The 72,089-nt window shown below is 40.3% G+C and overlaps 1 protein-coding gene across 2 annotated transcripts; it reads right to left on the minus strand.

Annotated features, from left to right (window-relative positions):
• Positions 1-25,577: 25,577 nt before the first annotated feature.
• LOC143885356 (caffeic acid 3-O-methyltransferase-like) lies at positions 25,578-40,494 on the minus strand. 2 transcript variants are annotated; one of them, XM_077389482.1, is made up of 4 exons: positions 39,963-40,489; positions 37,362-37,672; positions 36,864-36,928; positions 25,578-26,115 (listed from the first exon to the last, which is right to left on the minus strand). In XM_077389482.1, exons 1-4 carry the CDS (start codon positions 40,373-40,375, stop codon positions 25,813-25,815), a joined length of 1,092 nt encoding a protein of 363 aa, XP_077245597.1. In that variant the 5' UTR covers positions 40,376-40,489; the 3' UTR covers positions 25,578-25,812. The 2 variants fall into 2 exon arrangements, with proteins under 2 accessions (XP_077245597.1, XP_077245598.1); XM_077389483.1 differs by lacking the exon at positions 25,578-26,115 and adding an exon at positions 28,620-28,763 and having other exon boundaries at positions 39,963-40,494.
• Between the last annotated feature and the right edge of the window lie 31,595 nt (positions 40,495-72,089).

The raw sequence follows: 72,089 nt of genomic DNA on the forward strand, positions 1-72,089 counted from the left end.
CAGGACTTCATCAACTATATATGGACCTGACCAATTCGGCCTAAACTTCCCTCTGGGATCAAACACCGGTGCCCTGTAAGATTTCAAAACGAGATCTCCTGGCTTCAGGTCTCGGACCTTGACTTTTTTGTTGAATGCCCTTGAGATTCTTCTCTGATACCCTTGGATATGATACAAGGCTCTCAACCTCTTTTCATCAATCATCTATAACTCATCATGTCTGGCTTTGGCCCACTCAGACTCTGGCAGATTCGCCTCCATCATGACTCTTAACGAAGGGATTCTCAACTCAACATGGAGGACTGCTTCCATTCCATCAGCAGAGAGTACGGAGTCACACCTGTCAAGGACCTGATCGATGTCTTATAAGTCCACAAGGCATAAGGGAGTTTATTCGACCAGTCCCTATAAGTCTCTATCATCGTACTAATAATAACCTTGATGTTCTTATTTGTTGCCTCTATACCTCCATTGGTTTGAGGTCTGTAAGGAGATGACTTGCGATGCTTTATTTTAAATTCTTCACACAGGTGTACTACCTCTTTCTTGAAATGGGACCATTGTCAGAAATCAGCTCATGAGGCACTCTGTATCTACATATAATGTTTGTACAGATAAACTTCACAACTATGTTTGAAGTTAAGGAAGCATATGATGCAGCCTCTATCCACTTCGTAAAATAGTCAATAGCTACCAAAATGTACTCATGTCCACTTTAGGATCTTGGATAAATCTTTCCAATGATGTCTATTCCCCATACTGAGAACGGCCATGGCGAAGTCAAAGAATGCAACTCTGAAGGAGGAATATGAATAAGATTCGCATAAACTTGGCACTTATGGCATTTCTTCACAAAGGCAATCATTGGAGATGATGAAACCATATAAGTTCATCTAAGATAAGTATAAAGCTTAAGAAGATATGGCACTGAGGCACAGCCTAAGAAATTTTGTCAAAAAAGAGAGATGATCTCAAAATGTAAGCGTAAGACAAATCCCAACTACCACACATATGACACAATAAAGCTCCATATGAGTGAACTCATCACATGTAGGTGACACCCATATCAACCTACATATGACAAGATGGAAATGACAAAGATTTTCATGTATTGCTCCCCATTTGTTAGAGACTTATACATGGTATGAATCTAAAGGGCTATCCTAACACAAAAGCACCAAGGTATTTTAGGGTGAATGCTTGACAAACAACCCTTAGGCTACTAATGCATAGTTGCTATAGGTAGCCATATGATACTAAAAGAGATGACAACCCGGCAATCCATGCTTTTCCTAAATATGTGCATATATATATATGTGATATGTATAAGTGACACTTTAATGCACATAAGGCTTATCATAGTGAAGATGTTGGCTGGAAGCCAAAGAGATTAGATATTTTAATTAGAGGTGAGTGCACACTCTCCAACTTACTAGGTAAGAGGACTAAGAGTACCATTTGAGTAGCTTTTAATTTTAAGTTTACCATCTTTACCATGTAGCTAATATCACACAAGGGGAATTAACTATAGATTATATACATATGCTAATATAGCTCAAATCTATAAAACTCGGACACAGGAAGGATAGACTATAGAGGATTATGTCTGAGAGAGATATCCATGGCTCATGCAAGTGATAATATATCACTTATGGGTAAACATGAGCAATATATGATATTTTAAGCCTCCATGGATAATCTACAAAGTTTGGACCTCAGTGACATGACTCATATGGTTCATGGTCCAAACCTCTACATCTACATCCACAAACCACTAATGAAAGGGTAAGGCATTAAGCATAAAGTGCATAAGCCCATAGAAAACCAAAATGTGATGGAGACAAGTGTTTCCATCACAATGTATTGCATGTCAACCACCATAATGTGTGAGTGCTCAACAATGATACTAGCTTCCTATGACATTTTCAATTTTACTCAATATGAGTTTCATACATTGAATCTAGATTCATTTTTAACTTCCCTATATAATATACTCTTATATGAATTTAGGGAGAGATTTACGGACTCTTTTAGAGTATATCAAGAGATGAACACCTTGGGCAAATGCATTCCAAAATGTACTTGTATGACTAGACAATTTCATCTTAGTCATGAGAGGATATTCATTTTAAACTTTTGGAACACATCTATTTTAACCCATCAAGATTTCTTATGCATTTAATGATAATCATTAAGCACACAAGAGTGTGTTTGAATGACAACTAGGTGCAAAGTAATAGACATGACTACTCACCTAGGGTACAAGAGATGTCTAGGAAATGATTTGAGTGGATTTCCTTAAACATGGCTTTAAACTTCTTAATCTAGCTAGAAATGATATTCAAACCAAGTTGAATATTTTAAGATCTAGCAAATGCCAAAATGGTCCTAGATAGAGTTCAAATATGGAGGAAATGGACTTGATAGATCAAGTTGAACTCAAGGCCAATGGAGTGGTTGATTTTCATAGAAGCACACACATGATTTTCACATTGAATTTTCTATTGTGGATATTCTTGTGGATGAATACTAAGTGCAAGAAGATATGAGACAAAGTGTGTGCACTTAGACTAAAAATTCTAGAATGATATTCAATAAAGTACAAAGATATAGTTTACAACATGTATATCATTGTTTTGCTTATAGACTATGTAGACGCCCCAATTTCGCTCCACTTTAATCAACAAAGAAGTTAGTGTTTTTCTATTGCTTTTCCAGTGTTTTCCATCTCCGAATCCATTTTCTCAATCTTTTCGATCATTTCCGTTATGTTTTGTATTTTTCCGCAAAGTGTTGAGAATGGTTATTCACGAAAATCCAAACAAGAGAGAATTTGGACCCATTTGGTGGGCCTGCATTGAGCATATTGATTAGATCAAGCAAGTGGGCCCCACATTGTTGTTTTTTATGAAAGGCAAGAGTTTTTTTTTAACTAATTTGGATCCGATAAACGAAACTGATTTCCATGTTGGGCATAGTGTATTTCGGCCAATCTAACATGGACCCACTATTGTGATGAATTAAAACTTAAGGTAGAGGCCCATCAATGGAGCGGTTTGGATAATCCAATGCAAATGATTTTAGGGGGGCGTGGGTAATTCAAATTGCAGCCCATCACTTGTACGGTTCGGATCATCTAATGGAGAGGATCTAGGGGGCATGATTAACCAATTGGATAGTTAGGTTGCCCTATGGACATAATTTAAAGGGCGCAACCCGTTTACGCCGCGGCCCCATCAAATGGATAGCTCGAATCAGCCCATGCAAGTGATTTTGAAGGCACTAACCCATTCAAATTATATCGAACGGTTTAGATCAGCCTATGGAAATGATTAGAGGGCGTGGTCCATTGCCGTTATGTCTCATCAATTGTGTGGCTTAGATCATCTTGTGGAAATGATCTTTGGGGCTCAACTCATATATGCCGTGTGCCATTCAATGGACTGTGTGGATCATCTTATGGCAGTGGGTTACGGGGCGTAATCTATTTACGTTATGGCCCACCATATGGACGGTTTGGATCATCCTGTAGTGTGGTACGTATAATACTTTTTGAAAATAAGGGAATATAAGGGTTTTCATCATATAAAATCTCAGAAAGAAGAATTCTCTCTTGTTTAAAAAGTCAAGTATTCAGTTACCTTTTGGGTTTACACCACTTCATGCTTTGGGTTTGATAACCCCACTCCCCCCATATCTCACCTTCATAGAATACATTATGTGGGTCCCATTTTAAGCCCAAAAGAGAACAAGACTCTTTGAGTTTTGGTTTTATTCAAAGAGGAATCGGATGAAGAGTTTATGATAGGAATTGGTTTTGGCATCTTGTGTGGGTCCCATAAAGAAGAAGACAAATTGATATCTCTCTTATTCTAAGGCAACGCATGTTTATCTAAATATAGAAACCCAATACCCCTCTCTATCACATTCGGCAATTCTCTTCCTCTCTCTTAGTCGGTGGAAAGTTGGTGCAATTTTTTTAAATAAAGAAAGAAAGCCTGGCAATTGGACTCTGTATATACGGCAATTCTCTTTTTCTCTCTATAGCTTTATAGAAGAATCCTATTTTGGTGAGACTCATATTGTCTATACGAGCAAGCACTCTCTCTCTACCTCTCACAGGAAAAAATGCCCAATTTGCTCTCCCTCTTTACATATTTGACAGACATGCTGTTTTAGGAAGCAGGCAAGCTACACATTCTTTCTAAAATAAAAAAGAATTACTCGGACTCGTTAAAAGCAGCCATAGAGGGGGACGACTATTTTTTTTTTTAAAAACGAAAGCATCGAAACCTTGGTGCCTTCCCATTGCAAAAACGGAAGCCCAATTCCTCTCTTCCACAGAGTAAAATCTATTCAATCATATTTACCAATCTTTTAAGCAGCTCTCTGTCTCTCTCATCACTTTATTGAATAGCTGTTTGATTGGGATTAAATGGTGAATCACTTAGATTCCAATCAAACCTCTCATCCTCTCTCATCATAAGCTTACACCCTCTCTCATCCCTATATACAAAATCGTGTGATTCTTGGAATCGAATCTACTTGGTTGCCAAATCTTTGTGGTGCAATCCTTGGATCTGAAACTTCGTGGTGTAATTCTTGAGAACCGAACATGGGTGGATTAATTCTTTGCGGATCAAGATCTTAGGGGACGGTTATTCTCATTTAAGGACACTTGTACTCTCAGTTTCGGATCGGACCGTCACTAAAGGTAGGTGCTTTACTCTCAATTTTTTCTGAAATTTTTCTGTATTTTTTCCATAATTTTAGTATTTAATAGGAATATGCATATTAAATTCAATATTGCATTGGTTGGCTTAATACGTTTTACATGGTTGTTTTACGTTCGTTTCTTCTCAAAATTTAATACAAGGTTCTATTTAGCTAATCTAAAAGATTTATCGGATCAGATCGGACATTAGATCTAAGGGTTTGACGAATTTCGATTAAGTTTAAGATTTAATTGAAATTAATGGGCTAGATATTTGGAAATTGCAAAAAAATAGCTATCTTAGGATGCTATTTTTCTCATGTTCATCACATCAGAACAATGTTGGAAAACATGTTTCAAAGTCATAATTTTGCCAAAAATCAAGTTTAAAAAATAGAAAACCCTTAAAAGACACATTTTTCAAGAGAAAAATTGAAAAATATATCAAATAAATTCGAAAATTAATGAAACTACGTTTCCAGTAGTTATTCGATGTTTCAAGACTAGTTAAATTTTCTCTAATGATTTCGTAGTGTTTTGGTATTTTTTGTTGATTTATTGGAAAAATGTATTCTATTTATAAAATCAATAAAAAATAATAAAACACCACGAAATCCATTTGCTCAGGACCAAATCTCTTATTATCATTATTTTCAGAAGAAATATGGAAATAAGATTCAAATTTTGGAAAAAACCTATTTTCTAAGAATTTTTAATGCAAAAATCAATATAGGCAATTTCCATGTGTGCATATGTTCTGTGATCAAACGATTATTTTTGGAATCCATCTTCTGGAATGTCATAGTCTCATCCATGATATGTATGCTTTGAATTTTCGGAATTATTGGACATTGTAGACACCCCATTTTGACCGGACCCAAGTTCGCTATGCTTGGCATGTAGACACCCCATTTTGCTCTGCCTTAAGAAATTAGGGTTTTTTTTTCCCATCGGTTTTCCAATGTCTTTCCTTCTCGCGTCCGTTTGTTACATTTCTAAATATTTTTGGTCGTTTCCGCCATGTTTCGTATTTTTCTGTTGAGTATTGAGAAGGGTTATTCATGAGAATCCGAGCAAAAGAGAATGTGGGACCCGCTGGTGTGGGACCCGTTTGTGTGGGACCCGCTAGTGTGGGACCCGTTTGTGTGGGACCCGCTGATGTGGGACCCGTTTGTGTGGGACCCGTTTGTGTGGGACCCGCTGATGTGGGACCCGCTTGTGCGGAACCCACAAAGTGGGACTCACCATTAGCATGACTTAACTTTCTCTACCATTTCCACCAACTTCATTTTTCCCTTTAAAATAACACCATTATCTCCATTACCATTATATATTCCATTATTCCCACCACCATTCCCACCATTACCATTATATATTCCATTATTCCCACCACCATTCCCACCATTACCATTATATATTCCATTATCCCCACCACCATTCCCACCATTACCATTATACATTCCATTATCCCCACCACCATTCCCACCATTACCATTATATATTCCATTATCCCCACCACCATTCTCACCATTACCATTATATATTCCATTATTCCCACCACCATTCCCACCATTACCATTATATATTCCATTATCCCCACCACCATTCCCACCATTACCATTATATATTCCATTATTCCCACCACCATTCCCACCATTACCATTATATATTCCATTATTCTCCACCACACCCACCATTCTCATTATTTATTTCCACCTCTCCACTAAGTTTTTCACTATATAAAGAGAGGTGATGAGAGAAAAAAAAAAGGAGAGAAGGAAGAGGGGAAAAAAAAAGAAGAAAAAAAAAAAGAGGAGAAGGAAAAAAAAAAGAAGAGAGGGAGAGAAAATAAGAGAGAAAGAGAGAGAGGAAAATATAAAAACAAAGAAGGAAGCGGAGCGGATCGCACGTCGGCCGGATTTTTGGATTTCTTCGGCTCTTGGATTCGGCGAGGAACTCATCACAGGTAGGTACACTGTTTTCGGAATTTTTTAGAATTATTTGGTATATTTTCGGATTTTTGCATGATTTTTAACAAAGAAAACTAAAAGATATACTAAACAGATTCCACAAATAATGAAATTTCGTGGGAAAATAATATGATAATGATACATTCTACCATGAATTTGTGAGAATATTTGGATTTTGTTTGGTATATTATTTTATGCATTCTTTGAAAATTATCAGATTTTGGGAGAATTGTTACTGATGTCAAATCACAGATACAATTCTCCAAATTTTTACAGTAGTCTTAAATTCTATACTTCTTGCTTCTGTAAAATTTTCAAGTGATTTTGATCTTGTTTCATATGAGCTGTAGTGTTAATTCATAATCTGGTTTGAAATTTAAAAAATCCGAAACTGATAGTAAATAGTTTTCTAAATTCATGGAAATCTTACAGCATGCTATTTTCACTTATATCTTACTAATGTAGAAATTTCATGGAATTTAGATTTCTATTTCTAGTAGTTTCTGTGTTATTTTTGCAATCTGGTCTTATTGTTGTTAAATCAAAATTAAATATGAGCTTAATGTACAAATCCACAAAATTCATCCCGTAAGCTGCATGGATACCCATCTTACTGCTGTAGAAATTTTGATTCATTTCGAATTCGTTTGCTACAGTTTCACTTGTAAAAACACTCATATGTTTAAAATTGATAAAATCCATTGAAAATCCGAAATTAATTGAAAATCATCTGAAAATTTCTAAAGAACCTTAAATCTCTGTCACATGTTAACTCATTAATCCATTGAAACAGAAATCTTAGGGTCTTTAGATTTCCCTCGAAAAATGGCCAGTGCATCCATAATCGTATCCCAATTGCAACCAATCTTTGACAATTTAGATATTTAAGCTATAACATGTTATTGGCTCCGAGGTTACTGTCCACGGAAATCCTGAGATCTGCCAGGCAATAAGATGCTATAACCTAAGTATTAAATTGCGCAAGGAAAGAGCGCACGATTCCCTCCCTTGGATGCCATTCTGGGCCGAAATTGGTGTACCCATAGGAGGCATGCTTTGCCTCATATAAGAGTCTTTGACTCATTTGTTTGTGTGATGTTGTTGTCAGTGAGTCTTTGACTTGTGTTTCCATCTCTTTTAGGGAGTCTTTGACTCGTCTATCCTTTAGTTGTTATCAGTGGAGTCTTTGACTCGTTTTTCCACCGCTATTAGAGAGTCATTGACTCATTTGCTCATTTGTACCCTTCTTTAATATTTTTAGTTAGGAGTTTCTCCTTTAGAGTTGTTGATTACTTCGTTTTAATTAGAGGCTAACTCAGTCTTATTAGAGCTTTGCTTGCTTGGGATCTTGGATCGTTTTCTCTCTTCTTGGGACGCTATCTTTCTTGTTATGGTTCGTCTCTTTGAGACGTTAGTTGTTTGTTCGGGGTTTCCCCTTTTGGATTTAGGGCTTTGCCCTAGTTTGTGGTTGTTCTTGCGTGTTCCCTTTAAGATTGAAAACATCTAAAGGTCCTGAGCATTGAAAAAGCTTTAAAATCCAAAAACATTAGAAATTTAAAACTCAAAAACATTTGAAAACTTTAAAAATATCAAAAACATTTGAAAATATAAAAAAACCTTAAAAAATCTGAAGTGTGAGTGTTTCTTTTAGAAGCGTAGTTTGAGAGTTCGTTTTCGAACTACGTTGGCTTGATCCTCTTCCGAGGTACGTAGTGCAGCTTGGGATTTACATCCCAAGTCCAGCCAAACTTTTTTTGTAAATAAACGTTTTAAACCTTCTTCAAAAACCTTTAAAATATTGTTTTCAAAAGACCTTCCTCTAGAGTTAGGAGTTTCTCCTCGATAGAGAATTTTAGAGTTAGGGTTTTTCTTTTGATAGGTTGTTTGATTGATTGTTTGCTGTGTGCTTGTTTTAGAGTTAGAGGTCTGTCCTAGAGTTATAGGAGCGCCTCCGTCCGGTCAGTTGGCGATCCACATCGCCGAGTGATGACTAGAGTAGGATACGCTAGTCCACCCTTGGTTTTCCTTAGGAAATACAGCCTAGTCACACATAGGTTGTAAGAACCACCTGCATCAGCGTAGGGCTAATCTGCATTTAGTTAGGGCATATAGGGTGTCCTAAAATTCACAATTCACTGGAATTTAAATAATCGTACAATAAACTTTAATAATTGGTCCGGTCTTTTAGATCGAGTTTAGGATAGAGGGCTAGGTGTCTTAGGCATCATAACTTAGAATAGGCGCGAAGAACTACGTTGCCTTGATTCTCGTGGAGGCGGGGATACGTAGGCTTCTTTGGATGAATACCAGACCATCTGAGGACTCGGGCTAATCACTTTTAAAACTGTTGAAACAATCAAATCACTTAGGATTTTCCATGAAATTAGAATTTTAGGAGAACTTTCACTTAGATTGAATCCAAACCAATTAAGAAATCAAGATACACATTTAGGATTCACATTGAAATTAGATCATAGGATGCATGTCACATAGATAGCACATTAACAAGAGAGTTGAATGAGCCATTAAAAATGAATTTAAAAGAGTTAACTTTTGGAATTGAAGACCGATTATCGGGCAGGAATGGTGCATGTGGTGGATAAATCCCCATACCTTCCATTCTTGTAACCAGGTAGCGAGTCTAGATTTCTGGTTAATTATGGGTCCTAGATCCCACATCTAGGTGGCGACTCTGTCAGTCTCTTTTGTGTGGAATTCGGATTGCCTTAGTGATCCCAAGTTCACATAAAAGATGAATTAAAATTAATAATAAAAGGCACACGCCAATCGCGTGGGTACGAGAGACCAAGAGATAGTGCGTGGCGGCTCTCGCGCCACCACCCCTCTCGCGGGATCGGGTCCCACAGACTGGCGACTCTGCTGGGGACAACCTAACTTCATTACAATTCCAAAGGATAACTCATTTGAATCTATTTCAACCGGCTCATGAAAACTCTATCTCTTTTATGCTTGTTAGATTACTTTGTATGCTTTATTTTCTCATCACATTTACTCAAACTTAATCTAACAAAACCTGAAGGCATCATAGATTGCGCGAACTTATTGCACACACTTACATCACTTTCATCTAAACCCCTGCATCTCACATGCACACACGTCCTATTTTAGGAACCCGGAGTGTTATCTAGCATGGTTGACTGGGATTTCATCACCTGGTGCCTCTGTGCTAGAGAAGCATTCCACCCTTAGCCTAGTACCTTTATGGTACGTAAACGGATCTCTTGTTCACGTACTGATACACCGGACACTGGTACAGTATATCGAACATAGATTCGCGCTAAGGGAACTCTTGGCCTTACCCCTAGATTAACCCACACATGCATGTAGTATACGAACACATGTGCATCACGTGTGTGAGCCTAGTTTAGGATATCTTACCCAATTGTGTGTGTGAGCCTAGTTTAGGATATCCTACCCATTTGTGTCTAGATTAGGCCGTAGTCCATCTTTCAATGGCTACGATCGGTCCTAGGTACACAAACAAAGTCATGAGTCGAGATCCTCTCTCCACTCCGCTAGATTAGGGTTAGGATTGATGCCTTCAGGTAACACTGATAAAATGTGCGAAGATTAAAAAAAACTTTTCCTTTGGGGTTAGGATGTAAATCCCATTCATTTCCAAAGATCTCATAGGATTAGTCATTCATGATCCATCCGTTGAAAGCAATCTTATGCTATCTCATCTCATCTTGATCTAATCATATTGATCTACAGTTGTTGATATCCATCATTCAGATTTTAGATCTGGCCCTGGACTCTACTTTTGTCATTCTTATGGCCATGGTCTATTATCTGAGCCATTGATTTTTCATTGATCAATGTTTACCTATCATATATCTTTTACCTTTGGATCATATCGAAATCATTGATGGAAAAGTTTGATCTTACCTGTATTCTTTGAGTGCATGATCGTTGCTGAGATCGAAACTTATTCTGATTAGGGATGTTTATCGTTCCTGACTCTTTCATTCCCAAAAGAAGAACAGTTATACCCAAAGAACATCTTAAGGAATAGATTGAGGATTCTTTCCAAATTAACATACCCGTTGATGTATTTCAAGATTACTCTTTTCTCTATTTGTTTAGAATTTTTATCCCATGACTATTGAGATAGTGTGATTGCTTCTAAGTCAAAAGTCTGTGTTCAACAAAAAGCCCTTCTTCCAAAAGACTAACCATTTCTGAATTCATTCGATACATCAGTCTATTGCTTTACCCACATTGTCAGCATAAGCCTTTTGTTGCCCCATTTAACCTAGACCTTGTGGAGTTGCCTTTTCTGGGATTCCTACTTCGGGATCGAACTTTATAATTATCATTATCATGAAGAAAGGTGTATCACCTATAAACTTTCAGTGCCGGTTCACTACCTTTGAAGAAGTGTCCTGTGTCTTTAGATTTGTCTTTCATTAAGTGTACATCAACTTTCTTCTCTCGAACTTGGAAAAGTTCAGTTATGTTGATGTTAAAAAAAAGAAAAGAAAATGTGTCATGTCAATCAGTCTTTCTCGTTCAGAGTCGGTGTTTAGCTTTTTGATTAAATTCAATGTAGAGCCTACTGAGGCGCGTTCAAAGTCATCTATGTACTTCAAAGTATTTCAATTCAATAAAGCATTTGAGTCTGTATCTTCAAATTTTTATGATTCACTCTTGGATTAAATGTTTAAAACAACTACAAGACCCCCTTCTCGGATGAGAATGCAGACGAAATTCCCCTCGAGATCTGAAAGATGGTCAAACGAGAGGAAGAGCGTCAAGCATAGCCACTTGAAGAAGAAATCGAAGCCATTGATAGTGGTATCAAAATTCGAAACTCGAGAAAGATGGAGTGGCAAAACTTTATCTCCCGAGGAACGCAAAGAATTGATAAACCTGTTTAGAGGGGTTTGAGGTAGTCTTGCTTGATCCTATAAGGATAAACCAGGGGAATGCCCTGTCGTTGAGCAAAGCAAGACTTCATCTGCTTTAGACATCCAGTTGAAGAGTAAAATTTTAAAGAGATAAGCATCAGACATCCTGTGGAGCTGATGAAATACTGAGAGAAGATTTTCGGACAAGGAGTGGTGGAATCTTGAGCATAAATCCAAGATCTTTGAGATGAGAGTGGAGCACAGTGGTTGAAGTTTTGCCTGACATGCCGTCAGACTCATAGAAAATTTTTTAAGCCTTTGAACCTTAAGCAAAAGAGCTTATACATCAAATACATCAGGAGGCCATCCTTGGGCGTTTGAACTTTTATAGCCAAAATCCTAACGTTTTAAAATCCTTTTGAGAACCCTTTGGGCCAACAATTTAAAGCCAATGTTTCTTTTCAAACACATTATAAACCCGGGGCATTTATGCACCCGAACTACGTCGGACCTGATCCCCACCTCTTCGGGGGTACGTAGGCAACTTGATTAATTCAAGTTCGGTCAAACCTTGGGATAAAATCCCCTTTGAAAATTTTGAAGCTAAATGCTAAACCATTCTTTGAAAAATCCCAAAGCGAACTACGCGGATCTGATCCTCCATCTTTGGGGTACGTAGGTAGTCTGGCTAGACCAGATTCGGTTCAAATCTTTAGAACCTTAGGTATTCAACCCTTTCGAACCCAAGCCCACCTAGAAAGTCCTTCTGGTGAAACAAGCAAAGGTTCGAGGCGAATGAAAAGAAAAACAGAAAGAAAAGAATGAGAGTCTGAAGACCCACTAGGTTGAAAACCCGAAAGGGCGGCCTAGAGATATACATTTGCTAAGTTAACAGCCAAAAGAGTTAGCTTATGCAAAAAGTCAGGGTAGTGGTCTGCTGGATTGAAAACTTGAAGAGGTAATCCAGTCAAGGGCAAAGACTTCCCATGAACAGTTGAGTTGAATAGAAGCAGAAGGAGTTCCTCAGTTACGTAGAATTCCCTAGTTTGAGTACAAGCAAAAGTTGAGATAAGTGGTCTTTCAGACTGAAAGCTTGGAAAGCAAAAGTTATGACTTCTTTTGAAGAGAGAAATCAGGGAGACGGAGAAGCCACCTCTGCACAGGGCAGAATCCTGGAATCCGAGTAGTGTCAGCGAGACTTATTTTGACACCTTTTTAAACTAGGGGCATTAAGACCGAGCAATCCGAAAGGGGTAACAACCATGACGGAGATCCCGATGGAGGAAATTAGGTCATCTTGACATGGTTTTTGAGACTACTCTAAGAGTGGCTGACCTTACCATTTAAAAATAACACATTTGATTTAAGAGTGAATCAAAATTTAGTCAAGTCCCATGAATATTGTAAGTCTTCTTTGAAAGAGTCCTCAGGAGTCTGTTCCTTGTTTCTCATTGTTTTCTTTTAGAATCAAAAGTGTTTGGCACTGGAGAGAATGGGTGTACACCTTCCGAAATGTAAAGAAAAATCTAGAGTAGATCCTGGTTTAAGAATCAAAGAAGGGCAAGAGATTTGTTATTCAGACCTGTCTGAAACATCAAAGCCTCAAGCACTGAGCAAAATGAAGAACTCTTACGTTCAGCCTTTGTGAAGGTGGTCTTACCATTATACCAAAGAAAGAACCCATGCAAACTCAAATTTTTCCTACTTACCTTGGTTCTGCTTTCTTAAAACCTTGTCATGGAAGCACATCATACTAGGGGCATCTTTTATGACTTGCGTCATAAAAGATATTACACAATGATAACTGGGATATCTATTCTTAGCAAATAGAAACCAGAGAAGCTTGAACATACTCTTTGAGTTGAATTCCTTGATCAAGTTGTTTCTTTTGGAGTCAAAGTTTCATAAACTTCAATTCCCAGCGGGGTATATAATCTACTCCTGCATCCTTCAAACCTCATTAGAATGCTTTTCATCTGTTAAAGAGAGTCAGCACCTAAAAATCTCATCAATCTACTTGAGTTTTGCTTTCAGCAAAGATCATGCACTCCCATTTATTCTCGGCAGGAGATCGCTATGCTATCAATGAACTCGATATAAGATCGATAAATATTTTTGTGTTGATTTGAGACTCTTTGAGTAGTTAAGGCCCTTTGAGTGTTACAGACTCTTCGGGTAGTTGAGACTCTCTGAGTATAAATGTTTTGATTTGTTTTGAGACTCTTTGAGTAGTTGAGACCCTTTGAGTGTTACAGACTCTTCGGGTAGTTGAGACTCTTTGAGTATAAATGTTTTGTGTTGATTTGAGACTCTTTGAGTAGTTGAGACCCTTTGAGTGTTACAGACTCTTCGGGTAGTTGAGACTCTTTGAGTATAAATGTTTTGTGTTGATTTGAGACTCTTTGAGTAGTTGAGACCCTTCGAGTGTTACAGACTCTTCGGGTAGTTGAGACTCTTTGAGTATAAATGTTTTGTGTTGATTTGAGACTCTTTGAGTAGTTGAGACCCTTCGAGTGTTACAGACTCTTCGGGTAGTTGAGACTCTTTGAGTATAAATGTTTTGTGTTGATTTGAGACTCTTTGAGTAGTTGAGACCCTTCGAGTGTTACAGACTCTTCGGGTAGTTGAGACTCTTTGAGTATAAATGTTTTGTGTTGATTTGATACTCTTTGAGTAGTTGAGACCCTTTGAGTGTTATAGACTCTTCGGGTAGTTGAGACTCTTTGAGTATAAATGTTTGGTGTTGATTTGAGACTTTTTGAGTAGTTGAGACCCTTTGAGTGTTACAGACTCTTCGGGTAGTTGAGACTCTTTGAGTATAAATAGTTTTTGATGTATTTGAGACTCTTTGAGTAGTTGAGACCCTTTGAGTGTTACAGACTCTTCGGGTAGTTGAGGCTCTTTGAGTATAAAAGTTTCTTTGATGTGTTTGAGACTCTTTGAGTAGTTGAGACCCTTTGAGTGTTACAGACTCTTCGGGTAGTTGAGGCTCTTTGAGTATAAAGGTTTCTCTATGTAGTTGAGACTCTTTCGAGTATAAAGGTTTTTCGTGTGCGTTTGAGACTCTTTGAGTAGTTGAGACCCTTTGAGTGTTAGAGACTCTTCGGGTAGTTAGGGCTCTTTGAGTATAAAGATTTCTGTATTGTTTTGAAACTCTCAGAGTGTTACAGACTCTTTGAGTGATTGTTTTGAGACTCTCAGAGTGTTACAGACTCTTTGGGTGATTGTTTTGAAGCTCCCAGAGTGTTACCGACTCTTTGAGTGATTGTTTCACATTTGTTCGGGTGATTGATTTATATTTGCATTGATAATGGTCTACATTCTCTAAAAATAATTTCATTGTGTTAGTTTTCTTAAAGCTTTGTTGTTAAAAAGAGTGTGTTTGTGTTTGCTTTAATAGAGCCCTTGCGTATTTGTTTTAGATAGTTGAGTCATGAGTATTAGGGAGAGACTATCTCTTTGAGATGTCTTAGTTGCCGAGTTAAGAGTTAGTGAGAGGCTATCTCTCTATTGTTGGTAGAGTTTTATCTTTGTGAATATCATTTTAAAGCTGAAAAAAAACCAAAAATTTGTTTTGCTTTTGGGTCAGTCAAAATGTGTCGTCTGTTCAGCTTTGCCATTCGCGTGTTACACACGCTCTGCCAAAGAGGGGCATCTGTAGACACCCCATTTTGACCGGACCCAAGTTCGCTATGCTTGGCATGTAGACACCCCATTTTGCTCTGCCTTAAGAAATTAGGGTTTTTTTTTCCCATCGGTTTTCCAATGTCTTTCCTTCTCGCGTCCGTTTGTTACATTTCTAAATATTTTTGGTCGTTTCCGCCATGTTTCGTATTTTTCTGTTGAGTATTGAGAAGGGTTATTCATGAGAATCCGAGCAAAAGAGAATGTGGGACCCGCTGGTGTGGGACCCGTTTGTGTGGGACCCGCTAGTGTGGGACCCGTTTGTGTGGGACCCGCTGATGTGGGACCCGCTGGTGTGGGACCCGTTTGTGTGGGACCCGCTGATGTGGGACCCGCTTGTGCGGAACCCACAAAGTGGGACTCACCATTAGCATGACTTAACTTTCTCTACCATTTCCACCAACTTCATTTTTCCCTTTAAAATAACACCATTATCTCCATTACCATTATATATTCCATTATTCCCACCACCATTCCCACCATTACCATTATATATTCCATTATTCCCACCACCATTCCCACCATTACCATTATATATTCCATTATCCCCACCACCATTCCCACCATTACCATTATACATTCCATTATCCCCACCACCATTCCCACCATTACCATTATATATTCCATTATCCCCACCACCATTCTCACCATTACCATTATATATTCCATTATTCCCACCACCATTCCCACCATTACCATTATATATTCCATTATCCCCACCACCATTCCCACCATTACCATTATATATTCCATTATTCCCACCACCATTCCCACCATTACCATTATATATTCCATTATTCTCCACCACACCCACCATTCTCATTATTTATTTCCACCTCTCCACTAAGTTTTTCACTATATAAAGAGAGGTGATGAGAGAAAAAAAAAAGGAGAGAAGGAAGAGGGGAAAAAAAAAGAAGAAAAAAAAAAAAGAGGAGAAGGAAAAAAAAAAGAAGAGAGGGAGAGAAAATAAGAGAGAAAGAGAGAGAGGAAAATATAAAAACAAAGAAGGAAGCGGAGCGGATCGCACGTCGGCCGGATTTTTGGATTTCTTCGGCTCTTGGATTCGGCGAGGAACTCATCACAGGTAGGTACACTGTTTTCGGAATTTTTTAGAATTATTTGGTATATTTTCGGATTTTTGCATGATTTTTAACAAAGAAAACTAAAAGATATACTAAACAGATTCCACAAATAATGAAATTTCGTGGGAAAATAATATGATAATGATACATTCTACCATGAATTTGTGAGAATATTTGGATTTTGTTTGGTATATTATTTTATGCATTCTTTGAAAATTATCAGATTTTGGGAGAATTGTTACTGATGTCAAATCACAGATACAATTCTCCAAATTTTTACAGTAGTCTTAAATTCTATACTTCTTGCTTCTGTAAAATTTTCAAGTGATTTTGATCTTGTTTCATATGAGCTGTAGTGTTAATTCATAATCTGGTTTGAAATTTAAAAAATCCGAAACTGATAGTAAATAGTTTTCTAAATTCATGGAAATCTTACAGCATGCTATTTTCACTTATATCTTACTAATGTAGAAATTTCATGGAATTTAGATTTCTATTTCTAGTAGTTTCTGTGTTATTTTTGCAATCTGGTCTTATTGTTGTTAAATCAAAATTAAATATGAGCTTAATGTACAAATCCACAAAATTCATCCCGTAAGCTGCATGGATACCCATCTTACTGCTGTAGAAATTTTGATTCATTTCGAATTCGTTTGCTACAGTTTCACTTGTAAAAACACTCATATGTTTAAAATTGATAAAATCCATTGAAAATCCGAAATTAATTGAAAATCATCTGAAAATTTCTAAAGAACCTTAAATCTCTGTCACATGTTAACTCATTAATCCATTGAAACAGAAATCTTAGGGTCTTTAGATTTCCCTCGAAAAATGGCCAGTGCATCCATAATCGTATCCCAATTGCAACCAATCTTTGACAATTTAGATATTTAAGCTATAACATGTTATTGGCTCCGAGGTTACTGTCCACGGAAATCCTGAGATCTGCCAGGCAATAAGATGCTATAACCTAAGTATTAAATTGCGCAAGGAAAGAGCGCACGATTCCCTCCCTTGGATGCCATTCTGGGCCGAAATTGGTGTACCCATAGGAGGCATGCTTTGCCTCATATAAGAGTCTTTGACTCATTTGTTTGTGTGATGTTGTTGTCAGTGAGTCTTTGACTTGTGTTTCCATCTCTTTTAGGGAGTCTTTGACTCGTCTATCCTTTAGTTGTTATCAGTGGAGTCTTTGACTCGTTTTTCCACCGCTATTAGAGAGTCATTGACTCATTTGCTCATTTGTACCCTTCTTTAATATTTTTAGTTAGGAGTTTCTCCTTTAGAGTTGTTGATTACTTCGTTTTAATTAGAGGCTAACTCAGTCTTATTAGAGCTTTGCTTGCTTGGGATCTTGGATCGTTTTCTCTCTTCTTGGGACGCTATCTTTCTTGTTATGGTTCGTCTCTTTGAGACGTTAGTTGTTTGTTCGGGGTTTCCCCTTTTGGATTTAGGGCTTTGCCCTAGTTTGTGGTTGTTCTTGCGTGTTCCCTTTAAGATTGAAAACATCTAAAGGTCCTGAGCATTGAAAAAGCTTTAAAATCCAAAAACATTAGAAATTTAAAACTCAAAAACATTTGAAAACTTTAAAAATATCAAAAACATTTGAAAATATAAAAAAACCTTAAAAAATCTGAAGTGTGAGTGTTTCTTTTAGAAGCGTAGTTTGAGAGTTCGTTTTCGAACTACGTTGGCTTGATCCTCTTCCGAGGTACGTAGTGCAGCTTGGGATTTACATCCCAAGTCCAGCCAAACTTTTTTTGTAAATAAACGTTTTAAACCTTCTTCAAAAACCTTTAAAATATTGTTTTCAAAAGACCTTCCTCTAGAGTTAGGAGTTTCTCCTCGATAGAGAATTTTAGAGTTAGGGTTTTTCTTTTGATAGGTTGTTTGATTGATTGTTTGCTGTGTGCTTGTTTTAGAGTTAGAGGTCTGTCCTAGAGTTATAGGAGCGCCTCCGTCCGGTCAGTTGGCGATCCACATCGCCGAGTGATGACTAGAGTAGGATACGCTAGTCCACCCTTGGTTTTCCTTAGGAAATACAGCCTAGTCACACATAGGTTGTAAGAACCACCTGCATCAGCGTAGGGCTAATCTGCATTTAGTTAGGGCATATAGGGTGTCCTAAAATTCACAATTCACTGGAATTTAAATAATCGTACAATAAACTTTAATAATTGGTCCGGTCTTTTAGATCGAGTTTAGGATAGAGGGCTAGGTGTCTTAGGCATCATAACTTAGAATAGGCGCGAAGAACTACGTTGCCTTGATTCTCGTGGAGGCGGGGATACGTAGGCTTCTTTGGATGAATACCAGACCATCTGAGGACTCGGGCTAATCACTTTTAAAACTGTTGAAACAATCAAATCACTTAGGATTTTCCATGAAATTAGAATTTTAGGAGAACTTTCACTTAGATTGAATCCAAACCAATTAAGAAATCAAGATACACATTTAGGATTCACATTGAAATTAGATCATAGGATGCATGTCACATAGATAGCACATTAACAAGAGAGTTGAATGAGCCATTAAAAATGAATTTAAAAGAGTTAACTTTTGGAATTGAAGACCGATTATCGGGCAGGAATGGTGCATGTGGTGGATAAATCCCCATACCTTCCATTCTTGTAACCAGGTAGCGAGTCTAGATTTCTGGTTAATTATGGGTCCTAGATCCCACATCTAGGTGGCGACTCTGTCAGTCTCTTTTGTGTGGAATTCGGATTGCCTTAGTGATCCCAAGTTCACATAAAAGATGAATTAAAATTAATAATAAAAGGCACACGCCAATCGCGTGGGTACGAGAGACCAAGAGATAGTGCGTGGCGGCTCTCGCGCCACCACCCCTCTCGCGGGATCGGGTCCCACAGACATGTTTTACTACTTTTAGTACTTTTTGTTTAAATAGGCAATTTCCATGTGGGCGTATGTTCTGTGATCAAACGATTGTTTCTAGAATCCATCTTCTAGAATGTCATATGCTCATCCATGATATGCATGTTTTGAATTTTTCAGAATTATTGGACATTTTTAACTATTTTTAGTAATTTTTGTTTAAATTTTGCATGAATTGTAAGAAAATTATTAAAAATAGAAAATTTCAGTAAAAAATTACGAAATTTTTCCTGTTAAATTTTAATGAGATAGATATGTAATTCTACTAATTTGAACCAATATGGATGAGATTTAGTATAGAAGACAATGAACATTGCTAAATTGGTTAAAATACTCAAAATTATTAAAAATTGGTAAAACTCCGAAAATTTTTAGAAAATTTCAGAATATCAAAACATAACAGAATATACATAATAATGTGTAAAGGTTTAAAGCGAAAATCATCTAAAATGGGTTAAAGCCATCTTATCCTTAAGTTGGTCATAATCTTTAGTTTGGTTAAGGGCCCTTAGAGCTTTAGATTATCATGAACCTTTAGGCATTAGGGGATTTCAAAAGAACTGAAATCACTTAATTTTCTAATCCGGGTTGGTAAAACCCAAACTCAGATCACTTCTGGAACCGTTGGATCACGGTCACACCTCTTAGGAGCCTTTAAGGAACACTTACGTTCGTTGAGTTCTAGGTCTTAGGTTGTCCTAGAGTTAGAAGTCCAGTTAGCTTCATCACAGTTGGTTTCTATTGATAGCAACTAAGCCATAGATTAAGATTCACTAGTTAACCTCTTTTTCTCTATAGGACATGCCTAGTTAACCTAAGATGTAGGGCCCACCTCCATTAGTCTAGGGAGCGTCTTGCACTTAGATAGGATCATCTAGCATCTTAGATGAAGTCCTAAGATAATAAAATGTAATCAACTTGAATTAAATAATCTCTCTAAAATTATTGAAACAGTCTGTCCAGTCTAAATCGATGTCCTAGATGAGTTAGGCATACAACTTAGTTTAGGCCACTGAACTGCGTCGACTCTGATCTCAATGAGACTTGGGTATTAGGCAGCTTATATGCTTGATGGCATACCAAACACGAGTCGACCAACCACAAATTGTGGGATTTTGTATGTTAGTTTTTTTAATTGAATTAATTAAAATATATAGGATTTCTCACAAATTAGAATTTTAGGAGAACATTCACTTAGATTGAATCCAAACAAATTAAGAAAATCAAAATACACATTAGGAATTATATTGAAATTAGATTTTATGATGCATGTCACATAGTTCGCACATTAATATAGACTTAAATGAGCCATTTAAAAGAAATTCAAGAGAGTTAACTTTTGAAATTGAAGATCGAATTATCGGGCAAGAATTGTGCATATAGTGGTAACTCCACATACCTTCCATTCTCGTAATCAGGTAACAAATCTTGATTTCTGGTCACTTATGGGTCCTAAATCTCTCATCTAAGTGGTGACTCTGTCATTCTCTTTTGTATGAAATTCAGATTGCTTTAGTGATCCCAAGCTCACAGAAAAGATGATTAAATTAATAATAAATGGCACACGCCAACCGCGTGGGTACGAGAGACCAAAAGATAGTATGGCGTCACTCGCGCCGCCATTCTCGCGGGATCGGGTCCGACAGACTATAGCATGGATATGATGTGATCATTAAAGCACTATGGGCAAAGATACATTATATTAAATCATGTGTAAAGATATGTATCTAAGCTTAAATATAGAATGATATGTCATTCAAGCACATGTAAACTAGATGTAAAGAATGTATTATTGAAGTAAAGCATCTAGAGAGAAATCATATGATATAGCAATTAAGCACAACCCCATATATTAATAGATTCAAATGATGATTTGAGTATGGGATTTTGGAATCCAAATTGCTTTGGTTCCACTCAAGTTTGTTTGTGGGAGTGTGTCTTTTCTTACCCAAACAAATTTATTTGACTTCACAAATCTAAGCTTATACCTAGATTTGTGATGTCCTAATCTACCACAATATGAACAAGAATAAATATTGGTAGATGAGGAACACTAGAACCATGAGAATACATATGATGACAAACATGTTTATCCTTTTTTTCTTGTATTCTTTGGTTGTTTTTAGAGAGTTCTTCATTTACTAATTTTATTTCTTTAATTGATCTTTAAGACAATTTATCTTATGAGATGAATTAGTTTTTAATTTTTCTTTATTTTCACAAACAAGTTTATATTTTTCATTTAAATCCTTGTTTGTGATTTCAAGACTTTCTTTTTCTTTCTCAAAAGCATTACATCTTTGAATTAAGTCATTATTTTTATTTATCAAGATTTTGCTTAATGACTTAATTTTCCATTCCTTTTTAAACTTTCATGAATTTTCATTTTTAATCTTTCAATTTAATTCTTGAAATTGGAAATTGAAGTTTCAACATTTTCTTTACTTGCAAAAGATTTTTGAGTCTCTTTTCGTTCAAGAATTTTATCGTTTGAAAAGGGACAACTATTTTTCTCAAAAATATTTTCAAGTGTGGTCCAAATGTCTTTTGCATTTAAACATGTTGAAATTTTCTCAAAGATGCTTGGGGTTAAACTACAACGTTGAAATTTTCTCAAATATGCTTAGGGTTAAACTACAACACAATAAAATCATTGCTTTTGAGTTCAAGAAAAATAATTTTAAATCATTTTTACTACATTTTCTTAAAATAGAAAATCTCCTTTCAATGACATCTAACATGTCATAATCTATAGATTTGAGATAGGCAAAATGTTTTACATTCCAAGCTCCAAAATTCATTCCATAAAAAAATGGAGGAACTAGAGCGGATTGGCCTAACTCGAAATCCATTTGGATTGTCACGGATCTTTCCGTTGTAGATTTTAAATTAAAAAATCTCTTTAAGAGCCTTAACTTTGATACCAAATGAAATACCGGTGTGACAACCCAAGAGGGGGGTGAATTGGTCAATTAAAATTTTGGGCTTAATTAAATGGATTATTAAAATTAATTTACTAATTAAGCACTTATTAATCCAACCCTTATTCAAATATTCAAGATAATGAAATTTAGGGTTTAGATATTACTTTAAGCCTATTTTTTCTAACCCTTATTTTAATAAAACATAAATACAAGAAAGAGGTAGAGATTACCAATCACCAAAATGTGCAAAGATAAGGAGAGAAAGCATCCACAAGGCACAAGATTTATAGTGGTTCGGTCTATCACAAGACCTACTTTAATCTTCCAAGTTTACCTCCTTGGGGTGCTCCACTAAAATAATGAGATTCTTCAAAGGGCGAATCTCGAAGCCGTACACCCGACTCCTCCGATCTTCAAAGGGAACAAACCCTTTCTGCACAAAGCCTCGATGAGGGGACACACCCTATTACAACGTCTTCACCTTTCTTAACGGGCCGAAGAGTAGACCCTCACAACGTCTTCACCTTTGTTACCGGGCCGAAGAGAAGACCCTCAAATACAAATGAAGAAAATAAAAGAAAAACTCTCTTGCCTCTTAGATAGGCGAATTACAAACTTTAGATAGCTCACCAACACTCCAAGAAAAGATTTTTGCCTATGGAGTTCCTCTTGATAAAATGTGTAAATGCAAGATCAAAGAGGTTTAGATTTTGATAGAAGGTTTTGGCTCAAGGAAAATGGGATTTGATCTTTCTAAAATGTTCAAAAGCTTATTTAGATAGGTTTTAATGATCTATATATAGTGTATTTGAAAATATGACCGTTTGGGGGTAAAACTGTAAAAAACGGGGTTGAAAAAGTCAACCTGTGCAAGCCCCAACGACTAGTTTGTTCGACCGTCGTGGTCGACGGAGCCACCGCTGTCGCCCGCCCCTATAGGGCGCCATTTTTTATTTGTATATTTCTTACCGTCACGGTCGACCGGACAATGGTGGTCATCCGACGAAGACTTCCTGTTCGCTCAAATTTTAAGCTCAAAAACCTATCTCGGTCGACCGTCCCACGGCGGTCGCCTGCCCAAACCCATGACAAAATGGTTCTGTTGAAACAGAACCCATTTCGCGGTCGCCCGAATTGACCTGGTTGACTGGCCCGCTATTTTTCGTGACTGAAAATCCAACCATCTTGTCGCAGTCGCCCGGGAGACCCCCGGCCGACCGGCCCTGGTAAAAATTCCATTTTAACATTTAAAAATTAGGAATTTTGGGCCATGGTCTTTGGGCTTTAGTCCTAGGTTTTCAAACACATTTTTGAGTGTGTGTATGGTTTTCAAAGATATAAAAACTTAAGTATGAAAACCATTTGAAAACCTATTGAAAGTGCATTTTACATAAAATCAAGAGGACTCTAAATACATTTTAAAAATGATACCGTTGAGTCTTCTTGGAATGTATTCTCCCCTTTGCACTTCCTTGGACTTCTTCGGCTTGAGTGAATATCTTGAACTTAATTCGGCTCTTGTGACTTCTTCTCCAATCTTCAAATCATGTTGAATGGTACATGAGGTGTCACCATGGCATGTTCAACTCCAAGCTCCTTCTTGACACTTGCTTAGGGAACTTGTGGGATCTTCATGTTGAGCTTCTTGACTTGAACATCTTCAAATGAGGATGTTTCCAATGTAGGTGCAAGCTCTTGGTTTCTTTACTCCTTGATCCATAAGCTATGTGTTGAGTTGAGTTGTGTAATGGCGATTATGACAGGAAATCCTGTAAACAGCACAACACCTCAAAGCAACACATCAGTCTATAAATGCTAATCAATTTTATTTGCTAACATCAAAACAAGAAGGTAAGGTGAATGATTAGACCCATGTGAACCCTTGGGCTTGCAACCTTCCTCTTGGTTTGCCTGCTGGGATTTCAATCATGTTCAGTGCGTGATCCCATCGCCGTACCCACTATTCTTGCTTAGGGTTCATTACCCAAGTGACTGAGATAAGCCACTCCATGACACGTTTATGTAGGCAAGACTGGTGTTGGTTATGTACAGGAAGAGATGTCCAATCTCGACCCCAACAAGGATACTTTAAGGTGTGCAAAGAACCAGGATACCATACTTCCGCGCTCCCTAAGATCTATGAAACCTCGAGCATTGTGTTCCTACTTCGCTACCTAAGGAAGAATGTGTGCTAGATAATAAGCACATCACACATATTCAATCTGTTAATACCTAATAAATGTCATGAAATATTTCCTTTATTAATTTTAATGTCACAAGTTATACGAAATGTACTGGCTTTTAGGGCACTAACTCTGACAACGACCCCCTTGTTAAGGAACCCTCTCCCCTTAAGAACCAATTCATTCACCTGTACCAAGCAGCAAAGGTCCCCCACTAAGGAAATCGCCACGTAGATACCAAAGCAACTAGAACTTCCTCGACTCGAGGAAGTGGGAGGGCTTATATGTTGGATGTACTCGTATCAAATCCCACCTCCATCGTATTAGATCTCACGCCTGCCAGCTGCCAACCTGTCACCACCTAGAGAAATAGCGCATATCTCGTCACATCACTTTCCAGGATCTTACACGCATGGCCTGCAACGATGACGTCTTCAGCGATGTTATAGTGTCAAGTCACTATCACATCGCGCCCAGGAAATCAGAACCTCCATATGAAAGGGAACTCCATACTCACCCCATACTCAATAGAGGCAATCATCATCCATGCATATACTCCAGATCTCTCCAAGATTCTGCTCAATAACTCTATAGACCAACCGGGCTACCTCTCTCCGATAAACACATTCTTAGGTGTGCGTATCTGCCTCTAGCAAACTGTGATCCCTCGCCTCACCTACATTCACCTCTGCTTTCCTAGTACCTCAGTTTGACTTGAATGTCGAAGGGTTCCCCGGAGTTCCGACTCTGGGTGGTCATTAACATTTTTATCTTTGGATGTAAGTCACAGGTCGAGCCAGCATTCCCGCCACCAGAACCAAATAGAAGGCATGGTCGGCGCTTTCAGAATGTTCACACTCACGCACGGATCCGACCAGCATCACCAACCAATAATCTTCATCTTGGAAGCTAACTGTTGTCTTGATGTTCATGCATCACTTCTTTAATTTCTGTTTGATGAAAGCCCGCATGTTGAGAAAGATTGCAAAACTAAGCTACTTTGGCAAAATGCATATGAAATCAGCCATCGTAGATTGTCTATGTCGGAATACACAATTTTCCCATGCGGTGGAAGGGAAACACGGCAAGTCACACAGACCCTTTAGCATAGCAATCTTCAACAAATTTCTGTGAATTGAATTATAATTTTTAGTATCGTTTCTGAATTTGAAGAGAAAATCAATCTAAATTGGCATAGCAGAGCTGCAATTAAGAAGAATAAGGAAAGTCCCATCATGGGAATTAAGAGAAAGTGAACAGGCAATGTTTATTCCACAAAACAAGAAGATCCTTTCACGTTTCATTCTTGCTTAAATAGCACAACTGAATGATCTGTTATTGAAAATCCAATATACGTAAATCACATATAACCTTTCCTGCCTTTATTGAAGCACAGTAGTTACATTATTTCATTTTCTAATTTTGTACCAAATCTTGAAAACCATGAAGCCATTCAACCACAAGACATCTTCTAAGCCATGATTTACATTAATTTATTGAATTCCATGACCCAAGTCCCATAAACAGAACATATAGCTCTAAAACCAGAAAACCCGGCTCCCTTGGCCATGGTCTCAAACTCCTTTTCTGTCCTCTCTTTTCCTCCAGGATTGTGTGCCAACATGATCAAATCCTGATGGAAGACCGCATTTGCAATGACAGTACTCTCAGGGGCTACTGGGAGAACCGACTCCACAATAATCACCTTTCCAGAGTCCGGTAACGCCTTATAACAATTCTTCAGAAGTTTCAAACAATGTTCGTCGCTCCAATCATGTAGTATCCACTGCAAGTTTCATACACGTAATTTGTTAATCAAATTTTGGTTTCTTTCTGCAAAATAAGAATGGTAACAAGCATAGTTTTAGAACTCCTCCGCGTCTGTGTCGACTCCTTTTTACCTTGGCAGCGTTCTGCGTTGTGCCGCATTCACGTTATTCGTTTTGCCCCATAGAGTCAATAAAAACTCCTTTGACTCTTGCGAATTATGACTGCTCCAACCGAGTACTCAGTCACATCAAACGAGTACTCAAACCCATTCCGTACCGCACCCCATTTTTAAACACTGGTGACAAGCATTTTGGATGATCATGAAACTAATAACCATTAACCCCATGCTCTAGCCCTATTTTGCAAGATTCTGGTTTTAAAATTATAGAGTTCAAGATTGAGTTTGAATTTGGCTGAAGAATGAATTGGATTTGATAGGAAATTTAGACGAATGGTGTTGGCAAAGCTAATTGATTGTTGTCAATGTGCAAACCATCGATATGCAGGACAAGCAAATCAAAACAAGAATATATAATAAAGGAAAAGCAAAATTGAGGGATGCATAAAATACATCAATTTACATGGAAAACCCTTCAAGATGAAGAAACCATGGGGCAAGACCGAATAACAAACGAATGATCCATATCTTCCTGCCTAAGATGGTAAAACAAATTGCTATAAAGAAATGCATTGCATTTTTTAGGTTTAAATTGGACTTTATTTTTCCCACCATTCTTTACGCGTGTTATTCAAACACTGGACCATTCGACCCTACCAAATGTCAAAGACATTTTCCAAACCAACCTAGCAAAATACATAAATCATATACTCTAGCATACTTTGGAGGTAGACTTCAAAAGCACACCTGATTTTCTAAAGAACCTAAAATCTGAAATGTTGAAAAAACAAGAATGTGAAAAGTAGATTAATTCCCAAACTCCCTCCTCTCAATAATGGCAATTCAATCCTTACTTTTCTAATTAGTTTTTAAAGACCTCTAGGATAATAATTTTCCGTGCGGGTATCCATTAAAACTAGCAAGTCTCAACAACTAATTAGAGCATTAGTTACTAAAGTAGGGAGTGCCATTATAAAAAAAAGGGATTTGCTAGGCATTTTGAGGACCGGCTGTTGCATGAGAGTTTGGCCACATGGGCTCATATTTTGTCTTATTCATTTAATTCATGTGACTTGTCGTATGCATTTAATTCAGGTTTTATTAATTTCAATGAATAAGACAAAATATGAGCCCATGTGGTCACTCTCTCATGCAACAGCCGGTAAGTGAATTACCTTTTAGGATGGTCCGAAGCAAATCCCTAAATAAATGCGTGTGAATAACAATTTCTAGTAAAATACAGCAAAAACTCGTCCCTTGGTTCCACCAAAAGGAAAAAAAAAGTGGCCTCCTTCCAACGCAGAAATGAGCCATCTAGTGCTTTGTTCTTCAACTTAGTTATGATCAAGGTTTTAAATTTCGGTTTCGGAATGCGTTTTGTTCCTCATCCCACCGAAACCAAAATTTCAGACGAAATCTAACGAAATCATATTAAATAATATTTTATCTTGTACACAATTTCGATCGAAATTACCGGTTGAAATTTCAGGACAATATTAAATAAAGAACAAATTCTAGATTTTTTGGAGATTTCCCTTAAATTGGCTGAAATTTTGAAATTTCAGACGAAATCTAACGAAATCATATTAAATAATATTTTATCATGTACACAGTTTCGATCGAAATTACCGGCTGAAATTTTGGGATAATATTAAATAAAGAACAAATTCCATATTTTTTGGAGATTTCCCTTAAATTTCAGATCGAAATTTTAGGGATAATGAAAAGTTTCGATCAAAATTTTGTAATGTTTCAAGTTTATCCATTTTCGGTTTCGGGGTTGACCGATACCTGAAATTACAGTCCGAAATTTCGGACTTCAGTCCAAATCTAAAACCTGGGTTATGACACATGCGCAAGAAGACAAGAAAGTGGGTTCGAATCCCCACCAAATGCAAAACAAAAACTATGGAAATGACAAAATCGCGGGTCTCCTACCATACACATGGAATTCGGTAATGATCGTTCCTGTTTGCCACACTTTTTGTGCAAAATGGTGACCATCATTCTCCATCTGTGTGGGTGCGGTGGGCCCGGGGTAGCACATACGTATACAAGTTTACGTCCTCATTTTACATCCAATTTTACGGTGCACAAAGAAACACCCCGCAAATAATTTTAGAATTAAAATTTATTTCTAATTTTCTGTTAAAAATTAACCGTAAATTTGACAGGGTCCATTTTATTTCAAAAAGAAGCAAAAAAGGAGCAATACTCATTATTTTTTCTAAGAAAAAATGATTGCAACAAAAACTGGCTCATGAATTTCAAAAGTTTTTAGAACCCCAGACATAACATAACAGGTCTTGCTGTAACTCAATTGTGGAAAACATAACTTTACGACATCTATAAAATATAAAATGTTTCACAATCACACTTAAAGTTTATGTAATTAAGCCTATCATCAATGCAAATTGTTAGACCGAAAATCGGTAACAGGTACGACAGTGACGTAAGAGCGGAGCTGGATGACCCGAGGAGCTGAATCCTGAGGGACTGGAGTGAGGTGGGATGAAGTGGCTGAGTCCTGCTATGAAGGCTGAGTCCTGCACAGAGGCAAGCGAGGTCAGAAGACCAACCCGGGTTTTACTCCGGACAGGCCCTTCGACACTCAAGTCAGTATGAGCAGGAGTGCAGAGCTAGTCTGAGAGTTTAGGGTGGAGAGAAGGTTTTTCATTACCCATTGGTTTGAGCTTTGAACCCCCTTTTATAGAGGGAAACTCGATGACGTGTCCAGGACAGGTGGCGGCTTGCTACAGGCTGGAGTTCACCTACTCCAAGACAGGTGTCCAGGACAGGTGGCGGCCTGCTACAGGCTGGAGTTCACCTGCTCCAGGACAGGTGTACAGGACAGGTGGCGGCCTGTGATAGGCTGGAGTTCACCTACTCCATGACAGGTGTCAAGGACAGGCGGCGGTCTGTGATAGGCTGGAGTTCACCTATTCCAGGACAGGTGCGGCCTGTGATAGGCTTGAGTTCACCTACTCCAGGACAGGTGTCGGCCTGTGATAGGCTGCTGTTTTCACACCCCAGTTCTCCAAGTCATTGTAATGACTTGGGGAAGTGTGGTGAATTACATTCCTGAATGGGCAGAATCTGTTCGGAGATTTGCTGCAGATGAGTCCGGAAATGAGTCTTGAAATGAGTCCGGAATTGAGTCCGGAAATGAGTCGGGAATTGAGTCCGGAATTGAGTCCGGAAATGAGTCCGGAATTGAGTCCGGAATTGAGTCCGGAATTGAGTCCGGAAATGAGTCCGGAATTGAGTTCGGAAATGAGTTCGGAATTGAGTCCGGAAATGAATCTGTCCGGCCTGAAATGAGTCCGGAAGATGAGTCCGGCTTGGGTCGGACTGGTTTCTAACGACGCGCCATATCCAGCCCGAAAATGAGTCCGGAAAATGAGTCTGGAGATCTGTCCGACCTGGAAGTGAGTCCGGCTTGGCCGGGCTGGTGTTTAATAAAGCGTCATATCCAGTCCGGCTTGGGCCGGACTGACTTTTGTCGTTTTGTGAAACGCGTCATATCCAGTCCGGCTTGGGCCGGACTGACTTTTGTGATGGACGCGAGCATTATCTTCTGTCCGGAGGCCCTTAGCTTCTTGGAGATACGCGCGTATTAGCCCATACCTTCACCTCAAAGCGTGTGTCCATCATAAATGGAAGACACGTGGCACCAGTAAAACGTCCTCGAAATGTGTGCCCTTCATTGAATGCACACCGCCTTGGGTAAAAGGTTATAAAAAGAGGTTTTTACCTTCTCATTTTTCACTTTTCACTTTTCTCTTTTTACTTCTCCTCCTTCTCTGCTCTGCCGGTTCGGCTTGCATAGTGCGTGGTTGGAGTCGCGCGCGGATTTAGGAGCTTTCTACTCTGCCCGGTATTCTTCTCAGCCTTTCTCTCTTTTCTACTACATGTCTCATAACAGTTCTAGTCCGAGTCCGGCTCGGAGTCTTCCTCCAGTAGCTCAGAGTCTAGTCCAAATCAGAGTCCAGTAATGGAAAGTCCAAACGTTAGAGTAGAGATTGTAGATAGCGACGACGGAGAGAATCACGAGGAGGTGATATTGGATCTGAACGTCACTCCACTCCCAACGGGTAGTCTCCGAGCAGAAGGGAGTGTTGGTAGTGACGTCGCTGAGGCATCCACAACATTTCTTCCTGGCCGGACCGTTGAAGTCGTAGCTAGGGCCCGGATGGAAGCCAACCCTAGGTACAATATGCGGGCTCTTGTCGATGAGAACTACCTTGATGGGTCCATGATGAAGGATATTAGAGACAAGTACTGTGTGCCCCCCAGGTTTAGACTGAGGGCGGCGATAGAGAGAGATAGAGCTTGTAATGAAAGTTCGGATGTCTGTATCTATGATGAGTCGTTGAGGGCCGGACTCAGGTTCCCGTTGCACCCGTTCTTCACCGCGGTGCTTCGATATTACGGACTGGCCCCAGCCCAGGTTGCCCCGAACTCATGGAGGATACTGACTGGGTTTGTGTACCTTGTTCATGGTCGGCTGGAGAGAAGCGTGTCTGTGCCGTTATTCCATGCTTGTGCTCACCTGAAGAGGCATAAGGAAGGGGGCTGGATTTATATTAGCCAGCGCTCCTAGTTGAAAATAATCACTGGCATTCCCTCTTCAATACACACGTGGAAGAATAGGTTCTTCTACGTCGAAGATAGGGAATCCAGCGAGCCCTGGCCGGTTCCTCTAATCTGGAATGTCCCTGATACAACTGCACTGAGTCGTAAACCGTTTCTCGAGGGCGAAGATTTGAGAACGTTCGCCCTAATACGAGAGGAGGTGGAACGGGGAGGCCTTATTCACTGCGGGGACTTTTCAGGGGAAGAAGTTCTGGCCGGGCTCGGTCTTAGTACTGCGACTTCTGCACGTATGTGGCTAGCCTTGTTCTGAACTCTATTTGTTTTTCTTGCTTTTTGCTTCTGACTGCTCTGTTTATGTTCACTTGCAGAAATGAAACAACAATCAACAGTTGAGAGAATACGACAAGGGGCCCTTCCCAGGGCTCAGCAGGGGGCTCAGCAAGTGGCCCATCAGAGCCAAAAAAGGAAAGCAGCCGAGATGGCGAGTCCGGCTTACACCCAAGACACTGCGCCTCCACCGCCACCCAAAGGCAAAACCACGGTGAAACTGGTTGGTGCTTTTGGCAAAGGAGCGGGATCCTCGAAGTCGGGGGGGACGCCCGCTGGAGCCGGAGCCCGTCCTCCCATGGTGAAGATAGGGGACAACGTTTTTCGGCCCAACTGGGCCGTTCAGAAAAATGATACTGGCTTAGGCGAAAGCTGAGTAGCTGTTGAGATTCAGAGCAAATGTATTCTCAGCAAAGACAAGCAGCAGGTTCTCCACGAACCGCCAGCTACGGCCGAAGAGGCCGTATTTTCGTCACTTTATCAAGTAAGATGGTCAACGAACACGCTTACTTTCTGTCCGTCTCTTACTTCGCTTTCCTGTATTAACGCTAGCTTATTTGTATCTGTAGATTGGAGTGTACTTTAATGATCTTCAGGAGAAGAGTAAGAAATTCTCCGATGCAATCACGAAGTCAGAAACGGAGAATGGAAAGCTGGCGATGGAGGCTAAGGAGCTTCAAACAAGCATCGGACGGGGTGGAGGCGGAGAAGAAGCTGCTTAGGGAGGAGCTGACCCTTCAGAAGCAGAAAGCAGTTGAAGCCCTTAACGCTCAGAGAGAGAGAGCCAAGGAGAGGCAGACAGAGGCCATTAAGGAGGCCGTCGTAGAGGCCGTACAAAAGCGCGAGGACGAACTTTTTAGTTTGTCCAGTGAGGCCTACAAGATTGGATACTTTGACTGTCTCGAGCAGGTCAAAGCATCCAATCCGACTGCGACCTTGACCGGCCTGAATGTTCCTGAAGCCCCGACGCTCGTCGACGAGGAGCCGGTCACCACCGCTGGCGTAGTGGTTTCGGAGGAGGGGTTACAACGAGATGACAGCCACGAGGCCCCTTGAGTCATGTTATCTGATTCTTTTTGTAATGGTCCTTAGAGACCCAACTTTTGTAGCTGCTTTTTGAGGCTCTCATCTTTTGTAATGGCTTTTCGAGGCCCTACTCTTTTATGAACAGAAATCATACTTTGATGTTTTACTTGCTCTTCATCCGTCTGCTTCTGAATAGTAACATTGTTTGATCTCTTGCTATGGGCAGACATTTGAAATAAACTAACTTGCGAGTTTTCGAGTTTTGGTAAACTAGGTCTCCAAGCGTCAGATACCCAGGTTTAGAAAGCTAGGTTCCAAATAGATAATAAGTACCCAATTTTTGCGAACTGGGTTTTCAGATATAAGTACCCAAGTTTTAGTGAACTGGGTTTCGAGATGTAAGTACCCGAGTTTTGGCCAACTGGGTTTCCAGATATAAGTACCCGAGTTTTGGCGAACTGGGTTTCCAAATATAAGTACCCAAGTTTTAGTGAACTGGGTTTCCAGATATAGGTACCCAAGTTTTGGTGAACTGAGTTTCCAGATATAAGTACACAAGTTTTAGCGAACTGGGTTTCCAAATATAAGTACCCAAGTTTTAGTGAACTGGGTTTCCAGATATAAGTACCCAAGTTTTAGGGAACTGGGTTTCCAGATATAAGTACCCAAGTTTTAGCGAACTGGGTTTCCAGATATAAGTACCCAAGTTTTAGTGAACTGGTTTCCAGAGTACCCAAGTTTTAGCGAACTGGGTTTCCAAGCGGCGTTGGTTTTTGCATCCGGGCTGGTTCCGGACCAGGAGTGCGCTCCTGGTCTTTGCGGAGACGAGCCGTGGCGAACCAAGCAGCGAGTACCCAGTTTTAGCGAACCGGGTTTCCAAATAGCAAGTACCCGAGTTTTAGTGAACTGGGTTTCCAAAGTACCCGAGTTTTAGTGAACTCGGTTTCCAAGTTGCGTTGGTTTTTGTATCCGGGCTGGTTCCGGACCAGGAGTACGCTCCCGATCTTTGCGGAGACGAGCCGTGGCGAACCAAGCAGCGAGTACCCAGTTTTAGCGAACCGGGTTTCCAAATAGCAAGTACCCGAGTTTTAGTGAACTGGGTTTTCAGAGTACTCGAGTTTTAGTGAACTGGGTTTCCAAGTTCCGTTGGTTTTTGCATCCGGGCTGGTTCCGGACCAGGAGTACGCTCCCGATCTTTGCGGAGACGAGGCGTGGCGAACCAAGCAGCGAGTACCCAGTTTTAGCGAACCGGGTTTCCAAATAGCAAGTACCCGAGTTTTAGTGAACTGGGTTTCCAGAGTACCCGAGTTTTAGTGAACTGGGTTTCCAAGTTGTACGAAGAGATTTGCAAAAGAGCTTCTATCATTCACATTCAGCAGATATTTACAAAGTCACTTCCACGCCGGGTGGTCTACTACTGATAGTATTTTCTGAGGTCTTCGGCGGGTTCAGTCACCTATGCTTCGTCTCTCAGATCAAGTAGTTGAATCGGCAAGGATTCCGATGCATCTTTGCCTTTTGAGTGCCATGGCATAGCACTCCCTGGACTGTGGTTGATCTCCTCTGACCTCACCCACGCCGTTTGGCGTTATGAACTTCATTTTCTGGTGATACGCTGAAGTGACTGCACGAATTAGGTTCTGGCCTGGCCGTCCCAAGATAGCGTTATAGACCGAAGTGGCCCTCACTACCAGGAAGTTGACCATGGCGAAGGTTTGGCAGGGCGGCTCTCCGACGAGGACTAGGAGTTCAATCTGTCCCTCCACTTTGACGACCTCTCCTGAGAAACCGAACAGATCTGAGTTCGCCGGCCTTAAGCGGTCGTCACCTATCATCATTCTTTCCAAAGCATGATAGTACAAAATATCGGCCGAACTCCCATTGTCGACCAGGATTTTCTTCAACTCCCAGTTTGTGACGAGCATGGTTAAGACCAGGGCGTCGTCGTGAGGCAGTATCAGGTTGTCGAGATCCGCATCTGAAAAGGAGATCTCATTCTCCGTCCTCATCTTCTTGCTGCATGTGTGTACGGCGTTGACTCGGCGTGCATATGCTTTTCGAGCAGCAGATGACATGTCCCCAGCGGCGGGTCCGCCCATAATCGTGCCGATGACCCCCCTTGGTTGGGATCGGTGTGCTTCTGGTTGTGGACTGGATGGAGGGGGAGATTGGTCCTTCGCAGGGGGCGGCTACGACCGTCGAGGGTTGCGGCCCTGAGGGCTCTTCTCTCTGCGCTCCGGTTTGTGGCCGTCACTTCGGACGTACTTTTTCAAATAGCCCCGGCCAATCAACAGCTCGATTTCTTCCTTGAGCTGCCAACATTCGTCTGTGTCGTGACCGTGGTCCCTGTGGAACCGACAGTACTTTGATTGGTCCCTCTTATTTCCCTTGGAGATCATTCTGGTCGGCCACCTCACGAACTCTTCACTACTGATAGCAGCCAGTATGTGTCTCCGCGAGGTGTTGAGAAGGGTGAAGTTCTCTTCCCTCCTCTGCGGGGACTTCTCTTTTCTGGGGGCCTTGTCATCCCTACGCTGCCTAGTAGGGTTTTTATCCTCGGAGGTTCTCCTCCGATTTGAGTTCAGGGCCGCCAGTGTCTCTTCAACTGCTATGTACTCCTCAGCCCCGGCCATCAGATCCGCCAGTGAGTGCGGATTTTGGCGAGCCACTGAGCGGCAAAATTCGTTAGACCTAGCACCCGCGAGGAGCGCGTTCGTAACGGCTGAGGGATCTAGATTTGGCACTTGGAGTGCCTCCCTGTTGAAGCGGCTCACGAATACCTTCAGAGGCTCATTGTCCTCCTGCCGCAAGGCCATCAAGGATGCTGTTGTTTTCCTTGGCCTGCGGCTACTCATGAAATGGCGGACCAGATCATCCCCGTAGCCATCAAAGTTGCCGATGGAGTTTGGTTTGATCCTTGAGTACCAGTCTCTTGCGGCACCAGTCAGCGTCGTCGGGAATGCTCTACAAAGGAAGCCGTCTGACCCGCCGTGGAGAAGCATCATTGTTCTGAAGGTCTCCAAGTGGTCCACTGGGTCAGTGGTCCCGTCGTACTGTGGGACGGTTGGCATTTTGAATCCTCTGGGTGCTGGGGCACCCATGACGTCGTCGGTAAACGGCGTTCTGCTTGAGAACGCCCTCGAAGCGGGCCGGCTCTGATCCTTTGCCAGCTCTTCTATTCGGTGGTCCATTTCTTCCATCCTCCGTAGCATCGGATCAGCTCTACGGTCAGGTGACTTGCTTCTCTCCACCGATGGGCTCGCCGCAGAGCCGGACTGACTTTCCGGACTCTTTTGACGAGGCCGGAACTTCTCTTGCCGTGTGCAGTTTTCACAAGCTCGGGGCCTTCGCGGAGAATGGGATCGCAACCTTCGGCGGTGGTGAGGCTCCGTATACGCATGCCTGGCCCCGGAGTGATGGACTTGCTTTGAGCGGTGAGTCCGGTCTTCATCGTGGCGTGCTGCCTCCCCTCTGTGAATATTCGACCTTTCCTGTACAGGTCGTGAAGCTTCTGGGGGAGGTTAGGGAGGCGCTTGGACTAGCTGCTGGTATTGACCGACGAGGGCCGTCATCTGCTGAAAAAGGGCTTGAACTTCATCCGGAGTAGGTGTAGGATTGAGATGGTCCAAGCGAGCGGAGCTCTGCTCGGCTATGGCAGAAGCAGCCACCACCTGTGAGGCGATTCGCTCACTCCGGGTCCTGCGAGGTAACACTTTATCGGGCAGTCCGTGCAGTGGGTACTCGAGCAGTTCTCCGTCCTGCCATTTTGTAAGGGGATCTGAATAGCTTTTAGTTCGTGGTCCCACGTATGGCGCCAATCTGTTAGACCAAAAATCGGTAACAGGTACGACAGTGACGTAAGAGCGGAGCTGGATGACCCGAGGAGCTGAATCCTGAGGGACTGGAGTGAGGTGGGATGAAGTGGCTGAGTTCTGCTATGAGGGCTGAGTCCTGCACAGAGGCAAGCGAGATCAGAAGACCAACCCGGGTTTTACTCCGGACAGGCCCTTCGACACTCAAGTCAGTATGAGCAGGAGTGCAGAGCTAGTTTGAGAGTTTAGGGTGGAGAGAAGGTTTTTCATTACCCATTGGTTTGAGCTTTGAACCCCCTTTTATAGAGGGAAACTCGATGACGTGTCCAGGACAGGTGGCGGCCTGCTACAGGCAGGAGTTCACCTACTCCAAGACAGGTGTCCAGGACAGGTGGCGGCCTGCTACAGGCTGGAGTTCACCTACTCCAGGACAGGTGGCGGCCTGTGATAGGCTGGAGTTCACCTACTCCAGGACAGGTGTCAGCCTGTGATAGGCTGCTGTTTTCACACCCCATCACAAATCAATGCCACTAATTCAACGAAATAATAGCGCAGCAAACTAACCAAAATATTTTCTTTAGATACCATGGAAATTACAAATTTTATAGTTGTTTTCCTGGCATAATCATCATCGTTCTAGTGCTCTAGTAACCAAAGTGGGGACGCATATTGTCACAATTTTGGAAGGAAGTGGCATATTGGCCCCTTTTTTTCACTTGCTACTGTGGACTTTAGTGTATTTATGACTCCTCTTTTACACTAGAAGGGGCTGTCCCAAGCAAATAAAATGTGAATGTCTTTATATCATTTCCCTTTTGGAACCATATATCCCAAAAAATTTCCTATTTCTTATGGTCAGAATTTTAGAAATCAGCAAAAACTCACCTTCATGAAAATTGCTTCCGTGCTCGGAACTATAACAAACATATCTCCCCCAACATGCTCTACACCTGCAACCAAACCAAATATCCTCTGTTTACTCCAATACCAAACTTAGGGCATTTTAGGCAACCATGAAAAATATTCATTAGAATATTATTGGAGTTAGTTGTGAGTCATGGGCCAATAGGGAGACTTAGAGAGGAAGAGAGTGAGAGTGGCCTGAAAAACCCCTAAAAAAGGGAAAACAAATACATAATTTGAACTAGAGTATTTTTTCACCGTTTCTCTCTCTCTCTCTCTCTCTCTCTCTCTCTCTCTCTCTCTCTCTCTCTCTCTCTCTCAGTTTGGCCATGCTCAATCTCAATCCAACGGTTATCCTCATAGATGGGCAATTATCAAAAGAAGAATGATCCCACATGTAATAACCGTCAGATCAAAATTGGACTTGTATAAATTGATATCTTAAACAGAAAATATCTTCATCTAAGCAAGGAACCATACCAGAGTAAGGAGGTGCCTCAGCAATGACATGATGCAAATCAAAATTAATGCCCTTAATGTGGGGATACTTTGAAACAATCATGTTGAGGGTGGCTCCAACTCCACCCCCCACATCCACCAACACCTTCAGGCCTTCCAAACCCTTGTAGGTATTAAGAATCTTCTTCATGACTAGACTAGAATGATCTGACATTCCTTTATTGAAAACCTTGTTGAATCTGGGGTCGGTTCCATGATATTCAAACGCTGTCATTCCATAAGCCCTGTTGAAAGGGATCCCACCTTCCAAAACTGCTTCTTTTAGGTGGTACCTGTGCAAGAAACAGTACGGAGTATGGTGTAAGGGAATTCTGTACAACCGTACGATCATCTTTGATTGGACGATTTTCAGTGGTGGCTTTTTTCTTAAATTAGTGGGACCTTAGACTGAGATGATCCAGATCATTTATTTGTTGGCTGTGTTACCTCAAAGAAGCAACCTGTTTTATGAGTCAAATTGTTCTCATGAGCCCCACTAAGATGATGCAAACCATTCATTTGGTGACACCCACCATGGATGGCCATGCCCCAAAAGTCTCCCCATCAAATAGAAATTACCCTATGATTTGTACAAAAAGATGTCCACAAAACGGAGGGTAAGAATTATCTGATGGGGGAGACATTTGAGATACTCAATCCACGTGGGGTTAAAAAATAAATAATTTGGACCATTACAGGAACAGATAGCCATGCATTTGTATTGTTTGGAAAAATCAACATCAGAATAGGGAGAATGAAGCAAAATATTTATTCCACAGAAAAATATAAGGAATGAAAATCATATAAACACGTCATTAATTAGCTGTCGGTGGCTTTTAACAAAACTTTACCTATGATTTGAGTTATTTTCAAAAGACCATCTCTACTTTCAATATTTATAAGGGAGATGATTTTTTCACCCCTTAGGAGGGATACAGCCCCCTGTTAACGCGGTTTGATGTCAAAAAGCGTTGCCCACAATTCACGTAAAAGGGGGGTCTACCATCCTAAGGTGGGCTGAAAAAATCATCTCCTTATTTATAAAAGAGCACGCATGGTTTAGTAATATTTTGTAGAACACGGATCACTTGGGGTAAATTTTTAACAAAGAATATCCACCACAATTGGCCTCATTCAATCAATTAGAAAGGAGACTCCAGCTGGAATTTTTCGAAATATTACTGAATTATGGGCGATCATTTATAAGAAGTTTTGTAGGAAGTCAAAAGTACAGTTGGGCACACCTATTCGGATGATGTGAACCATTCTGGGAAATTAGATATATTTTGGTCTGCCAGAGAGAATTATTTGGTTCTTGCATCCAAACTAATTTCCGTAATACACCTGAACAATAACTTACTATTTGGTTCTTGCATCCCAAATAATTTCCATAATACACCCGAACAATAACTTACGGATTTCATAATTCCTAACAGCAAATTGATTCCTTTTTTTTTAAACTTTAACTATATGGTAGGATCCAGTCTTTCTATTATGTAGTAAAGATTGGAAGATGATTTTTTTCGCCCCCTTAGGATTATGCGCCCCCTGTTCACGTGATTTGTGCAGACTTACGCTTTTTTACGTCAAATCATGGGGGTGGGGGGGAGGGGGATTAGACCATATATCTTCAAAAAAAAAAAAATGTACACGCCCGATCGCAATTTAATTAATTTCCCTTTTTTCAAGTAGCGAAAAAGATGAGAACTAGCCTTCTACAAATATGCCAACCAATAGGTCTTTCACAAAAAGACCTTTTTGAAATCTATAAGGGCACGTTTGAATGCCGAGAAGATTTTGATTTGGATTTCTCACATTTGCAGCCCTTTTTGCATTGTAATTTGGGTCGGATCAAATTCTTGGATTTCTAATTCAGCAGCTGAAAGTGAAAAAAATCAGATTTCTAAATTTGCTGTGGAAATAAGAAATTGGAAATCCGATCTGGCAGTTTCGTTCACCCCCTTTGCTCCTCAACCTCTCCTCTCCACTAGTAAGTACCCCCTTCCCTTTCTCTCTCAACCTCAACATGAGCTGGCAGATCTATTAATTTTGCACTCAAAACTCAATTCCAAATCCAAATACAAAATCTGAGGTATCCAAACGGGCCCTAAAAGCATTTTGCAGTTTTGATTAAATAAGTGTTAAAATGAAGATTAGACACTTTATTAAGACAAGGGAGTGCAGATATCACAAGAATTTATACCGTGGACACGCACGTGCAGCCCCAAAAAGGTGTGGCCCACATTATTTGGGTGATCTAAACTATTCATTTGTTGGGACCTGCCCTAGATAGGTAATGCCTTGAAAATCCTCTCCATAAGACCAGCAAACCCTTTGATCCGTGTAGGTTTCTATATTGTGCCATTCATTTTGAACCACCACAAAAACTAAAATCCTACAAAGAAGGTTTTTTGGGCACACCCTATCCACATAAGGGCCCATAAAACGAATGGTCTGGATCACCCAAATAATATGGGCTCCACTTTTTTCTTTGGGCCATACACACCCAAAATAATATTCAAACAAGAAAGTAGGAAAGTTTCAAGTGGTTCACGTGAATGTCATGGAAAGTGTGAAGCGTACCAGCTCTCCATCAGGACCCTGTCCTGATTCATTAGCACCAAAGGCGAAATTGACACACCATCTTCGTTCCTAACGAGGAATTTACAGACTGGTGCAAGGCCATACAATCTCTCCAGGTTACCATCTTCATGCCTGATGAGAGAGCATGTAAGGATCGAATAACTAGCCAGTAGGCGTAGGATCCGATCGAGCATGGTGGCTGCATCTGGGTTGCGTATGGGGAGCTGAGATGCGATCTCTGAAGGAGAAAGGTAGGCCCCTTGGCCTGCTTTGGCTATGAGCTCTAGTACCTCAAGCTCTATGGCTGCCTTCAAAGCCATTGGGAAGACTGAGGCACTGGCCAATTGCATGGCGAACATACATGCTTCTTCATCTTCGTTGGAGTTTTTTGGCTGGTTGAGAGTGGAAACCATGTTGGGGTTTTTTTTGTCTAGTGGAGAAAATTGGAAGGGTGGTTGAAATGGAGATTGGGATGAGCTTTGGTGGCTTTTTAGGAGAATATATATGGGAGTTTTCGGGTCACCCACTTCGCATGCCGGACCCACCCTTTGAAGAAAATTGGTGCAACATCCTTTTTATCTAGAATGAACGCATCTAAGGTGGGACTGTCGGGACTTCCCTTTTCTTTGATGTGTTTTTTCACGATAGTCATGGTTAGCTAATCTTAAGAGGAAACGTGTTTTATAAAATGATTGAAGTGAATGTTTTGTTTACATTTAGTCCATGTTTGGTACGATAATTTTTTTTTCCATGGAATACTTGTCTAATCAAGTGGTAGGAGAGGATTGGGAAGAAGGGGTGCAACTCGAGTACCTGAATCAAGGAACCATTTACTCAACTCGAACCTGACCTGAACCGAGTTCCAACCCGATGAGGTTCAACCCGACCTGACTCGAGTAACCCTTTTTTTCCAACCCGACCCGACTCGAGTTCAACCTGACCCAACCCGACTTTTAAGCATACTAAAAAAAAATGATAAAAAAAAAATACTGGGTTATACTTGCGTCAACCCCAAGCCCTCAACCCAAGCTCGATGCGAACTCAAACCGGGTTGGTAAAACTCAACCCGAACCCTACCCAAACTCAACCCAGCCCAACCTGACTTTTTTTGGGGTTGAACCTGACGGGTTTGGGTTGTACCCGACCCGAGTTGCATCCCTAGGTTGGAGGAGTACACTTGAGAGGGTGAGAAGTACTGGTCGAAAAACAGGAAAATATTAATCGTCTTTCGAGTGGAGTTTATTTTCTTTCGAGTGGAGTTTATTTTCCCTGTTTCCTTTTTCTTACCCACTCCCCGCTTAGACTGTTTCGTCTCTCCCTTTCCGGTCCCATCTCACCACTTGATTAGACTAATATTTCATGGAAAAAAAAATTCATTGTTGCCAATCATGGTTGTAGCTTTTTCCAGGCTCTATTAATCTAGTTTATTACTGTATTTTTTTAGGAAAGTACTTTGAAAGTGGCTATTTTGACAATTTATCTTGATTGGACACATGCCAATGAATTGATATGGGTAAAAAATATTTTCAAAGGAAATGAATTCTAGATCAAGCCTTGTTTTATTCCTTAAAAGGATTGTAAATGACTTGCCATTGCCCAAATGAGGTGTTAGGGGTAAAATCAGCATACACGGTACCGACCCTCAAATCCATCCTTCGTCATTTGACTAAATCCCGCTGACCTCCACAAGCAGCGCTCCTTAACGAACCACACCCATAAAACTATGCCTTCACAGGAGGTTCATAGGTCGTTTTTTGCACGGAACTCCACCAGATCAACGAACCAAACTTCGATATGGTTCACGCCGCGCTTCGCCACGCCATTCGGGATAGGGACATGAAAGTAGCCCTGAATGTCAACCCTCCTCGAGACCTTCAAGAACTCATGGCCACCGCGGATCGGTATATCAATAACGAGGAATCTTTTGTCATAGAGAAAGAGTTGGAAAGTACTCGAGGAAGTGAGAAGCAGAAAGACGATTTCAGATCGGGACCAAGCCACAAGCAAGCACGACACAACGACCGCCAGATTCGTCGTGCCCCTAATCCCCATCCTGAAATGGTCAACTATACCCCGATGAACACCACCGTGTCGAATATCCTGTACGAGATTCGAAATAAGTAGCATGTACATTGGCCCGAGAGAATGTGAAACATGGGGAAGGGAAGCAATTCCAGTAAATATTGTCATTTTCACCAAGATCATGGGCACACCACCGACAACTGTTTTCATCTTAAGAACGAAATTGAAAGACTCACAGGACTCGGTCGGATCGATCGTTACCTCCAAAACCCTCCGAGAAATCAGCAGCGACCCAGATCCGAAGTACAACGACCGGACGAACATCGACGTTCACCTGGTCTCCAAGCAGAGGGTACCAGACCAAGAACTTTGGATCAAGAAGAGGCACCCAAGATCACTGGGAACATCGATACCATTTACGGTGGTCCTTCTTCTGGTGGACTGACCGTGGAAGGATGCAACCGATATGCTGGGCAGATCAATTCTGTGGAGACCTCCTCGAAAAAGTCAAAGTCAGATTCAATGCCTATCACTTTCACTGAGAAAGACTACGAAAATATAGACCGGCAGCATGATGATGCTATAGTCATTTGACTCGCTATCGCCAATTTTAATGTAAGTCGAATTCTCGTAGATATTGGAAGCTCTGTCAATGTTCTCCACCACGATACTTTTGCCAAGATGCACATCCATAAAGAAAGGCTGGAACCGGTGGATTGGTCTATTTTTGGATTCTTCGGAGCAGAGGTAAAAGTGCAGGGCAAAACCAAACTCCCCGTCACATTTGGAACTTACCCTGCTCAGCAAACCATCATGCAAACCTTCGTGATAGTCTGCATCCCCTCTGCCTATAATGGTATCATTGGACGGCCAGCGCTGAATGAATTGGGGGCAGTGGTTTCCACTGCCCACTTGAAAATAAAATTCCTCACAAAAGTCGACGTCGGAGAAGTCATCAGCGATCAAGAGAAAGCTCGCGAATGTTACGCCACCCTGCTAAGAAAGAGAAAAGCCGCCAAACAGACCTTCTCGATCGGCGGCCCCGACCCTCGAGTCGAAATAAAGCAGGGATAACCGGTTGAGGAACTCATAAAGATCCCCCTGTTTCCAGGATCCGACGAACAAACCATTCAGATAGGATCTCTCTTGACAGGTAAGGTTAAAACCGAACTTGTCAATTTCTTGAAAGCTAATTCGGATATCTTCGCCTGGTCCGCATCAGATATGCAGGAAATTCCCTCCGATGTAACAGTCCACAAACTAAATGTGGACCCAAGTTTCAAGCCGATCAAGCAAAAGAAACGTAATTTCACCGTCGAAAGACAAAAGCACATCAAAGAAGAAGTGGATAAGCTTCTTGAGGCCAAATCCATAAGGGAAATTCGTTACCTGGAGTGGCTCGCCAATGTGGTGATAGTCAAAAAGTCTAACGGAAAATGGCGGATTTGTATAGATTTTACTGATCTTAACAAAGCTTGCCCTAAGGACTGTTACCCGTTACCAAGGATCGATCATCTCATCGACGCAACCGCCGGACATGAAATGCTGAGCTTCATGGATGCCTTCGCCGCCTACAACCAGATACAAATGTACGGACATGATATTCCGAAAACATCCTTCGCCACCGACCAAGGATTGTTTTGTTATGAGGTCATGCCCTTTGGCCTCAAGAACGCCGGCGCCTGTGGACCACGATCCCGAGGATGGTGAGCGAGGGATACGAGATCCCACGTGAGTCCTCTAAGATCTCCACAATGTGAAGGAGAGCTCTACCAAAGAACTCTCAAAATGATGCCACTCACAGCATGGGTGGCGATATAAATGAGATACTTCTTGATTCAGGGACTAGCCAGGAACCAAGATGTACCTATAACAAAGAAGAGTCTCCATCCAAGGAAATGGGCCCTGGATCCCATACAATACTCTGTCGCAACGAATAACCAGAGATACAAAGTCCGTGCCTGGTGACGAATGAGGAAGATCCGAAGAGCACCCCCAATTCGCCCAAGTGCGAGCACCTGGTCTCTTATGCCATTTATTATTAAGTTTGAAGAGTTTTAGGCGAAAATCAGATGAAATGGGAACGAGTATCCCCGAGAAAACGTCTATCTAAGCATGCACGACCCGGGGATGGGCAAAAGAAAATAAACATCCAAATCCTAACTCACTGCATCTACTCCTAACCCATCACATGTAGGAAAGTAATAACATCCGCATGCACAGCTACAGCTAAGCAAGTGTAGACACCCCCATTTTGCTCTGCTGTAATCAACAAAGAAGTTAGTGTTCCGCTGTCGGTTTTTCAGTGTTTTCTATTCCCGTGTCCGCCTCGTATGTTTTCTCGATCTGCCGATCATTTCCGCAATGTTCCGTATTTTTCTCTTCGCTAAGTGTTGAGAATGGTTATGCAGAAGAATCCAAGCTAGGGGAGAATTCGGACCCATTCGGTGGGCCCGCATTGAGCATTTATTGAAATTTGGACCTGTTTGATGGGCCCACATTGAGCATTTGGATTAAACTGGGATCGAGAAAGTTAGCCTATGTAAGAAATATTCAAGTTATCTGCGGAGTTTATCATGGATATTAACGATCAAACTTTATAAGAGGAATAAGTGTGCCCAACATGGAATGGGGTTCACTAGGTTGAAATAAGCGGACCAGCCTAATTTTGATTAATGGATTTCATGGAAAATTCAGCGAAGGAGTAGGCCGCATTTGGTTGAGGGATTTAAAATGGAATGGCCCACTAAATATGCGTAGGGTCCACCCGAGGTAATTCAATCTTATTCTTCGGGGTCCGTATTTAAATCTAACGGAAAAGATTTGTGGGCCACCAATTAAACAATATGGAGTGATTTAAGAGGTGGTGTAACCGATCCGCATTGCAGCCTATCAATTGGACGGCCGAGATCAGCTTGCGACAATGAATTAGAAGAACGAATCATTTATTCGGTGGCCCATTAAAATGGATGGTTTTGATCGTCCTTGAGAAATGATTTGAGGGTACGGCCAATAGAAGTTGCAACCCTTTAAATGGACGGCTTAGATTCCCTTGTGAAGACAGTTTTCAACATAATCCATTATGTTATGGCCCAATCCAATTAAGCGATTCGGATCATCTTATGGAGATAATTTCAAGGGTGCAACTCATTTACGTTGCGGCCAAATCAAATGGACGGTTTGGATTATCATGAAAATGATTAGGTGGGCATGATCATCGGTTGGATGGTTTGAATCCTCTCAAAGAGGTGATTTTGGGTGCAACTAACTTATGATATGACCCACCTAAAACCAAGTTGAATTGGTCTCTTAAACTCTTGATCGTCCACCTGCGTTTTGCCAATTCTTCTTCATTGTTAGCATCCTTAGCTATTAAAGAGAGTTTCTAATTATGATGGACATGTGAATATCCTTATTTATGGCATGGAATCTGATGCATGGGAATTGTGTTAATGCATAGGAATTGGCTTTCTATCTTGCTATAATGAAAAAAGAGAATCGTCAATATGAGATGGAAACTTGCCGTAATGGGAGGGCTAAAATGGAAAGCTAAAACATGACCTTAAATGCAAAGGTAAGGTTGCTGTTCAGGAGGGGAAAGCTTTCGATGAAAAGAAAAGAGGCTCTGATAAAAAAAAAAGGGAGAAAGATAAAGGATCGGATTGGGCTCCTCATCTTCTCAGTTAAAAGAGCCGCCCCTCTCTAACTTTCGTCTGCTCTCTCTCAGCAGCAATCTCCCAGCAGAGTCGCCAAATTGTGGGACCCGATCCCGCGAGAGGGTGGGGCGCGGGCCGCCACGCTCCCTCTTGGTCTCTCGTACCCACGCGATTGGCGTGTGCATTTTTATTATTGATTTTAATTCATCTTTTATGTGAACTTGGGATCACTAAAGCAATCCGAATTCTACACAAAAGAGAATGACAGAGTCGCCACCTAGATGTGGGATCTAGGACCCATAACTAACCAGAAATCTAGACTCGCTACCTGGTTACGAGAATGAAAGGTATGGGGAGTTATCCACCACATGCACCATTCCTGCCCGATAATCAGTCTTCAATTCCAAAAGTTAACTCTTTTAAATTTATTTTAAATGGCTCATTCAACTCTTTGTTAATGTGCGAACTATGTGACATGCATCCTATGATCTAATTTCAATGTAGATCCTAAATGTGTATCTTGATTTCTTAATTTGTTTGAATTCAATCTAAGTGAAAGTTCTCCTAAAATTCTAATTTCATGGAAAAATCCTAAGTGATTTAATTAAGCATTTAAAAGAAAATTAATATACAAAACCCCACAATTTGTTGTGGAGTCGACTCGCGGTTGGTATGCCATCAGACATCCAAGCTGCCTACGTACCCAAGCCTCACTGGGATCAGAGTCGACGTAGTTCGGTGTACCTAAGCTAATCTACATATGCCTAACTCAACTAAGACACCGACCTAGACTGATTTGACTGTTTCAACAGTTTTAAGAGGAGTTATTTAATTCAAGTTGAGGATTTTATTATCCTAAGATTTCATCTAAGATCCTATATGATTCTTATCTAAATGCAAGTTGTTCCTTAGACTAATGCAGGTTAGCTTACATCCTAGTTTACTAGGCTTGTCCTAGGGAAAGATGGGGTGACTAGTGTGACTAGACCTATGGCACGGTTGCTATACATAGCAAACGTCCATGATGAGGCTGTACTCCTAACTCTAGGACTCCCTAAAACCTAAGACTCCCTAAAACCTAGGACACGACCTGACACAAGTGTTCCTAAATTGGGCTCTAATGGTTCTTATATCGGAAACCATAATCCAATGGTTCCAAAAGACTCGAGACAAATCGATTCAAGTTCTTGAAGTTAATGAATTTCAGATTTCAAGGATTTTCAATTTCTGGACATTTAAGGATTACCAATGGTTCTAGGGTTCACCAATTTCGGCCCAGAATAACATCCAAGGAAGGGGATTGTGCGCTCTTTCCTTGTGCAATTTAATACTTAGGTTATAGCATCTTATTGCCTGCCATATCTCAGAATTTCCGTGGACAATAACCTGGGAGCCAACAACATGCTATAGCTTAAATATTCAAATTGTCAAAGATCGAGTGCAATTGGGATACGATTATGGATGCATTGGCCATTTTTCCAGGGAAATCTAAAGATCCTAAGATTTCTGTTTCAATGGATTAAGGAATTAATATGTGACAGAATTTTAAGGTTCTTTAGAAGCTTTGTGATGAGTTTTAATTAATTTCGGATTTTCAATGAATTTTATCAATTTTAAACCATATGAGTGATTTTACAAGTGAAATTGTTGCAAACTAATTCGAAATGAGTTGAAACATCTACAGCAGCAAGATGGGAATGCATGTAGCTTACTGGAAGAGTTTTGCAGATTTTTACATTAATCTCATATTTAGTTTTGAATTAACAATAATAGGACCAGATTGCAAAAATAACACAGCAACTACTATAAATAGAAATCTAAATTCATTGAAATTTCTAAAGTAACACGATATAAGTAAAAATAGCATGCTGTGACATTTTCATGAATTTTAGAAACTATTTATTATCAATTTCGGAATGTTCAATTTTCAGACTAGATTATGAATTAACACTACATCCCATATGAAACAAGATCCAAATCACTTGAAAATTTTACAGCAAGAATAAATATAGAATATAAGACTACCGTAAAAATTTTGTGAATTTTATCTGTGATCGGATATCAGTAAAAATTCTCCCAAAATCTGATAATTTTCAAAGAAAGCATAAAATAATATACCAAAAAGATTCAATAAATTCTCAAAAATTCATGGTAGAATGTATCAGTATCATATTATTTTCTCCCGAAAGTTCATTAATTTTGGAATTCATTTAGTATATATTTTATTTTTCTTCATCGAAAAGATATTTTTGAAGAGTTTTCTATTTTTAAAACACGATTTTCGAGAAAATTACGACTCCGGAAAATATCCTTTAATCTTGTTCTGATATGATGAACACAAAAAAAATTTAAAATTCTAAAAAATAGATCATCCTGAGATGGCTATTTTTTCGAATTTCGTAATTACTCAGCCATTATTTTAAATAAAATACCACTCTTCACTCAAATTTTCAAATCCGTTTGATTCAATGTCCGATCCGATCTGGTAGTTATTTTAGTCTATTTAAGTAGAACATTGTATTAAATTTCAGGACGAAACGGATATGAAACACTCATGCAGATCATGATTTTTAGCTCACACATATAATATTGAATTAAATTTAATTAAATGCTGAAAACCATGCAAAATACATAAAAAATACCAGATGATTCGGGAAAATCCGAGAATAGGGTACCGACCTGTGATAGAGTTCCTCACCGAATCCAAAAGCCGAAAAATCCGAAAATCCCGCCGCCACTCGATCCGCTCCGCTTCCTTCTTCTTCTTTTTTTCTTTGTTTTGTGTTTTTTTTTCTAGTGTATAAATGCCGTTCCTCTGTTGAGTGTGGGATATAGATAATGAGAGAGAGGGTTGCTGAGAATCGTACCAGAGAGGGAGAGAGAGGGAGAGTGAAACACAGAGAGAGACAGGGAGAGTTTGAGTGACACGGAGAGTGTGAGTAGCGAGAGGATGAAGAAAAAAACAGATGCTCTGTTTTTCTTCCTTTCTGTTCGAGAGAGTGCGGGTGAGATAGGTGAGAGAGTAGGGAGGTTGAAGGTGAGGAGAGAAGCCAAGAGAGTGGGAGAGAGTGGTGGAGACAGAGAGAGATTGAGAGAGAGTATCAGAGAGATGAGAGTGAGATACAGAGATACACAGAGAGAGAGTGATGGAATGGGATATGGAGGGAGAGAATGACGGAGAGGGGTAGAGAGAGAGAAACAGCAGAGAGATAGAGAGAGAGAGAGAGAGAGAGAGAGAGAGAGAGGGAGAAAAACAGAGTGTACAACACTCTGTTTTTTTCCACGTTTGTTTTTTTTTTCTTTTTTTTTTAGAAACCGAACAAAAACAGAGAGAGAGCTTGAGGGAGATGGTAAACAGAGGGAGAGAGAGAACACAGAGGGATAGAGAGGGAGGCTCTTTTTTTTGTGTTTTTTTTTCTTTCAAAAGCCGATCTCTGTTTTTGTAAATAAAATTTTGAGATGGTTCGGCTGCTTGAGGAGAGGTTAGAGGGAGACCGAGAGAGTGTAAGGTGGTGGGGTGTAGATGAAGGAGAGTGAGGGAGAAGAGTTAGAGGTAGAGGGCTGTGCCGAGTGGAATCTGCTGGGAGATTGCTGCTGAGAGAGAGCAGACGAAAGTTAGAGAGGGGCGGCTCTTTTAACCGAGAAGATGAGGAGCCCAATCCGATCGTTTATGTTTCTGCCTTTTTTTTTATCAGAGCCTCTTTTCTTTTCATCGAAAGCTTTCCCCTCCTGAACAGCAACCTTACCTTTGCATTTAAGGTCATGTTTTAGCTTTCCATTTTAGCCCTCCCATTACAGCAAGTTTCCATCTCATATTGACGATTCTCTTTTTTCCATTATAGCAAGATAGAAAGCCAATTCCTATGCATTAACACAATTCCCATGCATCAGATTCCACGCCATAAATAAGGATATTCACATGTCCATCATAATTAGAAACTCTCTTTAATAGCTAAGGATGCTAACAATGAAGAAGAATTGGCAAAACGCGGTGGACGATCAAGAGTTTAAGAGACCAATTCAACTTGGTTTTAGGTGGGTCATATCATAAGTTAGTTGCACCCAAAATCACCTCTTTGAGAGGATTCAAACCATCCAACCGATGATCATGCCCACCTAATCATTTTCATGATAATCCAAACCGTCCATTTGATTTGGCCGCAACGTAAATGAGTTGCACCCTTGAAATTATCTCCGTAAGATGATCCGAATCGCTTAATTGGATTGGGCCATAACATAATGGATTATGTTGAAAACTGTCTTCACAAGGGAATCTAAGCCGTTCATTTAAAGGGTTGCAACTTCTATTGGCCGTACCCTCAAATCATTTCTCAAGGACGATCAAAACCATCCATTTTAATGGGCCACCGAATAAATGATTCATTCTTCTAATTCATTGTCGCAAGCTGATCTCGGCCGTCCAATTGATAGGCTGCAATGCGGATCGGTTACACCACCTCTTAAATCACTCCATATTGTTTAATTGGTGGACCACAAATCTTTTCCGTTAGATTTAAATACGGACCCCGAAGAATAAGATTGAATTACCTCGGGTGGGCCCCACGCATATTTAGTGGGCCATTCCATTTTAAATCCAGGGTCCCACAGTTTGGCGACTCTGCTGGGGACCACCTAACTTCATTATAATTCCAAAGGCTAATTCATTTGAATTTAATTTAACTGGCTCATAAAAACTCTATACTTGTTAGATTAGTTTGTCTTGTTTTATTTTCTCATCACATTTTACTGAAACTTAATCTAACAAAACCTGAAGGCATCATAGATTGCTTGAACTTATTGCACACACTTACATCACTTGCATCTCACGTGCACACACGTCCTATTTTAGGAACCCGGAGTGTTATCTAGCATGGTTGACTGGGATTTCATCACCTGGTGCCTCTGTGCTAGAGAAGCATTCCACTCTTAGCCTAGCACCTTATGGTGCGTAAACGGATCTCTTGTTCACGTACTGATACGCCGGACACTGGTACAGTATATCGAACATAGATTCGCGCTAAGGGAACTCTTGGCCTTACCCCTAGATTAACCCACACATGCATGTAGAATACGAACACATGTGCATCACGTGTGTGAGCCTAGTTTAGGATATCCTACCCATTTGTGTCTAGATTAGGCCGTAGTCCATCTTCCAATGGCTACGATCGGTCCTTAGGTACACAAACAAAGTCACGAGTCGAGATCCTCTCTCCACTCCGCTAGATTAGGATTAGGGTTTGATGCCTTCAGGTAACACTGTTAAAATGTGCGAAGATTAAAAAACTTTCCCTTTGGGGTTAGGATATAAATCCCATCATTTTCAAAGATCTTTTAGGATTAGTCATTCATGATCTATCCGTTGAAAGCAATCTTATGCTATCTCATCTAATCTTTTGATCGTGCGTCTTTCGTTCTTCTGTCATACGATTCGATCGTATCTTCATGCCATCCCCTAACTGGCAGGAGCAGAATCTCACAATATTTCGATTATACAATCTCATGATCTGATCATACCTGGTCCAGATGATCCAATCTTGCTTGTACCCTGGGTCTCTTCCTCCTCTAGGGGCTACCTTTTTCAAGATTATTTTGCTAAGTCCTTCAGAGTTCACTCTCATAATCCTTGAGCTAGGGGCATTCCCCACGTGCTATCATGTCATCATTGTTGTGTTTATTTGTTTTGAGGAACCATCACTTTACTTCCCATTTCTTATCTAGTCGTATCATAATTATCATGTCAACCATAGAAAGGGAAAATTCCCTGAATGTCAAGCTTACATCTCGTGTTTATTGTTTCTATGTCAGGATTGTTCACTGCTAAAAATCCAGGAAAGCTTCTTGGGTTTGAATCTACTCGTGGCCAGTGAAGAAGCTAATTCCCCATTTTCTTTGGAAGTCTCTCTATCCACTTTTTCCTACCTATGGCAGATTCTATGGAAAATTTTCAGCTCTTTCATGTCACAGAAACCCTGGCCCAGCTCGTCCAACAGATGAAGGAATTGAAGGAAGAAAATCAATTCATCAGAGCTCAACTTACTGAGAAATTTGGTCCAACCACTGTTGTTGCTAAGGGCAAAAATCCGAGCCTCTCCATGGTTATGGGTTCATAAGAACTAATTGTGAACCTCTCTAGACAAATGGCTGCGCTAACAGAAGAAGTTCATCAGATGAAGCAACAAATGCAAACCTGGTATTGTCAGTCCCAAGGCTCTGAACATTTCGCTGACAAAAATACCAAAGCCCAAGATGTTGTTACCAGAAACTCTGTCTCTCAGCACCAGCAGGATTCTGTTGGGCCCTTAATTCTTGATTATGACCAAGAGCCACCATCTGAAACTCCTAAAAGAGAATTCACTGATTTGCCTATCCCACGATCTGGTATCCTGAAAGGGTTTAGGGAAAAGGAAAAGGGAGTTAACTGGTCACAGGAGCTTATGGTAATCGAATATGATCAACCAAGACCTATACCTCAGCAAAAGCCAGGTAGGCAATTCGCCCCCCTCCCGCTTCCACCATCTGTTATATTGCAACAAGGGTTGGCTTCAGGTGATGTCTATTTACCTCGCATTAGGGATCCTCCCAATCCACTCCCCAGGACGTGGAAGGCAGATGAACACTGCGACTTTCACCAAGGATCAGGGCACACCACCGATCGGTGTATAACTTTGAGGCGTGTGATCCAAAAATTGATTGATGAGCGCAAGCTATCATTCCAGCAAACGCCAAATGTTGTGTGGAACCATGCCGCACCATCGCCGGATAAGGCTTAGGCGCATCGAAGTTTGAGAAGCTCAGGTCTAGCTGCAGTAGAACAGGAAGAATCCAAAATTAAAAGTATCAGCCATAATGATGATTCAGAACGAACCAACCTTCGCCGAGCCTTCAACGCCAAACAGTTGCAACAGTTAAAGCTTTAGTCACTTACTATTTTATGTTGAGTCAGTCATCACGGTCAGTACAATTGTTGGGTCCGGTCTTACAGTTCAAGGTCAATGCCTAGTCCAGGCAAGTTATCTTCTATTTCTCTTTTTATTTAGAGTTGTGAATCCTGAGCATGTTCAGGATAGGTCGTCAGATGTAATAGCTTTTTCTTTAAATAAAAATTTCAGTTCCAATAGTTCACTTGTGTCTGTTTCTTAAGTATGCTTCTAATCTTAAAGTAAGACCCCCTCCTCAAATGAGGACAAAATTGACGAAACTCCACTTGAGTCACAACAATTACTTGAACAAGAGGAGGAGCGCCAATCCCAGCCTTTCAAAGATGAAATTGAAGTGGTAAGCACTGGCACTGAAACTTTGATTCAGTGAATGCCGATGAAAAGTACATTACCCTCTGAAGAGTGTGAAGAATTGATAAACTTATTTCAAGAATAAGAAGATTGTCTAGAAAAGCTACAACCGATACCAGGGGCAAGACATAGATAGAAAGCTCAAGAGAATGAAGAAAGTGAAAAACATATGCTATACAAGGGGGGCATAGAGTGGAAACAACTTTCATATTTCCAATCAATGACCTTGGTTATCAAATTCATAACGTGAAGCCAACAAATTCAAGATAAGAAGTTCAAGAGCAAGCATTGAAAAGTGATCATCAGATATCAAGAGTTGCAAATCCATAGATGGAGGATGTCAAAGAACAAGTTTCACTCTATGAAAGTCGAAAGCGCATATTAGAATCTTGAAAGAAGAAGATCCATTATCTCTTACCTGGAAATGCCGTCAAACTTCGAAAAAAAAGAAAGAAACAATAATAAAGAGAACTCATCAACCTAGATCAATTCCAAACCTGAACATTGGAAGGCCTCCTTTGGCCGAACAAATCCCAGAATCATAACCCGATGTCAAAACAAATACCGGTTTGCAAACCCTTTGAGCCTGAATGAAATTTTCTTGAAAACCCATCAAACTAGGGGCATTCGCCCGAACTACGCGAGACATGATCCCTACACTGGGGTACGTAGGCAGCTCGGTTAAACCGAGTTCGGTCGATTCAAAAGAAAAAGAGAAAAGAAATTCAATCGTTCCAGAAAAAAAGAAAAGAGGGACAAGTTCCAAAAGAAGAGAAGCCAATCATTCCAGAAAGAAATAAAAAGAAAAAGAAAAATCAATTAACCTTCAAACAAGTTATCTTCAAACTAGGGGCATTCGCCCTGAACTACACACGACCTGATTCCTACCTTGGGATATGTAGGCAACATGTTCACAGGTTTGGTCGAAATCTTTGTTGAGCCTTAAGCCATTCTTTGAAAAGCCCTATCCTACCTATAAAGTCCTTCCGATGTTCAGAACTAATGATCTAGGTCTCGAGACAATAAAAAAAAAAAAAAAAATGATGAATAAGAAAAAGAACGGAGTTTGAAGATCTGCTAGACTGAAAACCTGAAAGAGCGGTCTAGGCAAAATTTAAGATCATTCCCCTGCTAAGTTGAAAACCCGAAAGGGCGGCTTAGGCAAAAGCTAAGAGGATAGCCTGCTGGATCGAAAACCTAGAAAGGCGGTTCAGGCAAAAGTTAAGGCTAGCACGGTCCGCCAAGTTAAAAACCCTGAAGAGGTGACTTGGTCACGGTAAGAGAATCATTATAAGAAGGCTATAGCCGGTATCAAGACTGAAGATCAACTGAAGTTCAAGCAAATTCAAGTGACATCCTCAAAACTGGGGGCATTGAAGCTAAGCAATCTTAGGGGTCGTAATTAAATCTTTGAGGTATTTCTGTTTTAAAGAAGAAGTCCAGTGTTTACCAATTGAAAAAAAAACATTCCTCGAAAGGATAGACTTACCAAATAAAACGTTAACTAAGTCAGAAGCATTACTGTGTCTGTCAGTGTAGTTAGTCAATCTTTGTCATTCTATGTTCACTCCTTCAGAACTGCTCAATCCTTTGAGTAGTGCCTTTTATCTAAGTTTTCTCTTTAGAAAGAGTCAATCATCGTTCTTATGTCCAAATGATGCAACTGTCTTGATGAAGGAGGCCCGGCCTCGGCAGCTCCCTCCGAACGTATGAAAGAGCTCGGTAATCTAGTCAAGCAGCTTCATTTCAAAAAAGATCAACTCAGAAAAATTTAGAAGTAGAAACATCAGAAAGCCCAGCTTCCGTAAAAAGATCATACCCCAGGAGGGCACCTTAAGCTTGGAAGAGCCCCAGATGTAATGGTGGTTGAGCAAATTTCTCAGAAAGATGAACCATTAAAATTCAGGATTTCCTTCCAGTTAGTTAAATACTATCCTGGTCAAGAAACGTTTATCTAAGCACCTGTCAAGAAGCAAATCGCACTTTTCCATGTTAATATCCAAGAGAGCCGTTGTTCTAAAGTACCAATTTCAAGCATCTTGTTCAAGGTTTCAGTTATCAAAATCCCTAGAAGACAAGACCAGCACTCTCTTTGAGAAAAATCTTGTTGAAGTTTCATAAAGGTGTTCCTGATCCATTCTTGTTAGTAATGATTCTTCGTTCCTAAGGTTTGCCGTTTCATCCCTCGGCAAAATCTTAGTTTCCAATATCTTTATCGGGCACGATCTATAATGTCCCCGATTTCATTAAGTTCAAAAAAAAAAAAATCCAAAATTCATCAAATCCAATTCTACGTCAAATTCAAATTAATGAAAAATCTCTAAATTCTTCGAGCCCGTTTGTGAACGGTGCCTCTTTTCTCGAGGCCATTTGTGAATGGTCTCGTCTTCTCCTTGAGCCCGTTTGTGGACGGTGCCTCATTTCCCAAAAATAAAAATTCATCAAATCCAATCCCCGATTCAAAAAATCCAATCCTACGTCAAATTCAAATTCATGAAAAATCTCTAAATTCTTCGAGCCCGTTTGTGAACGGTGCCTCTTTTCTCGAGTCCATTTGTGAATGGTCTCGTCTTCTCCTTGAGTCCGTTTGTGAACAGTGCCTCTTTTCTTGAGTCCATTTGTGAATGGTCTCGTATTCTCCTTGAGCCCGTTTGTCAACGGTGCCTCATTTTCTGAGTTCATTTGTGAATGGTCTCATGTCCTCCTTGAGCCCGTTTGTGAACGGTGCCTCATTTCTCAAAAAATTAAAATTCATCAAATCCAAACCCGAATTCAAAAAATCCAATCCTACGTCAAATTCAAATTCATGAAAAATCTCTAAATTCTTCAAGCCCGTTTGTGAACGGTGCCTCTTTTCTCGAGTCCATTTGTGAATGGTCTCGTCTTCTCCTTGAGTCCGTTTGTGAACGGTGCCTCTTTTCTCGAGTCCATTTGTGAATGGTCTCGTCTTCTCCTTGAGCCCGTTTGTGAACGGTGCCTAATTTTCTGAGTTCATTTGTGAATGGTCTCATGTCCTCCTTGAGCCCGTTTGTGAACGGTGCCTCATTTCGCAAAAAATCAAAAATTCATCAAATCCAATCCCCGATTCAAAAAAATCCAATCCTATGTCAAATTCAAGTTCATGAAAAACCTCTAAATTCTTCGTTGTTGAATTCATCAATCAAAGCTATCTTGTTTCTTTGATCCCGTTTGTGAACGGTGCCTCTTTTCTCGAGTCCATTTGTGAATGGTCTCGTCTTCTCCTTGAGCCCGTTTGTGAACGGTGCCTCATTTCTCGAGTCCATTTGTGAATGATCTCGTCTTCTCCTTGAGTCCGTTTGTGAACGGTGCCTCATTTCTTGAGTCCATTTGTGAATGGTCTCATGTCCTCTTTGAGCCCGTTTGTGAACGGTGCCTCTTTTCTCGAGTCCATTTGTGAATGGTCTCGTCTTCTCCTTGAGTCTGTTTGTGAATGGTGCCTCATTTCTCGAGTCCATTTGTGAATGGTCTCATGTCCTCTTTGAGCCCGTTTGTGAACGGTGCCTCTTTTCTCGAGTCCATTTATGAATGGTCTCGTCTTCTCCTTGAGTCCGTTTGTGAACGGTGCCTCATTTCTCGAGTCCATTTGTGAATGGTCTCATGTCCTCCTTGAGCCCGTTTGTGAACGGTGCCTCATTTTTTCGATTCCATTTGTGAATGGTCTCGTCTTCTCCTTGAGCCCGTTTGTGAACGGTGCCTCATTTTCTGAGTCCATTTGTGAATGGTCTCATGTCCTCCTTGAGGCTGTTTGTGAACGGTGCCTCATTTCTCGAGTCCATTTGTGAATGGTCTCGTCTTCTCCTTGAGCCCGTTTATGAACGGTGCCTCATTTTCTGAGTTCATTTGTGAATGGTCTCATGTCCTCCTTGAGCCTGTTTGTGGACGGTGCCTCATTTCTCAAAAAATCATAAATTCATCAAATCCAATCCCCGATTTAAAAAAATCAAATCCTACGTCAAATTCAAGTTCTTGAAAAATCTCTAAATTCTTCGTTGTTGAATTCATCAATCAAAGCTATCTTGTGTCTTCGAGCCCGTTTGTGAACGGTGCCTCATTTCTCGAGCCCATTTGTGAATGACCTCGTCTTCTCCTTGAGCCCGTTTGTGAACGGTGCCTCATTTCTCGAGTCCATTTGTGAATGGTCTCGTCTTCTCCTTGAGCCGTTTGTGAACGGTGTCCCATTTTTCCGAGTCCATTTGTGAATGGTCTCTTATCCTCCTTGAGGCCGTTGGTGAACGGTGTCTCATCTTCTTCTAAAAGCCGTTTGAGAACGACCTTTGTTCTTTCTCTTCAGAATACATTCGAAGATGATATCTCATTCTCTCGTTGCCCGTTTGTGAGCGGCACCGCATCGGTATTTTTTATTGCATTCCAATTCTAGGACTTCGTTTAGGGTCTTGCATTAGGTAGTAAATGTTTGCGTCTAGGTTCCGTTTTGTGTAGAGTCGTTTGTCGATTAAAGCTACGCAAAATGGTTCTGTCATTTTGACTTTGGTATTCGATGACTACGTCATCTCTACCAAAGAGGGGCATCTGTAGTCACCCCATTTTGCTCTGCTGTAATCAACAAAGAAGTTAGTGTTCCGCTGTCGGTTTTTCAGTGTTTTCTATTCCCGTGTCCGCCTCGTATGTTTTCTCGATCTGCCGATCATTTCCGCAATGTTCCGTATTTTTCTCTTCGCTAAGTGTTGAGAATGGTTATGCAGAAGAATCCAAGCTAGGGGAGAATTCGGACCCATTCGGTGGGCCCGCATTGAGCATTTATTGAAATTTGGACCTGTTTGATGGGCCCACATTGAGCATTTGGATTAAACTGGGATCGAGAAAGTTAGCCTATGTAAGAAATATTCAAGTTATCTGCGGAGTTTATCATGGATATTAACGATCAAACTTTATAAGAGGAATAAGTGTGCCCAACATGGAATGGGGTTCACTAGGTTGAAACAAGCGGACCAGCCTAATTTTGATGAATGGATTTCATGGAAAATTCAGCCAAAGAGTAGGCCGCATTTGGTTGAGGGATTTAAAATGGAATGGCCCACTAAATATGCGTGGGGCCCACCCGAGGTAATTCAATCTTATTCTTCGGGGTCCGTATTTAAATCTAACGGAAAAGATTTGTGGGCCACCAATTAAACAATATGGAGTGATTTAAGAGGTGGTGTAACCGATCCGCATTGCAGCCTATCAATTGGACGGCCGAGATCAGCTTGCGACAATGAATTAGAAGAACGAATGATTTATTCGGTGGCCCATTAAAATGGATGGTTTTGATCGTCCTTGAGAATGATTTGAGGGTACGGCCAATAGAAGTTGCAACCCTTTAAATGGACGGCTTAGATTCCCTTGTGAAGACAGTTCTCAACATAATCCATTATGTTATGGCCCAATCCAATTAAGCGATTCGGATCATCTTATGGAGATAATTTCAAGGGTGCAACTCATTTACGTTGCGGCCAAATCAAATGGACGGTTTGGATTATCATGAAAATGATTAGGTGGGCATGATCATCGGTTGGATGGTTTGAATCCTCTCAAAGAGGTGATTTTGGGTGCAACTAACTTATGATATGACCCACCTAAAACCAAGTTGAATTGGTCTCTTAAACTCTTGATCGTCCACCTGCGTTTTGGCAATTCTTCTTCATTGTTAGCATCCTTAGCTATTAAAGAGAGTTTCTAATTATGATGGACATGTGAATATCCTTATTTATGGCGTGGAATCTGATGCATGGGAATTGTGGTAATGCATAGGAATTGGCTTTCTATCTTGCTATAATGAAAAAAAGAGAATCGTCAATATGAGATGGAAACTTGCCGTAATGGGAGGGCTAAAATGGAAAGCTAAAACATGACCTTAAATGCAAAGGTAAGGTTGCTGTTCAGGAGGGGAAAGCTTTCGATGAAAAGAAAAGAGGCTCTGATAAAAAAAAAAGGGAGAAAGATAAAGGATCGGATTGGGCTCCTCATCTTCTCGGTTAAAAGAGCCGCCCCTCTCTAACTTTCGTCTGCTCTCTCTCAGCAGCAATCTCCCAGCAGATTCCACTCGGCACAGCCCTCTACCTCTAACTCTTCTCCCTCACTCTCCTTCATCTACACCCCACCATCTTACACTCTCTCGGTCTCCCTCTAACCTCCCCTCAAGCAGCCGATCCATCTCAATTTTTTTTTTACAAAAACAGAGATCGGCTTTTGAAAGAAAAAAAAAACACAAAAAAAAAAGAAAAAAGAGCCTCCCTCTCTATCCCTCTGTGTTCTCTCTCTCCCTCTGTTTACCATCTCCCTCAAGCTCTCTCTCTGTTTTTGTTCGGTTTCTAAAAAAAAAAGAAAAAAAAAACAAACGTGGAAAAAAACAGAGTGTTGTACACTCTGTTTTTCTCCCTCTCTCTCTCTCTCTATCTCTCTGCCGTTTCTCTCTCTCTACCCCTCTCCATCATTCTCTCCCTCCATATCCCTCTCCATCACTCTCTCTCTGTGTATCTCTGTATCTCACTCTCATCTCTCTGATACTCTCTCTCAATCTCTCTCTGTCTCCACCACTCTCTCCCACTCTCTTCGCTTCTCTCTGCCGCCTCCTCTACTTCAACCTCCCTACTCTCTCACCTATCTCACCCGCACTCTCTCGAACAGAAAGGAAGAAAAACAGAGCATCTGTTTTTTTTCTTCATCCTCTCGCTACTCACACTCTCCGTGTCACTCAAACTCTCCCTGTCTCTCTCTGCGTTTCACTCTCCCTCTCTCTCCCTCTCTGGTACGATTCTCTCAGCAACCCTCTCTCTCATTCTCTATATCCCACACTCAACAGAGGAACGGCATTTATACACTAGAAAAAAAAACATAAAACAAAGAAAAAAAGAAGAAGGAAGCGGAGCGGATCGAGTGGCGGCGGGATTTTCAGATTTTTCGGCTTTTGGATTCGGCGAGGAACTCTATCATAGGTTGGTACTCTATTCTCGGATTTTTCCCGAATCATCTGGTATTTTTTTATGTATTTTGCATGGTTTTCAACATTTAATTAAATTTAATTCAATATTATATGTGTGAGCTAAAAATCATGATCTGCATCAGTATTTCAAATCCGTTTCGTCCCGAAATTTAATACAATGTTCTACTTAAATAGACTAAAATAACTATCGGATCGGATCGGACATTGAATCAAAGGGTTTTGAAAATTTGAGTGAAGAGTGGTATTTTATTTAAAATAATGGCTGAGTAATTACGAAATTTGAAAAAATAGCCATCTCAGGATGATGTATTTTTTGGAATTTTAAATTTTTCTTGTGTTCATCATATCAGAACAAGATTAAAGGATATTTTCCGGAGTCGTAATTTTCTCAAAAATCGTATTTTAAAAATAGAAAACTCTTCAAAAATATCTTTTCCATGAAGTAAAATAAAATATATACTAAATGAATTCCAAAATTAATGAAATTTCGTGAAAAAATAATATGATACTGATACATTCTACCATGAAGTTTTGAGAATTTATTGAATCTGTTTGGTATATTATTGTATGCTTTCTTTGAAAATTATCAGATTTTGGGAGAATTTTTACTGATATCCGATCACAAATAAAATTCACAACATTTTTACAGTACTCTTATATTCTATATTTCTTGTTGCTGTAAAATTTTCAAGTGATTTGGATCTTGTTTCATATGGGATGTAGTGTTAATTAATAATCTAGTCTGAAAATTGAAAATTCCTAAATTGATAATAAATAGTTTCTACAATTCATGAAAATCTCACAGCATGCTATTTTTACTTATATCTTGTTACTGTAGAAATTTCAATGAATTTAGATTTCTATTTATAGTAGTTGCTGTGTTATTTTTGCAATCTGGTCCTATTATTGTTAATTCCAAAACTAAATATGAGCTTAATGTAAAAATCTGCAAAACTCTTCCAGTAAGCTACATGCGTTCCCATCTTGCTGCTGTAGAAGTTTCAACTCATTTCGAATTAGTTTGCAACAATTTCACTTGTAAAATCACTCATATGGTTTAAAATTGATAAAATTCATTGAAAATCCGAAATTAATTAAAAATCATCACAAAGCTTCTAAAGAACCTTAAAATTCTGTCATATATTAATCTCTGTCAAAACTCAAATTATCATATCTCTCTGAGTCCATTTGAAAATGGTATTTTCTCTTTGAACATGATACGAATATGATGTCCCATTTCCTTGGAATTCGTATAAATACGATATTCTATTATCTCTGAGTTATCTTTGAGCATCATATGAATATAGTGTCTCATTTCCTTGAAATCTGTACAAATACGTTATTTCATTCTCTCTGAGTCCATTTGAAAATAGTCTCTTCTTTTTTAACATCATACCAATGTGATGTCTCATTTTCTTGGAATCCGTATAAATATGGTATTCCATTCTCTTCGAGTCCATACAACTATGGTCTCTTATTCTCTTTGAGCATCATACAAATGTGATGTCTCATTTCCATGAAATCCATATAAATATGGTATTTCATTCTCTCTGAGTCCATTAAAAAATGGTCTCTTAATTCTCTTTGAACATCATACAACTATGATGTCTCCTTTCCTTGGAATTCGTAAAAATACGGTATTTCATCTTATCCGAGTCCATTAAAAAATGATCTCTTAATTCTCTTTGAGCATCATACAAATGTGATGTCTCATTTCCTTGGAATCTGTATAAATATAGTATTCCATTCTCTTCAAAACTATTCGAAAATGGTCTCTTATTCCTCTTTTGGGATCCATACAAATATCATTGCTCATTTTTTTGGGAAACCGTACAAAGACGGTGTCTCATTCCCTTTAGGCCCGTACAACTACGGTGTCCCATTCTTATTGAGTCCATACAGATATGGTCTCTTAGTCCTTTGAACCCATACTAATATGGTATCGCATGTTATCCGAGCCTGTTCAAAAATGATGCTTCGTTTTCTTTAAAATTCTTTCGAAAGTCATCTGTTATTTTCTCCAAAACCATTTGAAAATGGTGTCTCATTTCCTCTGAAACCGTTCAAAAACGGTATTCCTTTCCCTCCGAAAATCCGTTTGAAAATGGTATCACATTCCTTCATTGCCCGTTCTAAAACGACGCCTCATCATAATCATCTTTTATTCTTGATTGCAAGATTTTTGCACCCAGAGTAAATCCGATTCTCCGTTATTCTAAACTGCCATCTCATGGTGTTTTAGAGTAAATGATTGTTTGATAGATGTTCAAATTCTAAGATTTCATCTAGGGTGTTGCATTATGTTAGGTCGCATGCATTCGCATTTAGGTTGCATCTTGTCTAGAGGGTCCTTTGTTGGCTAAAGCTACGCAAAATGCTGTTGTGTCTTTTGCTTTGGCATCTGGTTACTACGTCACCACTGCCAAAGAGGGGCATCTGTAGACACCTCCATTTTGCGACGCTTTAAGCAACAAAGAAGTTAGTGTTTTTCTATCGGTTTTTTAGTGTCTTTCCTTTCCGCGTCCGTCTCTTACATTTTTAAATCTTTTCGGTCATTTCCATCATGCTTCGTGTTGTCTTGCTAAGTGATGAGAAGGGTTATTCATAAGAATCAAAGCAAGAGAGAATTGGACCCATTTGCTGGGCCTGCATTGAGCATTTCCTATTAGAATGAGATCAAACAGGTGTGCCCTGCATTGTTTTTAATGAAGAATATGGGTTTTGAACTTATTTGGATCCAATGAATAAGATCAATTTCCATGGTGGGCATAGTGTATTTTTTCAATCTGGTATGGACCCATTATTGTGAAAAATTAAAATTTAAAGTTGTGGCTCGTCAAATTGGACAATTTGGATCATCCCATGGGACAGATTTAATGAGCGCAACAAATTTACACTTTGGTCCATAAATTGGACGACAGGGGAGGCTATTAGGTGAAGACTATGATTCGGTCATTGGAAGAAGATTCCCAAATTCGGTCAATGCCGGTGGGGGCCCGCTTCAAAGTTATATTTTACCCAACCAGTAGATCAAGGATCTAGGATCATTGAAGAATGTGACTTACACTCTAAGTCTAGCATTGCAGAGTGGTTGTGTTTGGATAAGACTAAATGGGCTCATACATTGTTTTCAATGTAGAAATGAATTTTGGCCTTGTGGGGCCCACATATCAAGATTGATTTGAAAGGAAGGCCTACTGTGTGTTTTGACTATTTGGTGGGGGCCCACCATGCGTCCAACATGTGTGGACCCACCACATGAATCCAAATATTTTCAAGGAGTTAAAAATATTGAATCTTGAGTTCGGTCAACTTGGAATAAAGGGGCATATCATTTTTGAAAATCATGGAATTTCATTCCGAAATGGAAATTCATTCAAACACAAGTGGAATAAGGGACCCACATATAATTCTCTTTTCCAACACCATGAAGCCATTGTAGTAGCTCTCCTTTATTGACCGTATGCTCTTCCAAGGAAGCTCCTATTTTCATTATGGTTTACCATCTCAAGCCTTCAAGGGAATCTTGCTATTTTAACTAGTACCGGTGCCTTGAAAATTTTCTAAAAAAAAGAAAGAAAGAAAAGCATCGGCTGTCCAAATGGGTAGCTCACTGGTTGTTCCAAAAATAAGCAACATTTATCTATTGTTTTGGACGGTCAAGATGGTCTCAATAGGAGGTATTTTGAATAATGAAATCAATAATTTCCATTCTCCTCTAAGTATATTAATGGACATGCTAAATGGAGATCAAAGGAGTTGCCAAAGAGGGTATCTATAGATGCTACTATTGGCAATTGCCATGGGGGAGAATAGAATTATTCTCACTCGGATGGGAGAAAAGGGAAGGCCACTACAAAGATGAGAGAGGACGGCTTTTGTTAAAAAAAAAAAAGAAAAAGGAGGAGGAGACCGAGAACACAGCTTATTCCCACTTCATCTTCTTGGAATTTTTTAACAATCCCCTATGTCTCACGGCCATCTTCTCTTACCCTCTAATCTATAAACCTTGGCTGAACTGTGTGTCTCGGATCTTCCCATTTCCTCGGTTAGACCAGCAAGCGTTCTAAAAAAAAAAAACGAAAAGAAGAGAAAAACAGAGTATTGTATTTCATTTCTATCACCAGCCAACTCTCCCTCTCTCTACATCTCCACAAGCCGTCTCTGCAGCAGCTCCCAACCCCTCACCTTCTCTCAAAAACAGAGTATCTCTCTTTGTTGTCTCTCTCATTTTCACTCTCCATCTATCCCTCTCTCTGTCGTCTCTCTCTGTTGTCTCTCTCATTTTCACTCTCTATCTATCCCTCTTTCTGTTGTCTCTTTCATTTTCACTCTCTATCTATCCCTCTCTCTGTCATCTCTCTCTGTTATCTTTCGCTCTCACTCTCTCTCTCTCATCTCTCACTCTCACTCTCTCTCTGTTATCCCTCTTATCTCTCATTCTCTCTTTGTTATCTCTCATTCTCTCTGTTATCTCTTATCTCTCTCTCTCTCTCTCTCTCTCTCTCTCTCTCTCTCTCTTTATACACAGTGGTGAAGAAAAACAAAAAAAAAGAGAAAGAAAGGGAATCAGATTGCACGTCGGCGAACTTTCTCGGATTCTTAGGCTCTTGGATTTGGCAAGGATATCGATTAAAGGTAGGTTCTTTCTTCTCAGATTTTTCTAGAATTATTCTGTATTTTTTTATATATTTTTGTATGGTTTTAGCATTTAATCGTATTTAATTCAATATTATATGGGTGGACTCAAAATTGTGTTTTATATGAGTGTTTCAAGTCCGATTCGTCTCAAAATTTAATACGCTGATTTATTTAAATAGACTAAAAGAAATGTCAAATCGGATCATAAATTGTATCAAAGGATTTCGAGAATTTGAGTGAAGATTGGAATTTCATTTGAAATAATGACTGAGATATTAAGAAATTGGAAAAAATAGCTATCTCAGGGTGATTTATTTCTTGGAATATCAAAAAACTTTTATGTTCATCACATCAGAACAATGTTAAAGGATATTTTCCAAAGTCGTAATTTTCTCAAAAACATGTTTAAAAAATAGAAAACTCTTAAAAAACATCTTTTTGAAGAAGAAAAATGGAAAATACACCAAATAAGTTCTAAAATTAATGAAATTATGTAAAAAAATAATATGATACTGATATATTCTTTCATGAATTTTTAATGATTTTAGGATTTTATTTGGTATATTGTTTGATATTTTCTTTGAAAACAACCAGATTTTGTGAGGTTTTTTATTAATACCAAATCACAATTAAAATTTTCAAAATTTTTACAGTAGCCCTGTATTATAAGTGTCATGTTGCTGTAAAATTTTCAATTGATTTGGAATTTGTTTCCTAGGGGATGTTGTGTAAATTCATAATCTGGTCTGAATCTTTAAAAATCCGAAATTGATAATAAATCGTATCTAAAATTCATGTCTTGTTACTATAGAAATTTCAATGAATTTAGATTTCTATTTCTAAGGGTTTCTTTGCAATTTTAACAATCTGGTCTTATTGTTATTAAATCGAAAATTAATAGGAGCTTAATATAAAAATCTATGAAAATTTTCCAGTAAGCTATATTCAGTCATATCTTATTACTGTAAAAATTTCAATTAATTTCGAATTTATTTGCAATGAGTTCATTTGTAAAATCATTCATGTGATCTGAAATTGATAAAATCTATTAAAAATTGAAATTAACCAAAATCATTATGAAAACTTTCATGGAACCTTAAATTTCTGTCACGTATTCATTCCTTAACCTGCTGAAACAAAAATCTTAGGAGTCTTAGATTTCCTTTGTAAAATGGTCCTGCCAGGATAATTTAGATGCCGAGATCGCATCCGTAATCGTATCCCAATTGCGATTGATCCTTGACAATTTGAGTATTTAAATATAGCATCTTATTAGCTCCGAGGTTTACTGCCCACGGAAATCCTGAGAAATATGCCAAGCAATAAGGTGCTATAACTTAAGTATTAAATTGCGCAAGGGAAGAGCGCACGATTCCCTTCCATGGATGCAATTCAAGGCCGAAATTTGTGAACCATAGAGCCTTTGGTATTCTTTAAATGTTTAGGAATAAAAAATTTTTGAAATCGGAAATCGTCAACTTCAACAAATTGAATCAATTTACCTCATGTCTTTGGAACCGTTAGATTACGGCTTCCCATCGTAGGAACCATTAGAGCCCCATTTTAGGAACCCTTATGTCATGTCGTGTCCTAGATTTTAGGGAGTCCTAGAGTTAGGAGTCCAGCCTCATCACGAGCGTTTGCTATGGATAGCAACCGGGCCATAGATCTAGTTACACTAGTCACCCAAATTTTTCCTAGGACAAGCCTAGTTACCTAGGATGTAGGTTAACCTGCATTAGTCTAAGGGACAACTTGCACTTAGATAGGATCATATAGCATCTTAGATGAAGTCCTAAGATAATAAAATCTTCAACTTGAATTAAATAACTTCTCTTAAAACTGTTGAAACAGTCAATCCAGTCTAGATTGGTGTCCTAGATAAGTTAGGCATAAGTAGCTTAGTTCAGGTGCACCGAACTATGTCGACTCTGATCCCAGTGAGGCTTGGGTACGTAGGCAGCTTGGATGCTTGATGGCATACCAATCACGAGTCGGCTCCACACATAAGTGGGATTTTGTACATTAATCCTTAAATTAAAAGTAATTAAATCACTTAGGACTTTCCATGAAATTAGAAGTTTAGGAGAACTTTCACTTAGATTTAATTCAAACAAATTAAGAAAATCAAGATACACATTTAGGAATTACATTGAAATTAGATCTTAGGATACATGTCACATAGTTCGCACATTAATATAGAGTTAAATGAGCCATTTTAAAAGAAATTCGAAAGAGTTAACTTTTGGAATTGAAGACCGATTATCGGGCAGGAACGATGCATGTGGTGGTAACTCCCCATACCTTCCATTCTCGTAACCAGGTAATGAGTCTAGATTTCTGGTCAATTATGGGTCCTAGATCCCTCATCTAGGTGGCGACTCTGTCACTCTCTTTTGCGTGGAATTCAGATTGCCTTAGTGATCCCAAGTTCACAAAAAAGATGAATTAAAATCAACAATAAAAGAGCACACGCCAATCGCGTGGGTACGAGAGATCAAGAGAGTGCCTGGCGGCTCGCACCCCACCCCTCTCGGGTCCCACAGTTTGGCGACTCTGCTGGGGATCACCTAACTTCATCAAAACTTCAAAGGATAACTCATTTGAATTTAATTTAACTGGCTCATAAAAACTCTATCTCTTATATACTTGTTAGATTAGTTTGTCTTGTTTTATTTTCTCATCACATCATACTCAAACTTAATCTAACAAAACATGAAGGCATCATAGATTGCGCGAAATTATTGCACACACTTACATCACTTGCATCTAAACCCTTGCATCTCACATGCACACACATCATATTTTAGGAACCCGGAGTGTTATCTAGCATGGTTGACTGGGACTTCATCACCTGGTGCCTCTGTGCTAGAGAAGCATTCCACTCTTAGCCTAGTACCTTTATGGTACGTAAACGGATCTCTTGTTCACGTACTGATACGCCGGACACTGGTACAGTATATTGAGCACGGATTCGCGCTAAGGAAACTCTTGGCCTTACCCTTAGATTAACCCACACATGCATGTAGTACACGAATACACGTGCATCACGTGTGTGAGCCTAGTTTAGGATATCCTACCCATTTGTGTCTAGATTAGGCCGTAGTCCATCTTCCAATGGCTACGATCGGTCCCTAGGTACACAAACAAAGTCATGAGTCGAGATCCTCTCTCCACTCCGTTAGATTAGGATTAGGATTGATGCCTTCAGGTAACCCTTGTCAAAATGTAAAAAGATTAAAAAACTTTCCCTTTGGGGTTAGGATATAAATCTCATCTTTCCCAAGATCTTATAGGATTAGTCTATTTTTTATCTATCCGTTGAAAGCAATCCTATGCTATCTCATCTAATCTTTTGATCGTATGCCTTTCATTCTTCTATCATGTGATTCGATCATGTATTCATACTTTCTTTATACTGGCAGGAACTTATCCCAATCTCGTGTTCATGTAATCTTGATCATTCTTGTATCCCTTCTCTTGGCTTACAGGCACCATGTCTACTCGTACAATTCTTGATTGGATCCGTGGTACATTAAGAGAATCTCACATCTATGCCATAAGTGAGCAAGAGAAAAATCTCTTCGGCTACGTGGCAACCATTAAGCTCGATTGGGGATTACTCTATGCCGCATCAGAGTGTTGGGATCCCGATCATCATGTCTTCCGTTTTGGCAACCAAGAAATGTGTCGCACTTTTGAAGAATGGTGTGCCTTATTGGAATATCCTGTGGATGGCCCTCTGGTGGAGCCATCCTATGCGCCGGATTATCATCTTTTGTTCCTTCGCTTAATGAATAATCCAGATGAATCCATGAACTCTTTCATAAAAGGCCAAGAAGTGTCCATGCAACAGCTGATTGACATTTACCCTCCTATTCGACACATTGGTGCTGTTGATATTCAAAAACCCCGACGTCGCGCTTTGAGATTCTGCTTCTTTGTTAGGTTCCTCACTGTCCAGCCTTCTCGCTTTGCGTCAGCTGTTCTTTTGGACCTCGTTGATCAAATGGATCGTGGCGCCAATCCAATTCCTACTATACTTGCAGAAACCTTCAATGGATTGGATGATATGGCTCGTCTTCGTGCCAGCTCAGGTCCAGGCTCTTATGTTCGCTCTTTCGTTGGGTCCTTCTCAGCATGTCCTGCCTTACTTCAGGTGTGGTTATGCCACAAGCTAAAAATCGCAGCTCCTGTACATTTCGATCATACGTTTTACACCTTCAGTGAATGGCGTCATGATGTTTCTTTCGATCATAAAAGTGATTGGGCTGATTGGTTAAGTTCCCGCCAACAAGATCAGATTCGTTGGCAGATCCCTGGAATCCAAGAAGATGTCTTCAACACTGGAGAAGCTAACTATGTTCGCCTTCTTTGTCTCAAAAAGACTTCCTTCTATGTTCCTGCCAGGATTCTGCATCAGTATGGAAGGGAGCAATCTATTGTGCCTCCCCTTCGTCATTTTTATCCGCCTGAGGATCTCAAGCCCAAGATTGTCAAAGCCGTTTCATCTGCTTGGGATGTCAAAATCATCAAACCTTTAAAGGAGTCAGTTGAAGAAGATTATCGTCCGAAGAAAAAGTCTAGAAAGAATGCTTAATCTTTTTAGTCCTGTCAGTTTATCTGTGATTTAATAAGAGTGAACCATCTACTCAAGCTTTAATGATTGATTAATAAAGTTCATCTTTCTCTCTCATTGTCCTGGTCTATGTATGTATCATTGTCTGCTTCTTTCTGTGATTTTAAAATATGTCTTTCAAATATTTCAGGGCAGTAACACCATAGCTAAGCCTACTACTCCTTGGGTTCGGGTCTCTTCACGATTGGAGAGGAATTCTGTATCTCCGCCACCCTCTCTGAGAACCCCAGCATTTCCTTCTTTTTCATCCTCAGCAATGGCAGAAAACCAGGATAATCCTCCACCTGTTACTGTTACCGATACTCTCACTTTAATTCTCCAGCAACTTCAAGAGCTCAAAGAGGAGAACCGAGTTATCAAAGCCCAGCTTTCCGAGAAGTTGGCGCCGTCATCTTCCAAAGATAAAGGACCTATGCACCAAGCAGCTACTTCAGCAGCACCTGCCCAGCCAGTGTTCATCACTATCCCTGATAAAGCTTAAGAAGACTTAGAAAAAGAACAGTACAGCGAGGATCGCAGTAAGCCTCCTTAGTCCGCGGTTGATAAGACAGTTATGGAGAAATTAGAAAGTCTTACCAGGAAAGTTCAAGACATCCAGTTTCAAGACCAGGGTGGTTTCAACCCAAGTGATCTTACACTGTTTCCCGAAATCCGCCTCCCTGCCAATTTTCAAATGCCAGATTTCGACAAATATGATAGTGTGGGTTGTCCAATCACCCATTTACAGATGTTTACTATCATGTGCCAGCCTCAAGGTCTATCGGCTGAGCAAATGGCTCAATTGTTCTCGGTTTCTCTAACCAAGGTCGCTAGAAGGTGGTTCATGGTCTTAGACAAAACTCGTTATAGGACATGGAAGGATATCGGTGAACAGTTCATTAGGCAATTCAAATATGATGATGGGACGGAAATCACCAAAAAGGATTTAGAGAGAACCAGGCAAGACTCGAGGGAATCTTTTCTAATTTTTGTGAAAAGATGGAGGAGACTAGCAGCCCAGATGATGGAGCGCCCGTCTGAGGAAGAGCAGGTTCAAATAATCATGAAAAATATTTCCCCCCAACTCCAGTATCACATGTCGTTGCAATATTGTCCAGACTTCAAATACTTCATCATGGCAGGCACCCAGATAGAGGAGGCTATGACTCAAGGTGTATTCAACCGTAGCAACCCAAGCACCAGAGATTTCAAAAAGTCCCCTCCAGCCCAAGTCAGTAGTATTTCTCGTTCCAATGCTCAGTCTCTAAGTCCCAGGAACCTCTAGTGATGGACTATGCCCAACCCGCGACCGCACCTCGGCAACGAACCCAAGTAGAATTTACCCCTCTTCCTATTCCATCTTCAGAAGTACTTAAGCAGTGTCTTGCCTTAGGTCGTATAACCCTACTTGCCATCCGGCCTCACCCCAATCCTTTACCTGCAAATTGGCGAGCTGACCTACACTGTGAGTATCACAGGGGTCCTGGTCATCTTACTGACAACTGCATTGCCTTGAAATTTAGAATTCAGAAACTCATTGATGAGAAAGTCATTGCATTCCAGCCAAGACCCAATGTTACCCAAAACCCGCTACCTGGTCATGCTAATCCTCCTGCTGCCGTTATTGCCATAACCATAGGAGATTCTGAGTTTGACCATCTCACCCTCATATGTGCCTTAGAACCCGTTTCTGAACCTCAAATAATCTTCTGTGATGAGTCATACCTAAGAGAGTCAGTATCTCCCTTTGTAATCACCTATGAGCCAAAAGTCCCTCAAGTTATTACTTATGATGAGCCAGAATTGGATGAAGTTAGACATGTTACAAGGGGCGGAAGAATTTTCAAACCTGCTGAATTGAGAGTCGAAAATCCAGGGGCATTGGCTCGAGGAGAAGAGTCGCAATATGTGAAAGACCCAGATGATGAGATTGTGCAACAGTTGAAGAAAACTCAGGCAGTTATATCTGTTTGGGGATTGTTGATAGCGTCAAAGAAACACAGGGACGCCGTGTTAAAAGAATTGAATACTACACAGGTATTCTCAGAGATATCTCCGGAGCAACTGCCTGAAGTTGTTGCTCTAACCCAGGCTGCCAGAGTCATTAGTTTCTCAGATCTGGAGCTGCCTCCTCAAGGTCAGAATCATGCTAGAGCTCTTCATGTCACTATTGTCTGTGAAGGCAAGAAAGTACCATCTGTGTTAGTAGATAACGGATCTGCGTTGAATGTGTGTCCATTCAGAACTGCCGTTTGCTTGGGTTTCGGCCCTACTGATTTTGCTGAATCAACCCTTGGGATCCTCGCATATGACAACACCCGCAGAAATGTGGTCGGGGTCCTTACCACCAAAATTGTTGTAGGTGGTCAACAATTTGAGGTTGAGTTTCAGGTTATTGATATCAAGGCCTCGTTTAATATGCTTCTGGGACGTCCCTGGTTGCATAAGGAAGGCGCTGTTGCTTCAACCCTTCATCAAAAATTGAAGTTCAGCAAAGATGGAAAGTTGATCACTGTCAGTGGTGACGAAGAGCCAGAAATAGGACAAATAACAGGAGAAACTCTGATCCTTCCAGTTGGAAAAGCAGAAGACTATAACTTGAATGGTTTCGCGTTCGATGTTGCTGCTATTTCCTATGAAAAGGCTTCTCGGGAGGAGTTGTGTTTACCTTTTGCCATCAGTCCTGTGGTTGCCAAGATAATGAGAAAAATGAATTACTTTCCTGGTATAAATTTGGGCCGTGATCCAAGCAAGGCGTCTCCCTGGCGCTCCATCAAAGCGAACCATGGAACTGTCGGTCTTGGATATATACCTACTGAGGAAGAGAAGAAGCCATGGCAGAATTGTTGAAATTGAGGGAAGAAATCCGCCGCACCAGAGGGGTACTCCCAATGGCTCCATATTCCTTATCGATGAACGGTCACTTTGTCAAAGAAG

The sequence above is a fragment of the Tasmannia lanceolata genome, unplaced genomic scaffold, assembly GCF_043159265.1.
Source record: "Tasmannia lanceolata isolate RefF3 unplaced genomic scaffold, GAP_Taslan_0.1 ptg000008l, whole genome shotgun sequence".
Taxonomy (NCBI): Eukaryota; Viridiplantae; Streptophyta; class Magnoliopsida; order Canellales; family Winteraceae; genus Tasmannia; species Tasmannia lanceolata.

Excerpts from the sequence above, each read along its gene's own strand:
- LOC143885356 (XM_077389482.1), bottom strand. The coding sequence starts at position 40,375 with ATGGTTTCCACTCTCAACCAGCCAAAAAACTCCAACGAAGATGAAGAA. Across the intron at positions 37,673-39,962 it reads AGGGTCCTGATGGAGAGCTG|GTACCACCTAAAAGAAGCAG; the intron begins GTACGCTTCACA and ends TTTCTTGCACAG. Across the intron at positions 36,929-37,361 it reads TGAGGCACCTCCTTACTCTG|GTGTAGAGCATGTTGGGGGA; the intron begins GTATGGTTCCTT and ends GTTTGGTTGCAG.